The 72,089-nt window shown below is 42.5% G+C and overlaps 1 long non-coding RNA gene across 2 annotated transcripts; it reads right to left on the bottom strand.

Annotated features, from left to right (window-relative positions):
- Positions 1-18,446: 18,446 nt before the first annotated feature.
- On the bottom strand, positions 18,447-59,906 carry LOC145356458 (uncharacterized). 2 transcript variants are annotated; one of them, XR_013889138.1, is made up of 4 exons: positions 59,861-59,906; positions 42,712-42,830; positions 22,297-22,388; positions 18,447-20,633 (listed from the first exon to the last, which is right to left on the bottom strand). It is a non-coding gene; the product is annotated as an uncharacterized LOC145356458 (long non-coding RNA). The 2 variants fall into 2 exon arrangements; XR_013889137.1 differs by lacking the exons at positions 18,447-20,633; positions 22,297-22,388; positions 42,712-42,830 and adding exons at positions 31,270-35,258; positions 44,757-44,934.
- Positions 59,907-72,089: the final 12,183 nt, after the last annotated feature.

The following is a 72,089-nucleotide window of genomic DNA, read 5'->3' as shown; positions in this document are numbered from 1 at the left end:
TTCTGATTTCCTAAGCATTTCCCCATTTAGAAAATAGTCTATGCCTCCATTCCTCCTTCCAAAGTGCAAAACCTCACACTTTTCCACATTGTATTCCATCTGCCCACTTTCCTAACCGATCCAAGCCCTTCTACGCCCGCCCTGCTTCCTCAATACTACCTGTCCCTCAATGTAAGATGTAAATACATATGTAAAATAATTATGAATAATTCCTTCATTGGTGGCAAATGGGATGTGGGCATTGCTGGCTGGGCTAGCATTTATTGCTTATCCCTTTGCCCTTGGACTGAGCACATTTTAAGAATAAAGCACATTGCAGTCACACGTAGGCCAGACCAGATAAAGATGACAAGGGTTCCTTCCCTAAAGGGCGTTGGTGAAAGAAATGGGTTTGATGACAATCAGCAATGGTTTTATGGGCCATCATTTGGCTTTTAATTCCAGATTTTTAGAACTTAACTCAAAATTCATCTTCTGCCATGGTGGGATTCGAACCTGAGTTCCCCAAGGTGCTAGTCTATGAACAATAGTGCTCCCACCATCTCCCCATAACTTGATAACATTATCGTGTCCTGTATTTTTAATTCAACAGAGACATAACCAGTAATAGAACACTTCCAGCATGGTGGCTTAGTTGATAGCTCCTTTGTGTCTGAATTATAAACTTCTGGGTTCTAACAAATCAAGGCTGACTCGCCAGGAAAATGTTGATGGGTGTGTTGCCTTGCCAATGTGATGCTAAATCAAGGCCCCATTATCTGCTCAGAAGGATGTAAGAATTCCTGGTGTCCTGACCAATGTTTTCCCCTCAATGGGCATCACAAATGAACAGATTATCTGGTCATTAACACATCCCTGTTTTTGGGATTTTACAGTGTACAAATTTGTTAATTAATTTCCTACATTACAACAGTGACTGCACAAGTACATCACTGACTGTAAGTGCTTTTGAGGTATCCATTGGTCATGAAATATGCTTTTCCCAACACTGCAGAAAATCCAGTCTGCCATTTAATGGAAATGTAATTTTTCTTATAAATTAGTGGCCATGGGAGCACATTTTGGAAGTAAAGTTTCTCACATTTTCCATCACATTTGTCATGCTGGAATGGCAACAATAACATTTTCTTCAAAGGCAATAACATTCCAGTAAAATGTAAAATGGGCTACCGACTTGCTATCACCCATTTAATATGATCACATTAGGCCAAGATCAACCTCCAAGATGGCAACAGTTTTGGAAAGTCACAATATAAATGTTTACATAGACAGTTACATTAAATGTTAAGATAAAAGTATAATGAAAAAAATCATGATGACAGAGTTAATATAAGCTGAAAGAATAAGAACATGTAACATTTTTAGTAAGCATTAAAGTATTATACAATGTTGCATCAATTAATATTGTGACAATAAGGAGTAATTTCAAGGCCATAATCTGAATCTAGAATTCATGCAATATTGCTCAACATTGTGCTCTCATGATTAGAGACACTACCCAAATCCTAAAATTAATAACAATATTAGTGTCTAGTGTTCACTCCTGTGACTTCTAAGCATTCTTTACATATATTTACTCTAAAAATGTACATTTTCCTTTGTCTATGAGTGTCCGACATTCATAAGGATCCATCATCACAGTTAAGCTTCTGTCATTAAACTTCTCAGAAAATTCATGAAAATATCTTTCATTTATCTGATCACAGGCCAAAATCCTTGAATTCCCTCCCTAATGGAATTATGGGTCAATCCACAGTGCATGGACTGCAGCATTTCAAGAAGGCAGCTCACCACCACCTTCTCAAGGGCAACCAGGGATGGGCAATAAATGCTGGCCAGCCAGTGATATCCATACCCCATGATTGAATAAGTAAAAAGGTGCATGCTGCTCCACAGTGTATTAATATGCTATTGTCCTACACTGAGAACAAGTCACTACAGCAAAAGCACAGGGACTTCAAATATTTATTGGGGTTCTGGTAAGTGCTTAGAACTGATAAACGTGCCAGAACCGAACACTGATAACCTTCTTCAGTTTAGAATTCCTTCACTGTTAGGTCACTTGTCTTGCAACTCTAATCTGTAGATGAATGAATCCTTGCCCCTGAATGTTCAATCAGTAGCAGTGCAGTAATAGTGGTGCACTGCAACCTCATTGAACTCATTACCAAAAGAAATATAGAACTAAAGTGATATATTGGCTACTGAAGTCAATTTCCTGTTTGAAGTTTTTACTTTGATCTTTAGTTGTACAGCTGCCTTCTCAATAAATGTATCACAGTATAACAGGATAGAAATTTCAAGTTTTTTGATGTTAGCCATTTACTTTTCCATTTGTTCACATAGAGGCTTGTAAAAAGGGGATATTTTAGTGAGGCATATTACATGATCATCAGCTTGTGGAAACCACAGTTGGCAGAGGTGAAGCAAACCTAGAACCTAGAAGTCGAAGGCTTGTTGCATCTCTGCCAGCTCCAGTTTCCACAGGATGATGGTGGTGTAATATATCTCAAAAAACCATCCCGGTTTTACAGACTGCTGCTGAAAGAATGGAAAAATAAAGTACCAGTTTCAGCACGAATTCCAGCTGAGATGTTCTATTCTGTGTTTACTACATGTATAAATAATACCCCAGAAAAAAATTTACATGGAGTTTTCTGCATACATGCATACACGTACTACTGAACGTGACATCTTGCAACTAATATCATTCAATTAGGCAATTGAACTATCTATGAAAGCTCACGAACCTTAGTTTTGCTTCTAATACCTAACAATGATGTGCTGTCTTTCCTGTGAACATTAGGCTGCATGCAATACTTAAATCTATCATACTGAGCTGCATATTGTAGGATACTATTTTGCCTGGTCTATTTTTGTAAATATTGATACTATAGATAGCTGCAGTACAGTCACGCGCACTCCAAAGAAGTCTAAATTGACTGAGGCGTATTTTTTGCCTTATTCACTGGCCAGACATCAATATTTTTAAATATCCAAAATGTGATATTCACTTCTGCTATGTTCTGAAATGTGAGAATCCTTTTCCTGTGCAGCAGTTCGATATAGTCAGTTTTCTGTTTAAATATGGATCAGATTTCTGATGATCTTTAAGTCTGAATTGCCAAGTAAATCCAGGAAGTTATAAAATATAGAATGCGCATGACTGTGCCGTAGTGTTGATAGACAGCAGTCTGACACAGATCAGTGTAAATTCTATTCTTTGTAACAGTTCTTAATATTTTACATGAAGCTCGGCATAAATAATCAACTGTGAATTTTTATATGCATATGAAAGAACATGCATCTGTAGTTTTGTGATTTGTTTTATTGTGGGAACATGTTAATCTCCAAGTGCCAGGTTCTTGGTCTACTTGGCTCCAAGCCTCTGTTCTTTCCATTTGCTTGACAGCTGTTTGAGAAAGCTAAGCTGACTGTTAACACATGAATACTGCTCACTTCATATGTTGCTATATGATTTGATTAATAACAAATCTGTTTCACAGTATGGATTATTCTTCACACTTCCAGTGGAGTTTGTAATATATGAAGTCTGTTTCCTTTCAGACACAACTTCAGAATACATTTTAACAAAGGAATCTTATTTTAATGTAATTATACAACTCAACTGCACCTACCATAGTATTAGGAACTATTAGGTTTGTTCCTGTTTAAGATCATCTCCGGCGGAACATAGTGGTGTAGTTAACTTCACAGTTGGAATTTGTGCAAGCAAGCGAGTAGATGAATATCTTAATGTGACACCATATAATATTAATGCATTTGTATGTAACTTCTTCTCTTCCATTTTAAGGAGGTATCAACCATTTAAAATAAGCAGGTTAACGTCTCTTAAAATTATAATCTCCTTGGTATCATTGTGCTAAGACAGAATAGTTACAACATCTGCTGGGGTAAGGAATACGTTGACTTTAATGGAACATCTCTTAATGTGGCTTCATCTTTACATGAGGTCTACCAGTAAGGTTATGAGATATTGCATAACGTCCAGTAATGATGTATGGTGTCTCATTAGGATTAACTCTTATTCTACATCTCCCCTCAAATCTCTGATTCAAATTCATTTTTTATGAGGATAAGCATAGTGGTGGTTTCACAAGTCTACCTAGCAGTTTCCCTGCTCTTTTGGAGAAGATTGGGGATTACAGGGAAGACCACGTTTAATTATTTTAATTGGTTCAGTTTAGTTGTGTGCAATTATCAAGGAATCAAAGTGTGTTAATCAAGCAGCTCAGTATTAAAGCATGAGTATCATATCATGTGAGCCTTTTTCTTTAGGTGGGTGCTATACTGCCTTAGGCAAATAGGGTTACCCTACTGAGTTACCCTATAGGATTATGTTTTATGGTTTTATTATCAGACAAATGTGGAAAAAAACTCACTGTTAATTGTATGGCTTGATTAGATGGTCCATGTTATCTCTCTTGTAGTTTAATTGTGAAAGCAAATGCTGCAGAAATGGGGTTTGGATTTAGAGAAGCGGTTTGACACTTATGCTGTATCCCTCACAAAGGCCTACTGTGTGAAATAAAATAGTTTTGTATCTCAAACTACACTTCCAAGTCTTAAATTGTCTTAGCATTTGAACTTAAAGTGCCTTAAAGAGAAACAGTCATTTTCCTTTAACGCAGCAGATTTACACTACACTGTTCTTTCATTCTGCTCTGGTTGGCGTGGTGGCACAGTGGTTAGCACTGCTGCCTCACTGCACCAGAGACCCAGGTTCAACTCCCAGCTTGGGTCACTGTGTGGAATCTGCAAGTTCTTTCCATATCAGCATGGGTTTCCTCCTGGTACTATGGTTTTCTCCCACAGTATGAAAAACGTGCTGGTTAGGTATATTGGCCATGCTAAATTCTTCAGTGTACCTGAACAGGTGTTAGAGTGTGGCAATTAGAGGATTTTCACAGTAACTTCAGTGCAGTGTTAATGTAAGCCTATTTGTGACACTAATAAGACCATAAGGTATAGGAGCAGAATTAGTCCACTTGGCCCATCGAGTCATATAAATAAACTTTAACATTTTATTATCAGTTTCTGTAATCATTGTTGTAGTTGTGTAGCTTTTGTGATTTTAATTTCTTATGAATGTGTACAAATAGAAATGGTATTTTGTAATGTGTATCTTGCTACCTTAACTATAACAGGTTGATTATTTTTATGCGCTGATTTTAGAACATAGAACATTACAACGCAGTACAGGCCCTTCAGCCCTCGATGTTGCGCCGACCAGTGGAACCAATCTAGTGACCCTCAAACCTAAACTATTCCAATATTATCCATATGCCTATCCAATGGCCATCTGAATGCCCTTAAAGTTGGCGAGTCCACAACTGCTGCAGGCAGGGCATTCCATGCCCTTACTACCCTCTGAATAAAGAACCTACCTCTGACATCCATCCTATATTTATCACCCCTCAATTTAAAGCTATGTCCCCTTGTGTTAGCCATCACCATCCGAGGAAAAAGGCTCTCACTGTCCACCCTATCTAATCCTCTGATCACCTTGTATGCCTCAATTAAGTCACCTCTTACCTTCTTCTCTCTAATGAAAACAACCTCAAGTCCCTCAGCCTTTCCTCATAAGACCTTCCCACCAAACCAGGCATCATCCTGGTAAATCTCCTCTGCACCCTTTCCAATGCCTCCACATCTTTCTTATAATGCAGCAACCAGAACTGTACGCACTACTCCAAGTGCGGCCGCACCAGAGTTTTGTACAGCTGCAACACAATCTCATGGCTCCGAAACTCAATCCCTCTACCAATAAAAGCTGACACACCGTACGCCTTCTTAACAAAGCCTGGGTGCCAACTTTCAGGGATCTACGCACATGTACACTGAGATCTCTCTGCTCATCCACACGACCAAGAGTCTTTCCATTAGCCCATACTCTGTAATCCTGTTACTCCTTCCAAAGCGAATCACCTCACATTTTTCCACATTAAACTCCATTTGCCACCTCTCAGCCCAGCTCTGCAGCTTATCTATGTCACTCTGCATACTGTAACATCCATCCTCGCTGTCTACAACTCCTCTGACTTTAGTGTCATCTGCAAATTTACTAACCCATTCTTCTACACCCTCATCTAGGTCATTTATAAAAATGACAAACAGCAGTGGCCCCAAAACAGATCCCTGCGGTACACCACTAGTAACTGAACTCCAGGTTGAATATTTCCCATCAACCACCCCCTCTGTCTTCTATCAGCTAGCCAATTCCTGATCCAAACCGCTAAATCAACCTCAATCCCATGCATCTGTATTTTTTGCAGTAGTTTATCATGGGGAACCTTATCAAACGCTTTACTGAAATCCACATACACCACATCAACTGCTTTACCCTTATCCGCCTCTTTGGTCACCTTCTCAAAGAACTCAATAAGGTTTGTGAGGCACAGCCTATCCTTCACAAAACCGTGTTGACTATCCCTAATCAAATTAATTCTCTCTAGATGATTATAAATCCTATCTCATATAATGCTTTCCAAAACTTTGCCCACAACAGAAGTAAGGCTCACCAGTCTATAATTTCCAGGGTATCTCTACTCCCCTTCTTGAACAAGGGGACAACATTTGCTATCCTCCAGTCTTCCAGCACTATACTTGTAGCCAATGACATAAAGATCAAAGATAAAGGCTCTGCAATATCCTCCCTAGCCTCCCAGAGAATCCTAGGATAAATCCCATCTGGCCCAGGGGACTTATCTATTTTCATACTTTCAAGAATTGCTAACACCTCCTTCTTATGTACCTCAATCCCGTCTAGTCTAAAAGCCTGTATCTCAGTATTTTCCTCGACCACATTGACTTTTTCCTGCATGCATACTGATGAAAAATATTCACTTAGTGCCTCTCCTATCTCTTCAGACTCCACGCACAACTTCCCACTACTGTCCCTGACTGGCCCTAATCTTGCCCTAATCATTCTTTTATTCCTAACATACCTATAAAATGCTTTAGGGTTCTCCTTGATCCTACCTGCCAAAGTCTTCTTATGTCCTCTTCTGGCTCTTCTTAACTCTCTCTTTAGTTCCTTCCTGGTTAACTTGTAACACTCCAATGCCCTATCTGAGCCTCCACGTCTCATCTTTACATAAGTCTCCTTCTTCCTCTTCACAAGAGATTCAACTTCCTTAGTAAACCACGGTTCCCTTGCTCGACCACTTCCTCCCTGCCTGACAGGTATATATTTATCAAGGACTTGCAGTAGCTGCTCCTTGAACAAGCTCCACATTTCAATTGTTTCCATCCCCTGCAGTTTCCTTCTCCAACTTATGTATCCTATATCTCACCTAATCACCTCAAAATTTCCTTTCCCCTAGCTATAACTTCTGCCCTTCGGTATATGTCTATCCCTTTCCATCACTAAGGTAAACATAACCTAATTGTGGTCACTATCACCAAAGTGCTCACCTACCACCAAGTCTAACACCTGGTCTGGTTCATTACCCAGTACCAAATCCGATGTGGCCTCGCCTCTTGTTGGCCTATCTACATATTGTGTCAAGAAACCTTCCTGCACACATTGAACAAAAACTGACCCCTCTAACGTACTCAAGCTATAGCTTTTCCAGTTAATATTTGTAAAGTTAAAGTCCCCCATAACAACTATCCAGAATCATCTATTTTGTACATACTATAGTAATTTTGTGATTGTTGTATTAGTTTAAGATTGTGTATCTCTTGGACTTTCAATTTTCTTTTTAAGTAACATGCTTCAGACATTGGCAGTTACTAAGAAATTACATATAGGCTTTCCAGAACACCTAAGACATATCAGTTAGGTCTTCTGGGACAATGAGCTCAACAAACAGCAGTCAAAGGGAGGCAATGGCTGGTGGTGTTTTCACTAGACTATTAATCCTGAAAATTAACTAAATGTTCTTGGGACCCGGGTTTGAATCCCACCACAGCAGATGGTGGAATTTGAATTCAGTAAAAAAAATCTGGAATTGAAAATCTACTGATGACCCTGAAACCATTGCCAATTGTCAGAAAAACCCATTTGGTTCACTAATGTCCTTCAAAGAAGGAAATCTGCCATTTGTACCTGGTCTGGCCTACATGTGACTCCACAGCTACAGCAATATTGTTGATTCTCAACTGCCTTTGGGCAACTAGAATGCGCAGTAAATGCTGGCCAGCTAGTGACCCATGTCCCAAGAATGAATAAAATAAAAACAGGCACACAGCTTACCTTCTGGTGCATTGTTATCATAGTGAAAAATTATAAACTTTATAAAATAATAGAGAGCATCTATAGAGAGAATGATGTTCCACAAGTGACCAACATCTTGGGGAATCAATCAGGTGTTAATTGGAAGAGGCACTGGCAAAGTCCCAATCACCCTGAAGAGTGGAGAAGAAACCACTCTGGTGTAATCAGGCAAGCTGGCTCCATTTCTGGAGGTAGAGTGATGTGGTACACTGTCTTTAGCCTTACTCGTGCTGTAAACAGCTTTAGAAATTCAGCTCTGAGCTTTTAGGCTTATCTTCTCGACTTTCTGGTTCCTCTATTCTGTAAATTGGATGTAAGTCAATACAAGCTTCCCTGCCTAAGAATGACCAACTCTTGTTTAGAATATTAAGTTTATGATTTCTCTCTTCACATGTTTACATTCAGTTCTCCCATGACCTTGAGCTCTATATTTCCTGGCCTGTGCAGGTTTTTTTATGTAATGACTGAAGTATGGTTCAGCATCAGAAAGAACCAAAACTGTTGCACATGTGTCTCTTTTCCCTCTATGAGGAAGCTAGCCCTCCAGTAACATTTGTTTGGTTTCTGGATCTCTCCAAGGAAAAGCATTTCAATATCACGGATATCCTCTACTTCATGGATTCCCCTTGCCTGAGTCTTCGTTTTTCTGTGGAGGCTTATTGCTGTTACACACAATCTGAAAGTGGCCCTTCTTTCTGCAAAAATAGCATTCAGCCTTTTTGATGTAACAATTTTTTCCCACTATCTCAATTACAGTTAGCAGGAACAGTTGCTGAATGATTTTCCTGCCTTCCCTGCTTTTGTACAGCCTGCTGTGTGCTTTGACGTTTAACACATTCCAGTCCATCAGTCCTTGGCGCAATATGGTTCTTTCTGTCACCCCCAATCACCAAGCAAAATTGCTTCCTGACCTCAGCTGATCTGCTCAGTTGAATTGCCTTTCGTAAGATTAAATCATCCCTTGACTGCCAATGGTCAGACAATGCTTCACTCAAGATGCCAACAATAACTCATCCTGGATAAGTTCACCCTTTAAGTTGTCATGTTCAGAGTTCTCTGCAAGTCCTCACAAATCATTTAGAAATATATCAGCACTTTTCTCTTCTCTTTGAGCATACTTATTAAATTTAGACCTCTCAATAATTGTATTCTTTTGCAGATTGAAGTAGCCATTAATGGCCTTGATTACTGCATCATATGTAACTTTTTCTTGTTGATTCCTTACCTGATTAGGATATCATCCACATAGCCACACATTGTCTAAATAGAGCAATATCTAATAAATTTTCAGTGCCATTTCATCTAACCTTATGAGTGGTTAAGATTTGTAACCTACTCAAACCTTCCCAGTAATGGCAGAGACATTTCCAGTTTTGTTCTTCCACTTGTTGCCACATTCATATTATTGATTTGATTGTGCTAACACAGGGTAGTCACAGAGTCTGCTGTGCCAAGGAAAATGTTAACTTTAATGGAATATCTGTCACTGTGATTTCAGCCTGCCATGAGTTCTAAAGAAAGAGATTGACATTGCATCACATCCTGTGATGATGGATACTGTATCTCATTAGCATATCACCCCTTGTACTGGGTCTCCCCACAAGCCATTGATTCTCCCCATTATACTACGCAAATAGCGGGCAAAGAAATTTCATACAAATTTACAATAATTGTCCACAATATGGACATTTTTGATCTTCCCCACATGGGTGACAATCTAGCAAGAAAATTACCTTTTCATTTGCTTCAGTGGAATAAAAATCAGACATTTTTTCAGGCTAGTGGTCCAATTCACCAGATTACCAGCTTTGTAGTGAAGACTCAAATTTTCCCTTGGGTAATTTCAAGGTCTGCATTTTCCTATGTGAAGTCTTCTGTTAACGTGATGACAGTACAGGTCAATCAGAGAAGAATTGAGAAAAAAGTCATCTTAAATTCATTATCACCATTCCTTGCGCCCAATTGTAAGTCTTATATTATACACAACTATGAGCTTTTCAACTCTGATGTGAAGATATTGCAAGGGCAATGAGAAGAAATGATGACGAAAGGAATAAATAGGATAACTGAGGTGAAAAAAGCTGTGACATAATTGACAGTAGCACATAAGTATCAGATGGTATAACAGAATCATTGAAAGTGTGCATTTGAGTTCATGTTCCAGAAATCATGGGGATATTCTCCCAGCCCTTGGCATTGTTAACGCACACAGTTGGTGAAGGGGAGGGAAAGATTGGGACTGCTGGGGGGTGGGGGGATCAAAGCCGGCCTGAACGTGTCTGTGCAGCCAGCGATCAGGTGGTAGTGGTGGGTGGAGGTCACACAGCCTGTGATACAGGGTCACAGGGCTGGCTAGCGATCGGGAGGCCGGCAGTGTGGGGCTAATCCATGTGCACCAATCTCGGCGCTGACAGATCGGCGCACGCGCAGTGGCTCGCTCAGTGCTAAGCTGCCAGCCTCTCCAGTGGAAACATGTCCAGTGGGAACAATCCCAGCCCACTGATTTTTTTTTTAACAAGATTTACACAAGTGCATAGAGTGTGGGAAATTCATTTTGAAAAACACAGTGGGATTTACTCCAGTTTTTACGTGAATTCAACACTTGAAATTTTTTGGGAGAATCCCACCCCATGTATCCCCATGCCATGACTTAAATTAATACTGATGGATTTTAATCTTCCTGAGATTTAAATTTTATGTCAGATTTCCTTCTCAATCTTCATGTTTTGAGGTTCATTTGTTGCGTGGAAAAAAAGTATGAACAATTCTAATATTAGGGATAATATATTTACCAACTTCTGTCGTCATCAATCCAGTTGGACACCAAGACCACAATTTTGCCCACTCAGTTTTCAGTTCCAGGTTAGAAGACTACATGTCTGCTTGGCGGGTGCGAGGTTGATTTCACCAGCAGAATAGTGCTGGCAATATTGCAAGAGGTGAGAAATCAGGCACAAACCCAATTATTTGCCTCTTGCTCATGTTTCCCACCCCACTATGTTACTCAACTAGCACAGCGGGGCAGAAAAATCTCGCTCCGTATGTTTTCAGGAAGTAGACAGATGTAGCACTTGGGGCAAAGATGATCAAAGGATACAGCGGGGGCGGTAGGGGGTGGCTGCTGCAGGGGGCGGGGAGGCAGGATCAGACTATTGAGTTGGATGATCAGCCATGATTATAATGAATGTCAGACCAGGCCTGAAGAGCTCAGTGGCGTCCTCCTGCTCCTATTTTCAACATTTCTATGTGGGGCAAAAAAGGAGATATTGAAAACCAGTGAACATTGAAATAAATGTACATTGAAAATTGGCCTTAGAGGCAAAATTGGAGGACCGCTGTATAAAGGTGATTAAAAAGACTTAGGTAAGTTTGACATTCCAGAACACATTCCCTGAAGCTGCTTGATAAAAGGATCCCAAAAGAAAAAAATGCTGGAAAAATCTCAGCAGGTCTGGCAGCATCTGTAAGGAAAGAAAAGAGCTAACTTTTCGAGTCCCTTTGTCAAAGCTGATTAAAGAATGGTATACTTAAGGAAATTTGCAAAGTAAGGCCAGCCCAAAGCACCAAACGCAAGATTAAATGCGCAGAAAACAAAATGTGGCCTGTCAAATTTGTGGTTGGTGCATGTTAGGTCCTCACACGGCCCTATATAGCTTTTGATGATCTACTATTGAAAATGCAATCTCTAGCAGGGCAAAGATTTAGCATCAACTAACAATTGTAAACTTTGATACACTGACACAAACAAAAGATTCCACACACAACTTTATTGTAACAATCCAATAGTATAGTATGTCATCACTCATTGAAATACAGTTAAACTTCAGGATGGACAATAATCTTTTACTATGTATGTGTTCCTTCAGCTACATGTTAAAACTACTCTGATTGCATTATAAGGTAACGCGTAATACAAGGTAACATACCAAAGGTGAGTAGCTGACTTGCATACAGATTGTTGTTCCTTTTTGGAAAAGGGTATTCTGGGCATCCTTGGAAAGATTTGGGGAAAATGAAGATGCAGAGCTCACTAAAGTTCAGAGTGACTTACTATACTGCTGTTAAACCTTCTTATACATTACACCGACAATAAGAAAATGCTGGCCCCATTATGAGGCGTGTCTTCAAGCTACTATTCTAACATTTGTTTATTTTTTTGGCACTGTAGATCCACAAGTATTGAGAGACATCCAGAGCAGGACAACAGCATGCTGCTCTCCTCTCATCAACATTTGCAAACACCTGCTTAGCTACGTGTAACCAGGGTCAATGGTTGCATGTACTTTTGGAAAAGCAACAGTGTAGCCCCATTGGACAACTATGACATGCTTTTGTTGTAACTTGGTGGGGAAGGAGATGTAACTACTGACTAATTGTGCTGTATGGCTCTATACCGCCTGATGAACCAGTCAACTGTTAGAAAGTTAATGGGTGATGAACAGTAGCTGGACTAAGAGGAAACTGAAACATTGAGGAAAGTGCCATTTGTCGGTTGATTACACATGTTCATACAGCAGAAAGCACAGCTCTGCAAGCATCAAGGTAAGTGAAGCAGGGCCTGTAAATATGACTGGTGGAAATCTGGTTCTGTAGTTGACTAATTCTCCTGGAAAGCCCTTTGTCCCTTTCATTCCACTTCAACTGTGAAAAATTGAACCTGGGCCGTTTTAATGTCAATATTCGAACCAAAGAAAAATCTTAAAATTGATTGGGAGAAGAAGAAAACCATTGAGAAAAAAGATACAAAATAGGTAAAATGGAACACTAAGTAAGACTGAATATATATTGGCCAGGTAAAAAATTAAATCATTTCACAAAAGAACCTGCCCCTTTAAGTACCCCATTGCACTCGACATTTCTCTTTGTATTCACTCCAAGTGGGTGGGCAAAGCATAGAGCAAAAATTATCCTGAATAATTGTGACTCATTAGCACACATTTAAATGTATTGCTAGATTTAGATTGAGCTCCCACTATTTGGAAGGTAGATGCTGTGTGAAAAGAGGCAGGGATCTTGTAATCTGATTTGATAAACTGTGCTTACATATTCTGCTCTTGGGAACCTCAGATGAAAATATTCCTCGTAAAGCACTGCTTTGAGTGTGTTTAATGAATAATTCCGGTTGTTGCATCAGGTTCACACGGTTTAGTGGAAAATGTTTTATCTTAATCTCTTGATCCTCATTCTTTCCTTTTTACTTCTCTTTAAATAAAGGTAACATAATTCCCCCATGCACCCAATGGCAGGATCAATGATGGGCAGGGATGCGGGGGCTGTGGGTGGGAAGGGAGAAGGGTAAAATAATTCAGTGGTAGGCCCAAAATCTGTTTCCCATTGATGTGAAATTATAATAGGTGGAATCGAGAATCCTGCTTGGGGCCCACATGAAATCGATTTGCATCCTGCTAATGGGATGCAGATAAAGGCCCAGCCTGAAGCTTCTCCCCACGCCCAATTCTCCATGACGCCAGTGGGAAAGCACATCAGTCCAGCCCACAGCCTATAAAAAAAACCACATGCATAATTCTGTACTTGTTGTTTGTTACAAATGCCACACTTTCACTTAATATCTGGAAAATCTTTGTTCAGTGTTATGACTTGATTTATTATTGTCACATGTCTTAGCATACAGTGAAAAGTTTTGTTTCTTGCATGCTATACAGACAAAACATAGCGTTCACTGAGAAGGAAAGGAGGGGGTGCAGAATGCTGTTTTACAGTCAGAGCTAGGGTGTAGAAAAAGATTAATTTAATATAAGGTAGGTCCATTCAAACATCTGATGGCAGCAGGGAAGAAGCTGTTCTTGAGTCAGTTGCTACGTGACCACAGACATTTTTATTATTTTCTTGATGGAAGAAGGTGGAAGAGAGTATGTCCAGCTGCATGGGGTCTTTAATTATGCTGGCTGCTTTTGCGAGGCAGCAGGAAATGTAGACAGACTCAGTGGATGGAAGGTTGGTTTGTGTGATGGACTAGGCTTCGTTCACAACCCTTTGTAGTTTCTTGTGGCCTTGGCAGGGCAGGAACCATACCAAGCTGTGATACATCCAGAAATGATGCTTTATATGGTACATCTGTAAACATTGGTGAGAGATATGCCAAATTTCCTTAGCCTGTTGAGAAAGTAGGTCGGCTTTCTTAACTATAGTCTCAGTGTGGAGGGACCAGGACAGGTCGTTGGTGATCTGGACATCTAGAAACTTGACCATTTCCACTTCATCCCCATTGATGTAGACAGGGTCATGAGTCTCCAGCTGAGGTTTCCCAAATCTGTTAACTCAGGCAAGATCACACCATCCAGCTTGGATGGCCCTGGGTGAGGAGGGATGAATTGACTCTCTTTTGTCATCCACTCTGCTGTTCGCAACAAGATTAATCTGAAAAAAAATCCCTTTTCGCATATATCTTTTCTCAGTTCCAATATTTGTGTTTTAAAAAGAGCTAATTTAACCAGGTTTTCTTAAGTTAAAGAAAGTATATACATTCATGCAGATTAGATCTGAGAACTGAATCCAAAATGAAGAAGTTTAGAAAAAGGTATACAAAACAATAGTGAGAAAATGTAGGCAGGTCTTAACCATCTAAAATTTGGTAAAACAGAAATTATGCAGAATTGTATTGTTCTCTTGCTTGGTTGCTCTTATGAAAATCTGGTGCAAGAATGCAAGTATGATTGCCTAGATAAATCTAAGAACAGCAAACTGACTGGCACTGTGGATGCTTCCGTGATGCACTTCACAATTCTCAATGCATGAAATGTTCAGGGCCATGCAGACTAATAGCTACTGGCAATAGTTCACGTACTTTCTCTTACATTATATTCCTGAAGAATCACTACAATGCAGAAGGAGACCATTCAGCCCATCAAATCTGCACCAACCACAATCCCACCCAGACCCTATTCTGGTAACCTACATAATTACCCTGCTTATCCCCAATCACTAGGGTCAATTTAGCATGGCCAATCAACCTAACCCTCACATCTTTGGACTGTGGGATGAAACTGAAGCACCCAGAGGAAACCCACCAGACACGGGGAGAATGTGCAAACTCCAAACAGACAGTGACCTGAGGCCGGAATTGAACCCGGGTCCCTGGCAGCGCTACTGTGTCAACGTGCTGCCCGGGGTGGTACAGTAGAAATCTTTGGTCTTCATCTCCCTGCTTAACCTCAGGTTTGTTAGAAATGAGGTGATGTGCTGGATTTCTTATAAAATTTTGTAACAGAATTACAGAATCATAGAATCCCTACAGTGCAGAAAGAGGCCATTTGCCCGTCAAGTCTGCACCGACCGCAATCCCACCCAGGCCCTACACCCCTATATCTTTACCCACTAATCCCTCTAACCTACACCTCTCAGGACACTAAGGGGCAATTTTATCATGGCCATTCAACCTAACGCGCACATCTTTGGACTGTGGGAGGAAACTGGAGCATCCGAAGGAAATCCACGCAGACACGAGAAGAATGTGCAAACTCCACACACAAAGCCAGAAAGGTGCTGAAACCTTGATTCTGGAAGTCCTACCCTTGATCCCAGCGTCCCTCATTTTCACTGAGGAAAGAGGGCAGGTGTAAATTGCATGCTTGTGATTCACGGAGGCAGCTGCACATGTAAAAGTGCAGCTGGCTTCAAATAATTTATTTAGATTAGGTTACGAGGATGCCCCAAAACGAATGTAGGCTTTAAGCATTTAGCTCTAAAACTGCCAGAGTTATTTGGAAGACTATGGTACTCTTTTAGATTAGGTCAGGTATCCCTTTGGGTGAGGTCAAGTCCCCTTTGTGAGAAGTCAAGTGCCTTTTGAGATAGAAAGTCTTTCTGGCTTTCTGTAAATTCAGACCAGTGAATTAACTCTCATACATAAAAGCAGCAGAGGTAAAGCAGGGGGTGGGGGGGTGGTGGTGGTGGTGGTGGTGGTTTGTTACTGTTCATTGGAGGCTTAGCATCTCTACATTTTCAGATTTCCTAAGGGAACTCTTAGGAATTGTTAAGAACAGACATGATTAAGCTCTGTGGAACTGTCAAGCTGTCAATTAATTTAAATCCCCAGACCCGTTTAAATTTTTGGGTAAAAAAGCCAGCCTCCAGTTGAAAAATATGGGTGCTTGCGAGTTACTTGTTTGTTGTTGTATGCGTAAGGGCTATCATTATAGGATTAGAATTGCTTGACTAACTTCTTCAACCAATGAAAATCACAGTGGGGAGCCTCAAGTTCACAATTTGATTGACATGTCTAAATTATTATAAAGAAATTAGCTGTCTTTAATGTTGGACTATCAATGTAAATCTTTGTTTTCATAAGGGATCAAGTATTTGAAGGAAGTGTTTGTTTTTATAAAGTATTAAGTAATTGAAGATATTTAAAGAGTATCAGAAAGAGCATTTTTCATATAGTGAAGTCCGCAACAGACACTTCTAACCTATTTTATTTCATCTTACCATGGCTTATGGGGTCTGCCCAAGGTGCACACTAAGTGAGTTGTCATGGAGAGTGTAAGGGTAAAGACTGGTGTGTCCTGGATTGGCATGAGTGGGCACTAAGTTGACATATGGGCTATAAGGAGACACGTCAATGAGTGGGGCTTAGGTTAGAATGGTGGATGGCATTGACTGGAATGACGAGTGGCATAGGTTGGCATAGAAGCCTTTGAAATGGTAGGCCAGACCCAAGCTTGATGCCCACAACCATTTCCAGTGCATGATAAGTATGCAGGTAATGAACCCACACCATGCATTCCTGACGGGGCCAGGTAAATTACAGGGATAGACACGTTGTGCCTAGCTTCAGAAGTTCCATGAAATTGGGTTAGCTTCTTAACATGTGGTTCATAGCTCCTGAGAGGATTTGTGAACCATAGTCTAGACTTGGGAACCTTTTTGCATATCAGGTGATTGGGCCACAAGGATGCAAGGTGACCATGGAAGGGGCATGGAGAAGGCTTGTTGGCCTGCAGATGACATGGGGGCATAGAGGTAGCATTGGGTATGGGAGAGGCTTGAAGGGGTTTAAAGGGTAAAGGATAGATGGTCTATCATTCTTTATTCCATAATGCACTCGTCTGCTTCCATGGACACCTCTGGGCTTCCTCCAGATGTGGTAGGCCTGACTCAATCCTGCTACTGCCTCTTGGAGTTAGAATATGACAGACTGGGGCCCATTAAGACAGATGGCTCAGCCGAGTCAGGAACTCCCCTGACTCTAGTTTCCTCACCTTAATGTGAAAATCCGATCTTTCATAATCAAAATCATCTTACAGCATAAAACATATCATAAATATGTTTTCCTTCATCTTTCATTGTTATCTTCGTTGCTAAACTTTGAAATCTGTATAAAATCTGACAACCTTTTGCAAACATTCCTTTTATGGCAGGTGATCATGTGTTTGCAACCCAGGAAATCGAGTCTGGTTTTTATTGTGCCCTTTCAGAACATAGATTGTAGACCATTTAGCTCCTGAAGATTGCTCCACCATTCAAAGAGATCATGTATGACCTGCGAACCAACATCATATACCCCCTCTCTTTCAATAAAAAAAACAAACTTAGATTTAAAGATAACAAGTGATTTCACATCAATTGCTGTTTGCAGAAGAGAATTCAACATTTCCACTACCTTTTGTTTACCCTTAGAGGTGCTTACTAATTTCACTGCTGGACGTTCTGGCCCTTTTTAAATTAAACCCCTTGGTCCAAGATTCGCCAATCAATGGAAAGTTTATGGCTGGAATTTTATTGCCTTGCCCAGCCCAATTTTCCATTGGCCTCAGGCAGGAGTTTACGAGCCTCGCCCAAGCAAGGTCGTAAAATCCCAATCTATACCTATATTCCCTACCTATCTCCCTCATTTTCTCAACTCTTCCACACAACATCCAAGTTTGCCATTTGCTGCAAATCTTTGACTGCAAGTTGGTGTTTGCACCTTTGTGCAATGCACCCACTTTCCAAGCAGTTATATAGAAGGCAGTCAGTTCAGTGTGTGCTATTTGTGACATTTAAGTGGCTCAGCAGCACTGATCCAAATGTTTTATAATTCACACTTTGTTTTACATTCCCCTTATCATACCACAATGCAAATAAAGAGGTTAATATTATAACTTACTATGAGTACACATTCCAGAAAGGAAGAAAATTCAATGCACTCTGCAGTAAAACGAATTTCAGTCTGAATAAGTCAACCATTTCTACTTTTATTTGGGAGATAAAAGAGCATATTTAAAGAACATATTGGTGATGGCAAATTATATTTGTAGAAAATAACCCAAATTAATTCTGCTATGTTTATGAAACAATAGTATGGTACATCATGAGGTCCAAGTACATATCACGATAACACTAAGTCTGTGAATATCTTCATTGTTCAGCATATCAGCAAGTCCATATTCATTAGGACTAATTTCCTCTGTTAAAACAAAAATCCATGCTTGAGACTTGCCAAATAAACTTCTCCATATTTTGTCTCAATCAAATTTTCTAATACAAATTTGAAAGCGAGAATATAAAGAATTTGCCAACTAAGATTCACCAATAACAATGTTCATTTTTGAATTCTCAAGCAGATAATTGGCATTAATAACGAATATTGTGTTTATACAGCTGTGATTACACAATTCTAACTTATATTGGCTCAATAAAGAATTTGTGAAGCCAATTTTACTGGGAATTAGAGATTCTTAAAAATGGCTTAACGAAAATATGTGCGTCTAGACTCAACTCCCAGTGGCAGCCTTGACCCAACCTACCTCAAAATGACTTTTGAAACTCTGATCTAATAGGAAACAACTCTTTCTGGAACTTATGAATGTACTGTTGTCAATATGGAAAGGACCAATACTATCTGTGGAATCTTTCCCACCCCTCCCGCCACGGGAATCATAGTGGCCGGGGTGGGGAAGGCTGGACGATGCAAAGGTCTGTTGACCTTGGGTGGGATTTTCTGGCTTTGTGGCAAGTGTGGCTGGAAAATCCCATCTTAATATCACATTAAGTTGGGGCTGGAGTAGTCATATCAGATGAAAATCATTAATAAGATTATTTGTCTTTCTCACCTCAATGATTTGCAAAAGTGATGCAATAACATCTTTCAATATAACTATCAGTTTATTTGTCTAATAGAATCATAGAAACCTTACCATACAAAAGGAGGCCATTCGGTCGATCAAATCTGCACTGACCACAATCCCACCCAGACCCTATTCCTGTCATCCCACATATTCACCCTGCTAATCCCCTGACACTAGGGTCAATTGAACATGACAAATCAACATATACCGCACATCTTTGGACTGTGGAAGGAAACCGGAGCACCTGGAGGAAACCTCCGCAGACACGGGGAGAACATGTAAACTCCACAGACAGTCACCCCAGGCAGGAATTGAACCTGGGTCCCTATGCTGAGGCAGCAATGCTAACCACTGTGCCACCATGCCACCCACACTAACAATGAAAAGTTGGCCAATGACTTTTTCTACAATTCAATACCCCCCCTTAAGTTCCTGGGGCTTGTCTTGGTAAACTGATACCAAGACTAGGAAAAAAAAGGTTCATAGCCATAGGTTTATTAGTAAACCAGTATTGTTTGGCCTGTGGGAGGTTTTTCCTAAACCACTTCCACATTCTTAAAGCATATATTTCAGCAGGTGTGAGAAACATCGCAGCTCTGAGAGTTGGAATATGCTTTTGTGAGAAGGGTTGCGCTTGTTCTGTGTAATGTGTTACAGGGAGACCTGTCAAACAAATTAAAATGTTGCAATATGATCTTTTTGCCTGCAGAGAGAGCTCTGCTATATACACATCTCACTGAGGGCCTGTAATGACTAAAAAAAATTAATATTTCAGTATTGCTGCATTTGTAAAGCAGAGGACTAAAACATATAGGCGTGGTAGGCATGGTTGACTTGTAAATGATTTTCCAGCTCTATTTTGAATACACTAGGATGGGTCTATAACAGAGAGAATGAATGGAGAAAAAGCGATGTTGGGTAATGCTGGTCTTGGCTCATAAATAAAAAATAAAGTGTTTATTTTGATCTTATCATGGCTGGAACTCTCCCATCCCACCTGCCACTGTTTGCAACCCACCCACCAAAATTCCAATGTGAGACCCCATTGATAGTGGGGTGGGAATTTCTGGCTTTTAGACTAGCATGGCCAGAGAATTCTGCCCCATGTCCCTTAGAAACATATCGCATGCTATGTATTTTTCAAGTGCAATGACTGTTGTTACGTAAATCTAAATAACAACCATTCTGCATACAAGAAAATGATACAAAGAGCCAAGATTTGAATGACCATGAATCCACTCCCTGTGGGGGTCTGCTTGATTGAAGACATAAAGAGAACTCCCTGATCTTCTGAATAGCACCACAAGAACAGGTTTTAAATCCACCTTCATAAGTAAGCAGAGGCTCGGTTTAATAATTTAAACAAAACTTAACATATTACATTTACAAAGGGTCATCAGGACTTGAAACATCAGCTCTTTTCTCTCCTTACAGAGGGATCATAGAATCCTACAGTGCAGGAAGAGGCCCTTCGGCCCACTGAGTCTGCACCAAACACAGTCCCAGCCAGGCCCTATCCCCATCCCTACATATTATAGCCACTAATCCCTCTAACTTACACGTCCCTGGACACTAAGAGGCAATTTCTTTGCATGGCCAATCAACCAAACCCACACATCTTTGGACTGTGGGAGGAAACCGGAGCACCTGGAGGAAACCCACACAGACACAAGGAGAACATGCAAACTCCACACAGACAGTGACCCAAGCCAGGAATAGAACCCAGGACCCTGGAGCTGTGAAGCAGCAGTGCTAACCACTGTGCTACCGTGCCGCCCAGATACTGCCAGATCTGCTGGGATTTTCTTCTTTGGTTTCTCTTTGGGTTTCAACATATTATGTGGTGCATCAAACCATCAACATAAATTACGTGCTCACCTGCTGGGAGCTTTTTAACTTTTAGATTTAAAAGCAAGAATGATAACAGGGAGCAGGGGTATGCTATTCAGTCCATCAAGCCTTCTTCACCATTTGATTAGATAATAGCTGATCATCTCTCTCAACTTCCCTGCACTATCCTCATATCATCTGATGTCATTAGTATCCAGACATTTATTGATTTCTGCTTTGAACATGCTCAGTGATTGAGCTTCCACAGATGGTTGGGGCAGCGAATTCCAAAGGTTTACCACCTTCTGAGTCAAAAAGTTCCTCTTCATCTTAGTCTTAAATGGCCCACACCTTATTCTGTGACTCTGTCCCTTGCTTCTAGACCTACCAACCAGGGGAAACATCCCCTTCACATCTACCCTGTCACACCCTGTATGAACTTTATAAGTTTCCATGAGATTACTTCTCATGGAACTTCAGGAAAACAGGCCTAGTTGTTCCTCAAACACCCATCATAAGGCAATCCCTCCATCCCAGAGATTAGTCTGGTGAATCTCTACTGCATTCTTTTGATGGCCAGTATATCCTTCCTTAGATAAAGAGACCAGAATAATGCACAATAATCCAGGTGCGGTCTCACCAAGGCTCTATATAATTGCAACAAGTATATCTGTGCTCCTTCTGATGAAGGACAGCTTACATTTGTCCTTCTAATTGCTTGTTGCCCCTGCCTGCTAGATTTTAGTGACTAATATGAACAAAACACTGAAGTCCCTTTTGACATCAGTACTTCCCAACCTCTAACCATTCAAGAAATACTTTACCTTTCTGTTTTTTCTATCAAAGTGACTAATGTCACCCTTATTGACATTATATTCCATGTTCTTCCCCACTCACTTAGGCCGTACACACTTCCTGAAGCACCCTTGCATCCTCCTCACATCTTGCATTCACACTTAGTCTTGTATCATCAGAAAATTTGAAAAAATTATATTTGGTCCTCACATCATTAATACAGATTATGAAGAAGTATGGCACCAGAACTGATCCTTGAGTACCCATTGTTCCTCACTCTCTGTTTTCTGTCCATTAATTAATGCCCGATCCAAACCAGTATATTACCCCCCAATACCATGTAAAATTGTTTTGTATACTAACCTGCAGGGTGCACTCAGGATGGATGGCAGGTGGGATATTTAGCCTCCACAACCATCTGGGGAAGAGTATTCCAAACATTCGCCACCCTCTGACTGAAGAAATTGATTTGATTTATTATTGTCATGTATTAGCATACAGTAAAAAGTATTGTTTCTTACATGCTAGAAAGACCAAGCATATTGTACATAAAGAAGGAAAGAAGAGTGCAGAATGTAGTGTTATAATCATAGCTGGAGTGTAGAGAAAGATCAATTTAATACGAGGTAGGTCCATTCAAAAGTCTGATGGCAGCAGCGAAGAAGCTGTACTTGAGTCGGTGATACTTGACCTCAGACTTTTGTACCTTTTTCCTGATGGACCAAGGTGCAAGAGAGAATATCTGGGATGCATGGGGTCTTTGATTATGCTGGCTGTCTTTCCAAGGCAGTGGGAAGTGTAGGCAGAGTCAATGGATGGAAAGCTGGTTTGTGTGATGGATTGGGCTACATCCATGACCTTTTGTAGTTTCTTGGGCACAGCAGGAGCCATACCAAGCCATGATACAACCAGAAAGAACGCTTTCTATGGTGCATCTGTAAATGTTGGTGAGAGTCATAGTGGACATATGATTCTTCACTCAATTAAATTTATTCACTCAACATATTTATTCTTCGCTCAAAGGGTGGTGGAGTCTCTGGAATTCTCTGCTCGTTGAAGTGGTGGAGGCTACCTCACTGAATTGCTTGTTGCCCCTGCCTGCTAGATTTTAGTGACTATTATGAACAAAACACTGAAGTCCTTTTGACATCAGTACTTCCCAACCTCTAACCATTCAAGAAATACTCTACCTTTCTGTTTTTTCTATCAAAGTGAAAAATGTCACCCTTATTCACATTATATTCCATGTTCTTCCCCACTCACTTAGTCATGGGTGGATAGATTTCTGATAGACAAGGAAATTAAGGGTTTTGGGGAGAAAGTGGGAAAGTGGAACTGATCCACTTCAGATCAGCCATGATCTTGTTGAATGGCAGGGCAGGCTCGAAGGGCTAGATGGCCTACTCCTGGTCCTATCTCTTATGTTCTTACAGACTTGCCAAACTTCCTTAGCCTCCGGAGAAAAGTAGATGCATTGGTGGGTTTTCTTTACTATAGTGTCCACATGGAGGGACAAGACAGATTGTTGCTGATTTGGACACCTAGAAACATGAAGCTCTCAGTCATGTCCACATTGTAGACAAGGGCATGTCTTCACTTCCTGAAGTCGATGACTAACTCCATCATTTTGTTGACACTGAAGGAGAAGTTATAGTCGTTGCACCAGTTCACCCGATTCTCTAGCTCATTTCTGTACTCTGTCTCATCATTGTTTAAGATCTGTCCCACCATGGTGGTGTCATCAGCAAATTTGAAAATCAAATTGGAGGGGAATTTGGCCACACAGTCATAGGTGTATAAGGAGTATAGTAGGGAGCTGAGAACACAGCCTCGTGGGGCACCGGTGTTGAGGATGATCGTGGAGCACGTTTCATTGCCTATCCTTACTAATTGTGGTCAGTAGGTTAGGAAGTCTAGGATCCAAAATTCCTCTGCACCTCAGTCTTAAATTGCACACCTCTTATTCTGAGACTGTACCCCCCTTTTTCTAGACATGCCAACCAGAGGAAACATTGGCTGCGATTCTCCCTAAAGTGCTGAATTGGTGGGAGAACTGCTCTAAATCCCAACTGTTCTGTCAGCTCAACTTTTCACCTGAATCTCTGCAATCTGTATGCTGCAGAGATCCCATCAGGAATCTCATTAAAAACCCTGGACGGTGGGGCCTACCCATGCCAAAGTCTGACAGTTCTGGAGTTTTGTGCAAGTGCAGTGGCCCCAAACTATCAACCTCCCATCCGCTGGCCAGCTCATTTGCTGGTCAGCCTGGAATCCCCACAGTGCTGCCCCTCCAGCACCTACCCCACTACAGCCCGATTGTGGCACCACAACAATTTCCTGGGCAGTCCGAACACCCCGACTCCCAGCCCGCCCTATTGCTGCCCTCCCTCCATCCGACTGATCTTGTCCGCAGAGTGGCAGCAAGCCCCCAATTAACTCTAAGCCCTGTCCACAAAAGGCTCCATCCCTTTGGCAATGTCCGATGGGCAGTGCCAAGGTGCCCCCGGGTATGGGCACTTTGCTGCTTGGGCAGTGCCGGGGCACAGGCTGGCACTGCCAAGGTGCCCATGCCCAGTGGACACCAACCCCCCCCCCCAACCACCCAACCCCGTGGGGGGCCCTGATTGCCTCCCCTTCATTCTGGCGGGGTCTCCTGCTAGTTCCCCAAATGTGGAGAACTAGTCTGAACCCGCCAGAATGAAGTACTCTTGGTCAGGTGGAAGATTCACGGTCCCCGATAATTAAGTAATATACATACGTAAAACAGATTTAAATGACTTACCAGCTGTCCATCTGGTTTCTAGCATAGTCTGACTGGTGACTGTCCGTCAGCTCTGGGAGATGCATATGCATTCCCAGTGTATGTGCAAATCCCTTTTGAAGGCCGAAGATGCGTATCTCCCACTGCGACACAACTGAAAAGTTGAGGATCGCAATGGGTGAATCGTGGCCTTCATTTCTGCATCCACCCTATTGAACCCTGTCCTGATCATGCACACTTCAATGAGACCACGTCTCATTCTTCTAAACTCTAGTGAATACAGGCCCAGTTCCCTCAATCTCGCTTCAAAAAACATTCCCTCCATCCCAGCGGTTAGTCTGATGAACCTTCATTGCACTCCTTCCATGGCCAGTATATCCTTCCTTATGTAAGAAAACCAAGATCGGAATTTTCTGGCCCTTCCTGCTGGTACAATCTTCAGATCCTACCAAATGCCCCCACAGGCCCATCCCTCCCACAGCAGATTCCCCAGTGATTAGGCAGATAAGCCATACAAAAGGCCATAGACCTGGCAGGACTGGAAGATCCCACTGGCAGCCAATGCCGAGCCACCTTTGCTGCCAGAAAACATGGATGGGTGAGGTCAGTTCCCACACAAAAGTGCACACAATGCTCCAGTGCAATCTCACCAAGACTTCTGTACTCAAATCCTTTTGCAGTAAAGGTTAATATACCATTTACCTTCCTAATTGCTTGTTGCAGCTATGTATTAACTTTTATTTACATATAAACAAGAATTACGTTACTTTGGGACATCAAAACTTCTCAGTCTCTCCCTATGTAAGAAATACTCTCCATTTCAGTTTTTCCTATCAAAATAAATAACTTCATGTTTTTCCACATTATGATTTATCTACCATGTTCTTGTCCACTCACTTAGCTTGTCCAAATCTCTTTGAAGCCACTTTGCATCCACCTTTCAACTCATATTTCCACCAAGTTTTCTGTCATCAACAAATTTGGAAATATTTCATTTGATCCCCACATCCATTCATTGATATAAACTGTAAGTAGCTAAAGCCCGAGCACTGATCCTTTCAGGATTCTAGTAGTCACAGTCTTTCAACCTGAGAATGATCTGTTTGTCTGTTTTCTGTCTGCAAACCAATTCTCAAGCCATATATGTCCCTCAATTTTGTTTAATAATCTCTTTGTTAAGGGGACCTTATCAAAAGCTCACTGAAAATTCAAATACACCACATCCACTGGTTCTGCCTCATCTATTCTGCTCGTAGCATTAAAAAAAAACTCCAATTGGTTTGTCAAAAATTATTTCCTTTGCATAAATCCTTGTTGAATCTGTCCAATCTCGTCATTTTTTCTAAGTGCCCTGTTGCCATATTCTTTATAACAGATTTTAGCATTTTCCCTGCCACTGATCTCAGACTAACACATCAGTAGTTCTTTATTTTCTCTCTCCTTTCTTAAGTGGGATTACATTTTCTATCTCCATTCTGCAAGCATTATTCTTGAGTCTCTGGAGTTTGAAAGATTATCACCAATGTCAATAATCTCCACAGCCATCTCTTTCAACACTCTGTGATGTAGATTAGCATCTTTCAGTCCATTAATTTCTCCAGCATGGCTTTCTTCATAATACAAATTTCTTTTAGATCTTCAATTTCAGAAGTCCCTTGGCTCAGGATTTCATTAAGGATTTTTGTATCTTCCTCTGTGAAGGGGCATAGTCTCAGAGTTAGTGCTAATCATTTGATTTGATTTGATTTTGATTACAGTTACATGGACTCAGATGCATGAAAAGTATTGTTTTTTGCACACTGTAGAGACAAAACATACTGTTCATACAGAACATGGGGAGAAGGAAAGGATAGGGTGCAGAATGTAATGTTGCAGTTACAGATAGGATGAAGAGAAACATCAGATTAATATACAATAGGATCATTCAAAATTTTGATGGCAGCAGGGAAAAAGCTGTTCTTGAGTTTGTTGGTACATGTTTTCAGACCCTTGAATCTTTTTCCCAATGGGAGAAAGTAGAAAAGAATATATCTGAGAGCGTGGGGTCCTTGATTGTACTGACTGCTTTTCCAAGACAGTGGGAAGTGTAAACAAAATCACCGGATGGGACACTGGTTTGTGTGATGGACAGGGCTATGTTCACAATCCTTTGTAGATTATTGGGGTCTTGGTCAAAGCAGGAGCCATAACAAGCTGTGACAGTCATAATAGAGGCATTGGTGAGTTTTCTTAACTATCGCATTGGTGTGGAGGAACCAGGACAGGTTGTTGGTGATCTGAACACTTAGAACCTTGATGTTATCAACCATTTCCACTTCATCCCTGTTGATGAGCCTGTCCTCCACTACGTTTCCTCCAGTTGATGACTATTTTGTTTTACTGACATTGAAGGAGAGATAATTGGTGAGGAAAGTTTTCTTTACTCACAGGTGGTTGTGAATCTTTTGAATTCTCAATCTCAGAGAGTCGTGGATGAGTACATTTAAGGCTGAGGCAGATGCATATTTTGCTCCCAGGCCAGCAAGAGATACGGAAGCAACTGGGAAAGTGGAATCGAGGCAGAAAATTAGCCATGTTTGTGCTAAGTAACGGGATGGATTGATGGGCCATGAGGTCTATCTGCTTCTGTTTCTTTTGTTTTAGTTCCTTATCATAGAAGCATAGAATCCCTATAGTGCAGAAGAGGGCCATTCAGCCCATCAAGTCTGCATTGACCACAATCCCACCCGAGTCCTATTCCTGTAACCCTACTTATCAATCCATCTACCATCATTAGATATAGGAGCAGAATTAGGCCACTCAGCCCATCAAGTCTGCTCTGCCATTCAATAATGGCTGATATTTTTCTCATCCCCGTAACCCCTGATCCCCTTATTAATCAAGAACCTATCTATCTCTGTCTTAAAGGCACTCAATGCCTTGGCCTCCACAGCCTTCTGCAGCAAAGAGTTCCACAGATTCACCATTCTCTGGCTGAAGAGATTCCTCCTCATCTCTGTTTTAAAGGATCGTTCCTTTAGCCTGAGGTTGTGCCATCTGGTTAGAGTTTTTCCTACTAGTGGAAACATCCTCTCCATGTCCACACTATCCAGGCCTTGCAGTATCCTGTAAGTTTCAGTAAGATCCCCTCGCATCCTTCTAAACTCCAACAAGTACAGACCCAGAGTCCTCAGCTGTTCCTCATGCGACAAGCTCTTCATTCCAGGGATCGTTCTTGTGAACCTCTTCTGGACCCTTTCCAAGGCCAGCACATTATTCCCTAGATATGGGGCCCAAAACTGCTCACAATACTCCAAATGGGGTCTGGCCAGAGCCTTATACAGCCTCAGAAGTACATCTCTGCTGTTGTATTCAAGCCCATTCAGCATGAACGCTAACAATGCATTTGCCTTCCTAACTGCCGACTGAACCTGCACATGTTATCCTTAAGAAATTCTTGAACAAGGACTCCCAAGTCCATTTGTTTTTCTGATTTCCTAAGCATTTTCCAATTTAGAAAGCAGTCTATACCTCAATTCCTCCTTCCAAAGTACATAACCTCACACTTTTCCACATTGTATTCCATCTGCCATTTCTTTGCCCACTCTCCGAATCTATCAAAGTCCTACTGCAGGCCCCCTGCTTCCTCAATACTACCTGTCCCTCTACATATCTTTGTATCATCTGCAAACTTAGCACCAATGCCTTCAGTTCCTCCTTCCAAATCGTTAATGTATACTGTGAAAAGTTGTGGTCCCAGCACTGACCCCTGAGGCACACTAGTCACCAGTTGCCATCCTGAAAAAGACTCCTTTATCCCCACTCTTTGCCTTCTGCTAGTCAGCCAATCCTCTATTCATGCCAGGATCTTACCCCTAACACCACAGGCACTTATTTCACAGTCTACTATACGCACCTTGTCAAAGGCCTTCTGGAAATCTAAATAAATCACATTCACTTATTCTCCTTTTATCTAATTTCCTTGTTACTGCCTCAAAGAATTCTAACAGATTTGTCAGACATGACCTCCCCTTGACTGACCCAGTCCTACTTTTTCATGCACTTCCAAGTACTCTGCGATCTCATCTTTAATAATGGACCCTGACATCTTGCCAATGACTGAAGTCAGGCTAACCGGCCTAAAATTTCCCGTCTGCTGCCTTGCTCCCTTCTTAAACAACAATGTTACATTCCAGTCCTCTGGGACCCTCCAGTGCCTCCAGTGATTCCTGAAAGATCACTACCAATGCCTCCACAATTTCCTCAGCTATGTTTTTTAGAAACCTGGCGTGTAGTCCATCCGGTCCAGGTTATTAATCCACCTTCAGACATTTCAGGTTCCCCAGAATCTTCTCCTTAGTGATGGCCACTACACTCACCTGTGTCTCCTGACTCACCTAGATCTCTGGCATCCCACTGGTGTCTTCCACCGTGAAAACTGATGCAAAGTAGCTATTCAGTTCCTCTGCCATTGCTTTATTTCCTATTATTAACACTGCAGCTTCATTTTCTGGTGGTCCAATGGCTATTTTTGCCTCTTACCTTTTTATATATTGAAAAAAAAACTCTTCCTATCTTCTATTTCATTTACTTTCCCCCCTTACCGCCTTTACCACTTCCTCCCCTGCCAGAATCTTACTAAAAATGGCAAAGTGATAAGGTCTGATTGAAAACTGACATGGTTTTCCCTACAGATTGTGTGGCACTTCGTAAAAAGGGGAGTGGGGTTTGGGGTGTGTGTTTCATGCTGTTATGTTGAGGGGCAGGGTCCAAACATGCCAGCAAAGTCAACTACACTCAGATCGCCCCGTCAGAGCAAAAACTAACCTCCCACCACCGCCCCCGCCCCCCCGCCCCCCTCCTCCCAACCACAGCACAGAGGTATCAGAGATCACCTCCCCACTTTGTGATCAGGCCCAGCATCCTCCCTCCCCCCACAATCACAGCTGGTATCTTTTCCCTGTGTTCCCCCTCCATGATCAAAGCCGGCATCCCACAATCACCTCTCTACTCCCATGATTAGAGTGGGCATCTCTCCTGTCATTTCCCGCTTCCTCTTCACAAATGGAGCCAGCATCTTGCCGTTCCCAACCCCGTCAAAGCAATCAATGCTGACAATCCCCCTCCCCGCAAACATCTCTGGTATTGGACTTTTCTCCCCCTATCCAAACAGTCAATGCAGAAGCCCCTCCTTCCCTCAAATATCCCTAGCATCCCAGCCCCCACATCAACTACCCACCCCATCCCCATGAAGCTTCCAATAGGGTCCACCCAAGGCACTGCCAGGTTGACATCGCCTGCCAATGTCCCTCTACCCCAAGGAATATACTTACCTTTACATCCCGGGGGGAGAATCCTACCACAGGTTCACATCTGGGTGAACCTGTTGTAAACCTTACTGATGTGATGTCACAGTTGAAAATACACTGGGGGTGGGGGAGTTGGGGAATATCTGAGAAGGGGGGCTTTAATTACATTTAAATTTATTAACATGTATTAAAATCAGATTCATGCTCAGGTTCATCGTAAACCTGATTACATTGCCGCGAAGGGTAACATAAATAGGTTTTGCTGGACCTTAAGCCCTTGCTGTCATTCCTGTGGACAGAGAGCATAGGTTCAAGATCACATCTCCAAATCTCTTCTCTCCATCCCTGACTGGCCCCTGTCTCAATCAAACTGGCCTGCAGGCAGGCAATGATCGGTAATGTCACTGACACCCTGTGCAATTAAAACTCCACTGTGTGTGGGGAAATCCAGAATTTAGTTCCCCACAACTTTCTGATCAATGTGGGCCTGTTCCGTAAAAATTTCCCCTGACTACCCCAATTATTCTCGAATAGGTTTTCAAATGAGATCATACTGAATAAGATCATTTGCACAGAGCCTCACCTAATTTTTAAATGTTCTTGCAAGTCTGTACAAGGCATATTTCCCTTTAGTCACGTCTGCAAATCACTGACATCCAAGAATGGTGCAATTTGCATTGATTTATTATCATAATAGCTGCTTGGTAATAAACCTTGCTAAATACATTGGCAAGTTTCCAAATTTGAACCTCTTCTCAATGTGAGGTTATGTAATACATAGAGTGCTAATTATAATTTAAAGTAGTTTTATTGATGGTTCAAAAAAGATTTTCTTTCAATTTCTCTTCTGGGAATAATTAAAGTTTTGCAATGCGGGAATATTTAAGGGCTGTTCTAATCAGTGTCTAATATACCCTTAAGTTTTAGATGGTTTAACAACTTAAATTTTAAAATAAGTATATAGGTTAATTTCATATGCTAAATATGTTTTTTGCTATTTTTCATTCAATGCAATTTACTTCCTTCCCTCGCTCCACATTTAATCATTTTTCCATTTTCATAGCATAATTATTGAATGGACATTTTGAAAGTTCAAATCAGATTTCAATCATCAATCACCCTGCTGACTTATACAGTGGATCCAGATGAATTTGAATAATTACTTCTCATAAGCAAGAATTGGGAAAATTAGAGAAAGTGGAATTAGGAATCTGTAACCAAAACAGAAAATGCTGGAAAATCTTAGCAGGTCTGGCAGCATCTGTAGGAAAAGAACTGACATTTCAAGTCCAGATAACCCTTTGTCAAAGCTGTAGGAATCTGTATTCAACATAAGAAAAATAAATCCTTCTTCACTGTTCTAGTTTTATTAAATGCTAAGAATAAGCAGGTGGAAATATTAGGGAAACAAGGGCAATGATTGTAAGATGTGATGCTGTAAGGATATTCAGAAAATATGTTTTACGATTATATCATAATAGTGACAGAGAAATTTCTTTCCAACTCCTCATTTATATTTCCAAAACAAACAATGCAAAATAACCATTCCCTCCCCCCCATACTAATCTTTTATTCTTTAAATCTCCACAAAGTATTTTCTCGTCATGAAGACAAATTGCTTTGCAATGTATGGAAAGGAGCAATTTGGAGATATGATTTTCTATGAAAATAGGAGTCTACAAAGTTCTCTTACTGTTAAAAGCATTTCACTGGTGGTAATCACCCAATTGCAACCAGAGATTCTGGGGATACAATACAATATTTCTTACTGTTCATTTGCCGAGTGGTGACTCTGGTGACTAACTCAATTTGTGAGATTGGGCTATCAATTGCAGAAAGACCATATCTAAGAGAAAACTGCAGCATCAGTAACCAAAGAACACACAACTGGCTGTAGTAAGAAAATTCCTTGAGCGTGAGTTGGAAATTGGTGCAAATTGAGTTAACCGGCCTTTGATCTTCATTGAATTAGTCTAATTTTTTTTCGTATTTGTCAACTATTGCATGTCATGCAGCACCCCATTAGAATTAGACTGGCAGACGATGGCCAGCAGCAATGGAAACATGACATTCTGTCAAACTCTGCCACCCTGCTACACAATGCGTCTCTTTTATCAGGCTCAGTTATCTTTCAATGGCAGTGAAGATCTACTTAAAGAGATGGATATTAGGTGGGAGGCACTGACAGAGTTGTGCCAACTTGTACAGAAAACTCTCTGTGCAGCACATTCTCCGTAAAGTGCTGCCAGTAGATGAAAAAGTATTCACAATTTATATAAGTACAAGCTTTTGCTAGACAACCAGGGACTTCAGCAGTGTTAGTTGGTTTGTTGGTCTCATTACATAAAGCAGAAGGGCCAATCATTTTTAGTGTTGTCACTGACCAATAGGGACTATCTGACACCTGAAAAAAGTTCTCCCATGCTTTTCAACTATGACATTTTCAGAAATACATGCCATATAATTGTGTTGTTCTCAGAAGTGTATGGGTTTGTGCTGATATTTAAAATGGAAGGAATTCTCTTTGAGCATGTTGCTGTTTTCAGCTGATTGCAGGCTTGTACCTCAAGTGAAGTGGATAAGAGGATATTTCATGTTGTGAATTTGTAAAGGAAAAGGCAGCCCTACACTTGGCTTGCCTAATCTTCCAGAATTAATGAAAGATTTTCATTTTTGGACGATATCTGCAGCAAGACTTACATTAAACCAAGGTTGTGAACCAACGATAAAATTGAACAACCCGTCAGAAGGTAGTACTCTGCAGTGTTGAACATTGTCTGTTCAGCTTAGAAAAGGTGTGGAGCTGGAAGAGCTTCCCCCACACAACTTGAATCCAGCTGGATTTCTGGGTTCAGGTTATTTGCATAAATCAGGCATGTGTTTGAATGGGCCTGCCAAGAATCAGAAGCAGAAATTCAAATCCTGCTCCAGCTCAGAGAAGCCTGCAGAAGCCTTAATGACCAGATGCTGTCTGGTTTTCTGGCTGCTGTCATGAAGCAGATGTTGTAAAAGCCTCTGCTCTGAGGATCTTTGAAGACCTATGGGGAAAGAAAAAAAGCAGTTTGACCTATTGTTTGATGCCTGTGCTGCTGTTTTTATTTTCCAGCCCTTGAGACAAAATGGTAAAAAAGGGAGGTGCAGATAGGTGTCTTTATAGCCCATTCAAATGAGGTGAGCTCCTATTGACTCTTGCAACCTTCAGCAGGATTAATGCTGGAAATCACCAATGCCAAGGACCTGGCATAATCACCAGGATAGCTGGCCAGTACACATTCGGGGCCAGCAAGTTTTGCAATCTGTTTAAAAAATGGGCACCGCAATTGTAACAGGAAAACCATAAAGCACAGTTTTTACTCTCATATTCATATGCACAATGTCCATTCCCACCTTATTATTATACATGTGTAGGGCACAAATTTACGATATATGAAGGCAAGCAGTTTACTGATGTGATTTGTATTACAAAACCCACTCCACAGTCAAAACGTTTACAATACACTGCATTGTGTTAATTCTGAAACTGTATTGCAAAAATAAAACCTGATTTTGGGCAAATGAAAGGACTGGCAAAAAACTGCAAACAGAAGAAATATGAAGGCAGAAAATAGACCTGATTGTAAATGGCAATGTGATGCAGCAAGCAGATGGTGGCTGGTAAAATGAAGGCCTTTATCCGCAGGGGATTGGAATACTATAGAAGGAAAAATAAATCTTGCTACAATTGTATCAGGTTTAAGAGACCTGCCATCTGACTACTATGTGTAGTTTTGATCTCCATATTTAAGGAAAGGTGTATTTGCTTTGGACGCTGTACACTGGAGGTTCAATGGATTGGTACCCGAACTGACATTCGGTACATATATTCTTTGATGTTTAGAAGAATGAAAAGTAACCTTGTTGAAACATACAAGATTCTGAAGGGGTAGACACTGAAAGATTGTTTCCTCTGACCAAGGAACCTAAAACACAAGGGCACAGTCGCAGAATGAGGGATGATCATTTACAGCTGAGATAAGGAGAAATTCCTTCATTTAAAGATTCTTGCCTGAAAAAGAAAACAATCTCAGGTAGTAAAGAGGGCTCCAAGATTGGCTTGGCCACAATTTCAATTGAATGGTCAGAAAACTTGAGACCCCTTTTGTCTGCAAGGAACCTCAACATTTTCAATTGCCATCTTTAGGACTGTGGAGACATTACCTGTTTTTGCTTTATTTTTTAGTTATCTAAGTGTAGTTACATCTCTAGAAATGATATTTTATAGCATGTGTGTTTGTATCCCTATGCATTTGTGTAGTGTTTGTTGCATTTATATTTCAAGTGCTGTGGAAATAAATATGTCTTTTCTTATTCGAATTATCAAGAAAGCATGTTTGTGTCTGTTCTTTAATGTCACACTGCTCAAAAGAGGACACTCCTTCAAAAATATATACTGTTGTGCTTAGCCGAGCATTGAGAAAAGAGGGAAACTTATTGCACATCTCTCTCCTGCCATAGCACTGCACATGCTTTTCAGACCAAACCTTCTGCTTGGAACCAATTTTAAGAATTTTATTCAAATATCAGACCAATAGTCTGTACAGGAAAAAGGCAAAGTACTGCAGATGCTGTAATCTGAAACAGAAACAGAAAGTGCTGGAGAATCTCAGCAGGTCTGACAGCATCTGTGTGGAGAGAATAGAACTCAAGTTTCAAATCTAGATAACCCTTCATCAGCGCAGCTCTGACAAAGGATCATCCAGATTGGAAATGTTGGCTCTATTCTCTCCCTACAGATGCTGTCAGACCTGCTGAGATTTTCTAGCATTTTCTATGTCAGTACAGGAAAACCTTGTTTTAAGTTGACCAGCTTTAAGTTATTTTGTTGACATTTGCTTTAGGTATGTTTTCCCCAATTTAGTTATCTATTTCTGTTTTTGTGTTGTTCCTTGCATTATCGCATCTTCATTGCTGCCTGTCTTTGTTGCAGTGTGTGTGTCACTGTCTCCCGTTGTCATTGTGCAGTATGCAGCATCGTGCATTGGCCCACTTCATGTGATATCAGGTCCTGTTCCTTGATCAACAACGTTGGTCAGGAGAATCTTTGTTCTCTAATCAAGGCAACATTATTCTTTTATTAAAGGCATCCAAAGCCACTTGCTTTCTTTTCAATCAAAAAGTTAGACTTCAATTTGATTTAAATTTTGGAGTTTCAGGAGTGTCTGGTATGGATGAATCTTTAAAATTACTTATAAATGTGAGCTAGAAACATCCAGTAAGTATTGGTATCGTGCCTGCTGCTGCAAAGAAAGCAAGAAAAACCATCAGCCGAGCAATGAAATTGGATGTTTTAAAATGGCTTGAGGCTGGTGAGAGTTATTTCAACTTACACAGCCTTTCCTTTATACTTTGTGATTTATTGTATTTTGCAAGATATTTCACCTAGCAATGCATAGTGCTGATACATTTGGTTCAGTATTGCAGCTTGCACATTGCTTTTTGTTTCTGACAATTTCTGATGGAACCTAACTCCAGCTTTAACACTGATTCTTATGGGATTAGAATCATTTCACTTAAAGTGTGATGTCCAGGAACGCAACCACAACTTAAAATGAGGATCTATTTATATGACGTAAAAATCATTCTTTCTCCACACCCTCAATGTATAATATAATAAAAATGCTATTCGTTTTTTTTCTAATCATAAATTCCGTACAGTGCAGAAGGAGGCCACGCAGCCCGTTAAGTCTGCACTGATAGCAATCCCACCATGGCATTATCCCTATTACCCCACACATTGTCCCAGGATGCATAGGTTAGAGGGATTAGCGGGGTAAAAAGGATATTTTGTCATCGTCATCAACCTAACCCACACTATGGGTTTGGACTATGGGAAGAAACTGGAGCACCCAGAGGAAACCCATGAAGATACAGGGAGAGTTTGCAAATGCCATATAGACAGTGACCAAAGCCAGGAATCAAACCCAGGTCCTGGAGCTGTGAGGCAGCAGTGCCAACCGCTGTGTCATCATGCCACCCATAAAGGCTGATTTCAGCTGATGGGGGAGAACTCAGTTCTCCACCAGCTTCTCCAGCTCAGTGAGTTCCACCAGCTTTCTGTCTGAAGTGACAGGACTCAAACCTGGAACCTTCTGATACCACCACTGGAAGGAACAAAATCAGACACCTTATCCATTAGGCCATGCGGTCAACTTATGTAAAGAGAAATTTGCTGCTGTATCTTTACTCTGGCTTGTGATTCCAGTCCCACAATATGTGGCCCCTCTGAACTGGCCTCACAAGCCACCTAGTTTTAGGATAGACAATAGATATAGCTTTGCAACAGTTAACCACATCTGAAGGATAAAATAAAATTTTAACTGATTTTCGGGCTGGTGATTCCCAAAGCCTGACGTTGACTGTAGTCTCAACAGCTCAAAACCAAGATAAGCTCATGATTGGAGACCCTTTGTCACTGAGTCATTGGGACAGTAGCAGATCAATAAGTTTATCCCATTCTCAAAGTTCTCAATAATCCAGAGATAAAACAAATTCAAGATAACAGGGAAAAGAAATTCAAATACAATTAGTACAGATTTAAGAAAATTGGCAAAGGAAGCATTTGACAACATGAGGAACTTTTTCCTCACGTAGTGGGTGGCTAGGATTTAGAAAGCATTGCCTGAAAGTGTAGTGGAGGCAGGTTCAACTGAGGTTTTCAGAAGTGAATTGGGTCATTTTTGGAAAAGGAACTATTTCTAGGGCTACAGGGGAGTATGGCAATGACACAATGTGAATTGTTCCTTCAGAGGACCAGTACAGACGCAAAGGGCCGAATGGCCTTTTACTGTTCTGTTTCGATTCTACAATTCCAATTGTTCTATTTTGCGAGTTGGTTAGATTCTGCCATACATTTGATTGTTTCATTGGTAGAGTACACACAGTAGGTGCCTCTTCTGCCTGCTGAAAAGCACAGGCTAAAATTTAACATTGCTAGAAGAAACTCCAATTTGGCAGGTATATCTCTCAAGAGTGAATTGTCCTGAATTGTTCCATGACTTTAAGCTCTTAACCGTGAAATGAAAAGCTTCCGTAAGGCATCGAAAGTAACAAGATAGGCCTTGGGACACTGTCTGTGGGAAGTCTGCACGTTCCCCCGCGTTTGCATGGGTTTCCTCCAGGTGCTCTGGTTTCCTCCCACAGTTCAAAGATGTGCGGGTTAGGTACAGTGACCCTGCTAAATTGACACCAGTGTCAGGAGGATTAGCAGAACAGATGTGTGGGGTTATTGGAATAGGGTCTGGGGGGAGTGTGGTAGGTACAGACTCGATGGGCTAAAGGGCCTTCTTCTGTGCTGGAGGGATTTTATGGATTCTATAAACATAGAACATTACGGTGCAGTACAGGCCCTTCGGCCCTCGATGTTGTGCCGACCAGTGGAACCAATCTAATGACCCTCTAACCTAAGCTATTCCAATGTTATCCATATGCCTATCCACTGACCATTTGAACGCCCTTAAAGTTGGCGAGTCCACAACTGCTGCAGGCAGGGCATTCCAAGACCTTCCTACCCTCTGAGTAAAGAACCTACCTCTGACATCCATCCTATAATTACCACCCCTTAATTTAAAGCTATGTCCCCTTGTGTTAGCCATCACCATCCAAGATAAAAGGCTCTCAGTGTCCATCCTATCCAATCCTTTGATCATCTTGTGTGCCTTGCTTAGATATGTTGATCTGCATAAAGTGGGGATTATGTAAAGAATTGGGATTCAGAATCAAATTAAATCTTATATCTTATTACATGTAATGTAGCAGGGTGGTGAAAAATCAAATTGTATGTTAAACTACTTGACAGATGATTTAGTTCAAAGGGAATACAATGTCCCAGAAATTAGTTCTAATCATCGGGTGAAAACTGGGCAGATGGAAGTTAAAATACGGGCAGCAACTGAACCCTTGTAATCCTGTTTTGGATCTGACAAAGGTCAACTCAAATGAAAATGATGCCTTCCTCTCTTGCAAATGTGGTCTGAGCTCTTCCAGCAATTACACTTCTGATTTCAGGTCTCCTGCAACTGCAGTATTTTGTACAAAACGTTATCGAACCAAGAGTTGAATTAGTTAGAAAGCGGAAGTCGTCACTAAGACGCTTACCGGTAGTTGTAGTTTTTTTTTCGGGTTTAAAAGCACCTACCTCCGTGTCTCGGCCTCATTGTTCCTGTGGAGCAGAGTCGAGAGGCAGCGATTTTTGGGCGTGTGAGGAGGCAAAAACAAGGTACATTTTTCTGTTTATACCGTTTAACTTTTTATTTCTAGTACTAAGTCGCGAGTTTCGGCGGTTTTTTTTAAATTAGTTAGAAAGCGGAAGTCGTCACTAAGACGCTTACCGGTAGTTGTAGTTTTTTTTTCTCGTGCCCCTAACCCTATAAATTAGTGCAGAGAGGATACCCGATTCTCTACACTGGTAGAGAATCCCACCCTTCCACCTCCTCTAACCTAAATTACAAGTGTGTGGGAAGTTTTTTTTTTATATTTTTATTTTTCTGCTGGTAATTGATTCAGGGATGGCAGTTCAGGCTGTAAGCTGCATCTCCTGTGGGATGTATGTAGTGAGGCACTCCAGCAGTGTTTCAGGTGATTTTACTTGTAGGAAGTGTGATAGATTGCAGTTTCTGGAGGAGCGTGTAAAGGAGCTGGAGGTGGAATTAGAGGAGCTCCGCATAATTCGGGAAGTGGAGGAGGACATAGATAGGAGTTATAAGGAGATAGTCACTCCTAGAAATAAGTCTTGGGTCACTGCCAGGAAGAGGGGAAAGAAGCAGTTGGGGGGACAATCCCCTGGGGCTGTTCCCCTCCAAAATAGGTTTTCGGTCCTGGAGGCTACAGTTGAGGAGGAATCAACTGGGGATAGCCAAAGGGAGCAGGTCTCTGGGGCTGAGCCTATTGGGAAACCTCAGGTGGTTAGGGGTAAGAGATTGGGCCTCGTAATTGGGGACTCCACAGTTATGGGGACGGATAGGAGAGTCGGAGGTAAGGGTAGGGACTCAGGGCTGGTGTGTTGCCTACCAAGGGCTGGGGTCCGGGATGTATCGGACAGGGTATTCAGGACTCTTAGGGGAGAGGGAGATCAACCCCAAGTTATAGTTCATGTGGGGACACATGACATAGGGAGATTAAGGGAAGGGGATATTAAGCAAAGATTTATGGAGTTGGGGTGGAAACTAAAGGCCAAGTCTGGAAGAGTAATTATATCCGGACTCTTGCCTGTGCCACGGGATAGTTTAGAGAGGAATAGAGAGAGGGAAAGTTTGAACTCGTGGCTGAGGGGATGGTGCAGGAGGGAGGGGTTCAGGTACTTGAGCAATTGGGGCTCATTCTGGGGAAGGTGGGACCTCTATAAGAGTGATGGTCTACACCTGAACCAGAGGGGAATCAATATCCTGGGGGGTAAATTTGCAAAGGCTATGCAGGGAGGTTTTAACTGATTCGGAGGGGGGGTGGGATCGTGAGTAGAGGGGGTGAAAGTGAGGGGGGCATAGTTGGGGAATGCAAGGCACGGCATAGTGGGGGTGGGGCGGAGCAGGGTTTGAAATGCGTGTACTTTAATGCGAGGAGTATTCGCAATAAAGTGGATGAACTTGCAGCGTGGATCAGTACCTGGGACTTTGATGTTGTGGCCATTTCAGAGACATGGATAGAGCAGGGTCAGGAATGGTTGTTGCAGGTTCCGGGGTACAAATGCTTTAGTCGGAGTAGAGAAGAAGGTAGAAGGGGGGGTGGGGTAGCATTGCTAGTCAAGGACTGTATCACAGTGTCAGAGAGGAAGTTTGATGAGGACTTGTCAGTTGAGGTAGTATGGGCGGAGATTAGAAATAGGAGAGGAGAGGTCACCCTGTTGGGAGTCTTTTATAGACCTCCTAAAAGTTCTAGAGAGGTTGAGGAAAGGATTGCGGAGTCAATCCTGGTTAGGAGTGAAAGTAATAGGGTAATTGTTATGGGGGACTTTAACTTTACGAATGTTGATTGGAATTGCTATAGTTCTAGCTCGTTAGAGGGGTCAGTGTTTGCACAAAGCGTGCAGGAAGGTTTTTTGACTCAGTATGTAGATAGGCCAACTAGAGGTGAGGCTATATTGGATTTGGTGCTGGGAAATGAGCCAGACCAGGTGCTAGACTTGGAAGTTGGTGTGCATTTTGGTGATAGTGACCACAATTCGGTTACGTTCACCTTAGTGATGGGAAGGGATAGGCATGAACCTCGGGTCAGTAGTTTTAGCTGGGGGAAGGGTAATTATGAGGCTATTAGGAGTGAATTAGGAAGCATAGATTGGACTAGGAGATTACAGGGACTGGGAACGTCCGAAATGTGGAGTTTTTTCAAGGAGCAGCTACTGCGAGTCCTTGATAGGTATGTCCCTGTCAGGCATGGAGGAATTGGTAGATCTAGGGAACCGTGGTGCACTAAAAGAGTTGAGTCGATGGTTAAAAAGAAAAAGGAGGCTTATGTTCAGATGAGATTTGAGGGCTCAGGTAGTGCACTAGAAAGCTTTAGATTGGCTAGGAGGGAGTTGAAGAGGGAGTTAAGAAGGGCTAAAAGAGGACATGAGAAGACTTTGGCTGATAGGATTAAGGAGAATCCTAAGGCGTTCTATAGGTATGTCAGGAACAGAAGGTTGGTCAGGGCAAGATTAGGGCCAGTTACAGACAGCAGAGGGAAGTTGTGTGTGGAACCGGAGGAGATTGGAGAAGCATTGAACCAATATTTCTCTTCGGTGTTCACGCAGGGGGACATGAATATAGCTGAGGAGGACACTGGGTTGCAGGGGTGTAAAATAGACAGTATTACGGTTGATAAGGGGGATGTGCTGGATATTCTGGAGGGTCTGAAAATAAATAAGTCCCCTGGTCCGGATGGGATTTACCCCAGGATTCTCTGGGAGGCTAGAGAGGTGATTGCAGAGCCTCTGGCTCTGATCTTCAGGTCGTCATTGGTCTCTGGTGTAGTCCCGGAGGATTGGAGGATAGCGAATGTTGTCCCATTGTTTAAGAAGGGGAACAGAGACTTTGCCGGGAATTATAGACCGGTGAGTCTTATTTCTGTTGTGGGCAAGGTTTTAGAAAAAATTATTAGGGATAGGATTTATAGTTATTTGGAGTGTAATGAATTGATTAGAAATAGTCAGCATGGTTTTGTAGTGGGTAGGTCATGCCTTACTAACCTTATTGAGTTTTTTGAGAAGGTGACCAAAGAGGTGGATGGGGGCAAGGCAGTTGACGTGGTATATATGGATTTTAGTAAGGCGTTCGATAAGGTTCACCATGGTAGGCTTCTGCAGAAAATGCAGATGTATGGGATTGTGGGTAATCTAGGAAGTTGGATCAGGAATTGGCTATCAGATAGGAGACAGAGGGTGGTGGTTGATGGTAAATATTCATCATGGAGTTCGGTTACGAGTGGTGTGCCTCAGGGATCTGTTTTGGGGCCACTGCTGTTTGTAATTTTTATTAATGATCTGGATGAGGGTATAGTTGGGTGGATTAGTAAATTTGCTGATGACACCAAAGTCGGAGGTGTGGTAGATTGTGAGGAAGGGTGTCATAGTCTGCAGGGAGACTTAGATAGGTTGCAGAGCTGGGCCGAGAGGTGGCGGATGGAATTTAATGCGGAGAAGTGTGAGGTAATTCACTTTGGTAGGAGCAACAGATGTGTCGAGTATAGGGCTAACGGGAGGACTTTGAATAGTGTGGATGAACAGAGGGATCTAGGTGTATGTGTACATAGATCCCTGAAAGTTGGGAATCAAGTAGATAAGGTTGTTAAGAAGGCGTACGGTGTCTTGGCGTTTATTGGTAGGGGGATTGAATTTAGGAGTCGCAGCGTAATGTTGCAACTGTACACTACTCTGGTGCGGCCGCACTTGGAGTACTGTGTGCAGTTCTGGTCCCCACATTACAAGAAGGATGTGGAGGCTTTGGAGAGGGTGCAGAGGAGGTTTACTAGGATGTTGCCTGGTATGGTGGGGAGGTCCTATGAGGAGAGACTGAGGGATTTAGGGTTGTTTTCGTTGGAAAGAAGGCGGCTAAGAGGGGATCTTATTGAAACATATAAGATGATTAGAGGTTTAGATAGGGTGGATAGTGATAGCCTTTTTCCTCGGATGGAGAAAGCTAGCACGAGGGGGCATGGCTTTAAATTAAGGGGGGGTAGCTACAGGACGGATGTCAGAGGTAAGTTCTTTACTTAGCGGGTGGTGAGGGATTGGAATGCCCTGCCTGCTGCAGTTGTAAATGCGCCTAGTTTGGGGGCGTTTAAGAGATCTATGGATAGGTTTATGGACGAAAAGGGATTGGTATAGGCTAGTGGGTCATTGTTTTTGTAACTGGTCGGCGCAACATCGTGGGCCGAAGGGCCTGTTCTGCGCTGTAATGTTCTATGTTCTATGTTCTATGAAAGCAGCCAGCTTACAAAGTACAAAATGAGCTGAAAAAAATAAGTAAACGGACAGAACAATGGCAGATTAAAGTTGTAACTGGCTGGTGTAGAGTAAAATCATAGAATAGAATTCCTACAGTGCAGAAGGAGGCCATCCAGCCCATCGTGCCTGCACCAATAACAATCTCACCAAGGCCCCATCCCTGTAACTCCATGTATTTACCTGCTAATACCCCTGAAACTAAGGGTAAATTTAACATAGCCAATCAACTTAACTCACACATCTTTAGACATGTGGGAAGAAAGCAGAACACTTACAGACCCGGGAAGGATGTGCAAACTTCACACACACGGGCACCCAAGGCCGGAATTGAACGTGGGGTCCTGGCGCTGTGAGGCAGCAGCGCCAACCGCTGTGTCACTATGCTGCCCTAGTACTGCAAAAAGAATAGAAAAATACCACATCAGTGGTATTAAGTTAGCTAAAATTGAGGTTGAATTGGGAGTCTCAATTGATTTAATGCTGAACACAACCAAACAAGGCACAGTGGCAAACAACAGAGACAATGCAAAATGACGTACATAACTAAAAAATGTGAGATTTAAATCAGACAAAGTTGTGATCAAATGTTGTTGTCAGATCTCTCCAGGAATGATATATATGCTCAGTTCTGGTTGCCAAGATACAACAGACATTCAAATGCTGGAGGCAGTTCAAAGACGAACCATGAATCTGATCCCTTATGATCAAGTCAAAGCTTTGAGAAAAGTCTCGAAAAACTTGGAAAGGATGAAGGATTGGATAAAGTAAGTGTGGAATATTGCTTTACATTCAAAAGTAAAACAAAGCGATGCAAGTTTAAAATATTGAAATATAAACTTAAAACTGACATTAGGAAATTCTTTATCACGTAACCCATCAATTCCCAGTTAAAGTAATGGAAATAAATGTCTTGGAATATTATAAGAAATATTTAGATGTTAAATTGAGGGGCTTTAGGATGCTGAAAGGTGATGAAGGCACATAAATACAAGAGCATTGAAACTCTGGGTGGAGTTTTCCAGCCACGCTTGCCCCAAGACCGAAAAATCCCACCCAACGACAACGGACCTTTGCATGGTCCTATCCTGTCTGCTATGACTCCCATAGCAGGAAAATCCCACCCTTTATCTCTATTTCTCTCTTCATAGGTGCTGCCAAATCTGCTGAATATTTCCAGCATTTTCTCTTTTAATTTCAGACTTCTAGCACCGGCAGTACTTTGGCTTTAGGATCCTTTCGGGTGGATGAACTAAGCTGGGTGAATGGCTTTCCTCCTCCATAATGAACTTCTGATCCCATGCCAACTGTTAACAAATCCAACGTTGTCAGAAACATATGAGGAGTCTAGACATTTCTGATTTCCAAATTTCTGAAACTGAACCGATGGGCTTTGAGATGATATTAGTCAAAATTGTTTGTTTTTACAGTCGAAAAATATGTTTCAAAATTACCACCATAACAAGGAAGGTTTAAAAAATGGCTTTAAGTATCAAATGTTGCACCATTTCATTTTTGAATCCGATGTTCCCTGTCAGTCAGCAAAATCTGATTGACCATAGACATTAATAGACCTGGCAATCGCACTGTCCCCACTACTTGCTCTCACAGTTGACTGCCGTTTTGACTTTCACAAATTTTCGCCTGAGCTTTGGTCTTCCAGATGGTTGTTTTCCAGCTGGCATCTATTCTATCACCTTCCAAGCATACTGGTCTTTATCCACATGTCACACATGCTCTGCTCATCTCAACCCCATGTGCTCTGTTACTGCAGACAGAACACTCCTTATTACTTCACTGGCGGTCACGTTGCCCCTCCAGCTGATACCCAATACCCTTTCTAAACAGCATGTTCTGGAAACAGTCTCTCGTTTTCTGCCTTCACCCTTTCAGTGCCACACTGAGCTGTTGACTGCAAACTAACCTGATATATTCTTCTCTGATGTGTGTTGCCTTCTCCAGACTGATTTGCCTAATCCAATTTTCAGTATTTCCAACTTTCCTGCGCTCCTTTGGACCAGGTATGTACATTATAGAATTTATTACATTTCATTTATGCAACTGTGTTTGATTAATTTAATGACTTATATACTTTGGAAAACATACTGTAATCAAAGCCCAATATGCTAGAAATTAATATACAGTTTATTTGCTTTGAAGAAGTGTTGTGTATCAATTGCACAATCCTTCCGCCCTATAGGGCAAAAGCTGTCAAGTGTTCAGTTGCACCAGATCCAGTGATACTTTGTTTCTGCGGCAGCCTGATGTGAAGTATTGCTGAAAGGCAGGGAAGAAACACAAAGGTAAGTTTCTAAGGACTCACCTGAATGCAAAGCCAGAATTGCATCTTCTGGTTCCACATTCTAACTATAGGCTCTGCTAGTCTGCACTCGGTGTTCTCCCAATCACCTTTCTCTCTCTCTTGGATTTACTGAAGGCCCTTGGCTGCTGACCCAGTTGATTGCTTTTGCTTCCCTTTGTGGACGGTGATCCACAATTTCCTGATGTTAAACATGGGGCAAAAGGAAAACGATCATTTTTGGCCCCATGATGGACCATTGCCATCGATTTCATCCTCCACCATGGCTGCTCTCTCAGGTAGGATCAAACTATTTGTAATCTCAACAAGTTTTCTAACATTGAGCTGAGCTTCCAGCCTGACCTCTTACTCCATAATTTCACCTGTCTCCACATATACGTTTGCCCATTTGCTGCCAAAATTCACACTCATACCTTTGTTACTGGACTCAGTAACACCATTCATAATCTAGGTGTAATAAGTGCGGAGGTAGAAGCCCCTTTACTTACAACTCTAACAACAATATACTGAGCACTATCAGTTAACAGTCCATCTCTGGGGGTGTCAGAGGAACTGACCCTCTTGATTAAGTACAAGGCAAAGACTCCCTGATTGGCCCATCCATTGGATCCAATCTTTTTAGCCAACCAAATAAACTAAATCAAATTAACAAGGGGACAAATTAAAATGGGCAGCTCCCAAAAGGAGGGGAACCACCTGAGACCAAAAAGAAAGTGAAAAGGAAACTTAAAACATCAAACCAAAATGAGATTAAAGGGGGTCATCAACTGGATCCTTAATCAGGGACATCTTTTAGCGTTCAACCAAATAAAAAAAAACAAGTTAACTTAGGGACAATTCAAAAGAGGCAGCCTCGTAAAAGGAGGGGAACCGCCCGAAACAAAAGACAAAGGGGAAAGGAAACTTAAAACATCAAATTAAGATTCTTAATCAGGGAGTTCATACTCCAATAGGCCAACCTCAATAGCCCAATTTAAGTTATTATACCGGGTTAATTCGTAACTCTGCTGTTGATAAGGATTCTGAATGGTTATTTGCTCTGCCCTTGCTGCCAGTGAGAATGGAGAATTTGGCACTCAGCCAAAATATCATTCACTGCAGCAGCATCGGAGAATCCCAGCCAGGGGCAAGGCTCGGGGTTTCCAGCACATAACTTGGACCAAGTTGCATTCACTCATCACTCTTATATTCACTGACCTACCCTGGCTATCTGATCCTCAATTTATTAGACTTAAAATTCTCATCCTTGGTTTAAATTCCTTCATCTTCTTTCCTTTCATTGTAACCTCCTTGCAGCCCTCTAATGCTTCTACTTTCCTTTAACTTTGGCTTCCTTTGCTTCCCCCAACCTTGTCCATTCCCTTGACTCCACAATTACCAGCCATGCCTTCAGCCATTCAAGCTCTAAGCTCCAGAATTCCTTCTTAAGCTTCACTGGCTTGCTCCATCACTGTTCTCCGTTAAACTCACTTCCTTGGCCGAGATTTCAGTCATCCACCTAATATTTCCTTCCTTGGAACATAGCTGAATATTTCTCTGCTTGTGCTTCTGTGAAACGCCTTGGGATGCTTTTTTTCAAGTTGTTTTTGCTATGGAATGGCTTGGCCTCTTCTTTAGACATCTGGCCAGACACAACAAAATCATCGAATGGTAATAGTCCAGTATGAGACCATTCAGGCCACTGAGTCTGCACTGGCACTCTGCAACAGTAACTCAACTAACCCCACTTCTCTGTCCTTTCAGATACTATCCAATTCCCTTTTGAAAGCCACAATTGAATCCGCTGGCACCACCCTTTCAAGCAATGCATTCCACATCCTTACCACTTGCTATTTAAAAAAACACTTTCTCATGTCACCTTTGGTTCTTTTGCCAGTCACTGCAAGTCTGTGTCGATTGGTTCTCAACCCTTTTGCAAAAGGGAACAATTTCTCTCTATCTTTTCAAGTAAACCCCTCATAATTTTAATATCTCTACCAAATCTGCTCTTAATCGGCCCCAAAGAGAAAAGCCCCTGCTTTGGCAATCTACTCTGGTAACTGAAGTCTCTCATACCTGCATCTTATAAATCTTTCCTGCATCCTCCTCAAAGGTTTCAATGTCCAGAATGGGAAACAGTGAGTGTAATCTGACCTGTTGTTCATGCCACACTCCTGCTGCATTCAAGTTGAAGAATTTGGCGGCCAGTCAAATCTCCATTCACTGTGGCATGATGGGATAATCCCATCAATGTGAACAGTGGTAGGATTCTGGCCAATATTCCAGTTGGACCCGAAACAGTGTTTTATAGAAGTCCACCATAACTTCCTTCCTTTTGCACACGATGGGCGAAATCCTGGAGTGATGTTGAATGTGCTGAGGAAGGATCTGGAAGATCACAAGACTTTGGCTTGGAGACGGAAAGACTTGCTGCACACAATCATACAATGGCCAGCCAATTAGATATTCAGGCTCAAGGGGCTTGGCAAATTGTGCAGTATGGGTGGGCAGAAGGTTGAAAACCTGTTTTCTCATGGGTATTGGTAGTCTGGGCGCCATGTTTAAAAGGCATTCAAACAGGCCCCCTGCATCAATTTGACTCTGTTTTTGAGAGATTCACTGCTGCTGCATCCTGCAGATCTGACTCCCCGTGTATCTGTGCAGAGAACAAGTGACCCCGTGGTTTACCAATGACACATTCTCCTTCAGACTGGGAATGGTGGACATCCCGTTTCTCCATGATGGCAGCAGGGGATCTTTCTCTCTGAACAATGCAGCCGAGGTGGAGATTGCAGCAGGGGTGAGAAACCAAGAGATCCACAAATAAACGGGGTCTAGTGCTGCAAAGGGACCAGTGACTTACTGAGCTCAGAGAGGCTAAGTGGTCTGGTGTGTCACTATAAAGTATACTCTGATGGCATTAAACAAGGTAAATGTACGAGTGGAGAGGTACACCAATTGAGAATTTGAGTTCTAAGGCTCAGCACCAGATATGGAATGAACGTTTTGGAACTAGTTTACATGGTGAAAGTTGTACCATTTGCAGGAGGGTATATGTGTGGAACACTTAGTAGGGAGGTGATATCAGCTGTCAGAGGTTTGCATGCTCTTAAAGGAGTTTGTTGTCCATTTGAGGTCACACTCAAACCTTCTGTCAGCCTACAGGATAAATGAATGCATAACATCAGGGAGTGCTTGAAGACTGGTGGTAGTCTCCCTGACATCTGCATAGTGACTCCTGCAGAGGGGGAGGCTATCGACCTGGCAAGGAGCATGGAAAATGTTCAGTCGCAGACAGCAAGACTGAAGTTCAAGAGTGAAGAATGTCTCCAACCTGGTGTCGGGAAAAGGGCTTAGAAGACACATATAATACTGTTCTGAGAAATTGGATTGTGCATTATCTCAAGCTAATTCTTAGTGTTCTCCACTCTCGGTGCTTATAGTCAGGAGACGCATCACCTACAGCCTGTAACAGGCCAGAACTCCACCTCTGAGAATGATGATGGAGAACACTCGGATCACATCAACCTCCCACTTCTACCACTGGCACAGAGACAGTCGCCACAGCGGGAATGCATTTACAAACAGGCTCAATCAATCTGCTGAACACATCACAAGCCCATCGCAGCAGCTAAGGGAATATGTGACAGCCAAGGCCCCTGATAGTTAGAGGAGTTCTGGCGACCAAGTCCATGCTGAGTCCAATGGTGATGATGTGCCTCAAGGAATGACCGCAAGAAACCTGTTGAAAATGCAGAGACAGACAGCAGAACATCTGGCGGAGATGCCAGAGGCTATGCATAACCTTGACTGAACAATGGAGGAATCCATCCAAGCCATGAGTCTGTCATTGCTCCAGCATCTGAATACATGGCTTCCTCCATGGAGAAGTTGGCTGGGCCTGGCTTTCCATGACGCCTTGGAAAGCCAGGTCCAGCAAAACACAGTGTGTCTGCCAGTTATGCACTCAGACGGTATTCCATCACTCTGGCCACAGAGGCTCTATCGTTGGCTAGGTGAGAGTCACCTTGTCTTCCATCCAAGTGCTCTTTCTCTTTCTGCAGTCAGGGAGGTGCCATTGCGCACTGACAAGGAGAAAGGCCACCAAAAATCTGTCCTAGGGTCATCATCTCAGGGCATGCCAAGAGTGAGATTCAGCTCCTTTCCCCCGACACTGTGTGGGAGGCCTTTAGCAGGCTTGAGAGTTCAAGGCCTTGGGCCACCAAGATGGCTGCCAAGGCCATCTCAGACAGCAGGGTATTGCATCTCAACTGTGATTGTTGGGATAGCATCAAATCGTAGTGGAGAAAATGTTAAGTGCAAAACCTACTAATTGCACAATGGTGGCACAGATGTATCATCATTCTGACATTGTAAGTTTAAGAATTTCGAGCACTATTCATGAGTGTTGAATGATCATGTTGTTAGAGCTTTTGAAATCATATGGGGGCTTTAAAGGGCTTGGTGCTTCATTAAGACTCAACAGTGGTGTCTAGGGGGTTATAAATGCACCATTTATTGTTACACCTCAGAGGTAATGGCAAATTTGAGCTTCTTGATATATGGGTTGGAATTCTTCTGTCTCGCATTCCCGCTACCATTGCCAGTGACAACAGAGAATTTGGCACTCAGCCAAATCACCATTCACAGCAGCGGAACCAGATAATCCCAGCTGCAGGTGAGGTCAGAGAATTCTGACCATGGTATGTTTCTATGTTTGGCAACCTTTTTGTTAGTTTAGGAGAATGGAACATCGCTAGCAAGCCTGCATATGTTGCTCACCCCCTTATCACCACTTAGAATCTGTTTTCTCTGCAGTGCCCATAGCTGAGGTATTACATATTTTGCAGGTGAATTGATAGATTTCTTATTTAGGCCTTACCAGGATTGAAATCTGTGTGACTGAGTCATTTGCAACCTCTTCCCAACTCCAAGACTTTGACAGGTTGCTGCATAGGGGCTTCCTCAATCCAAGAGCTTGAAGCCTTTTTCTAGATGCCAGGGTTCACAGGCCCATAACTTTCTCTAGAGGGAGTGTGCTGGATATGGTGGCACTTGTACAATAACAGTTCTTGGGGTGTAATTCAAGAAATCCTGCAAGGGCCTCGGTCTGGCTAAAATAGGGATACAATGGGGATCTCATGGGCCTATCTGCACATCACTCCATCACTGACATGTGAAATTGGACTAGCATTATGCATCATCTCGTTGTCCTCTGATTCTAAGATGGTGCCGGAGAGAGGAGACCTCTTGCCAGCTGTCCACAGCATTTCCTCCAATTCCATCTTCTCCCATTCTACACTCTTAAAATTGAACTCCAGTTCTTCAAAACATTCTAATAATGCTCTTTTTAAGTCTCTTCTGTAATTGCAATATTATATTCCGCACCCTATTCTTTTCTTTCCCCCATGTACTCTATGAACGGTATCTTTTGTCTGTGTAGTGCGCAAGAAACAATACTTTTCACTGTATCCCAAAGCATGTGACAATAATAAATCAAATTTTCCCCTTCCTCCTTGTGTGAGAATCAATCCAGCTCCTCCATCTCCATAGCAACCAATTTCTCACCTCTTTGTTGTGTGAGGTTGTGTAAGGTGCAGCAGGTCACAATGATCTGTGAGAGTTTCTGTGTGGCATTCTGTTTTCTCTGGAACAGAGAAGACTGAGGGGGCGACCTGATTGAGGTATCCAACATTCTGAGGGGCATCGACAGGGTGGATAGGGATCAGCTGTTCCCCTAAGTTGAAGGGTCAGTTACGAGAGGACAGAAGTTCAAAGTGAGGGGTGAGAGGTTTGGGAGGGTTTGAGAAAAAAACTTTTTTACCCAGAGGGTGGTGACAGTCTGGAATGCACTGCTGGGGAGGGTGGTGGAGGCAGGATACCTCACATCTTTTAAAAAGTACCTGAAAATGTACTTGGCAGGTCATAACATTCAAGGCTATGGACCAAGTGCGTGCAAGAGAGGTTAGGTGGACAGGTCAGGGCTTTACATGCATCGGTGCAGACTTGATCGGCCGAAGAGCGTCTTCTGCACTGTAACATTCTGTGACTCTGATATATTCTGTACACTCCACCCGAGTGTTTCAAGCAGGCAAACCTCAACTTTGATACTCCAGTGGTCTGTTCTATTGTTTTCCTTGTTGAGGTCCAAGAGACATTGACCTCTGCTAGGCTTTGTGAAGTGTCATGAGCCAGGTCTTCAGAGGAGATCCCCTGTCCAAAAGGACCCTCGCCTGTAGTTGCAGTGGGGGATCAAACAGTTATGGTACCTGTGAGTGAGAATGTGTGAATTATGAGAGCTTGCTGGTGAGCATATACCAGCAAGATTTGTTGGCTTTGGTCACAGACCAGCTGCACATCGAGAGAGTGAAACCCTTTTCGGTTTATGAAGTCTGCTGAGTTCTCAGGAAGATCTCAGTGCTTCTTGTTTGCAATCAATTGCCCCTTGCACTTGTGGAATTCCAGCTGGGAAAAGAGGCTAACAGTTCTGGCTTTCAGAGTGTGCGCTGATTTGCACATTTGAACATGGCATCAGTGAACTCTCTTAAGTGCCTATGTGTGGATGACTGGGAGTTGCCACACATGTCCCCGTGGAGCCCTAGAATGAGTCTGTAGGAATTCAAGGCAGTGGTAACTTTTAAGGGATAGGATCATCCCCCATCCTCTGGGACCATATATCTTCCTGCAGGATCTGATATTGCTCAGTGACTTACTGCCAAACCATCCTCAGCTAGCTTTCACATTGACCCGATGTGTGATACATTTAGCTGTGCATCATTGCTTGGTGTTGCACTGTTGTCCTGTCAATCACCATTAATCTGCCTTCTATCAATCTTGAGCTGTCTTCTGTAGTGATTAACTTTGCCCCGTGTTATCCAGCTCCTTCACTTTGTCCCCCAAGACCCTTCTTAGGGCTGACATGTCCTAACCTCCCTTCCTTGGACAGCCATGGCTTGACCTAGCTAAGTAGCTGACACCTTTCCCTTTCACAGACAGCCACCACTTGAGCTCCATCATTCAATAAAATCATGACTGATCTGGTTGTGCCTCAACTCCACTTTGTCATCTGCCTCTATAAGTCTTGATTCCCCTGTTTAGGCAATGGATCAGCCTCCTCTCCCCTCATCCAACCAATTCCCCACACTTGAAAATACAGCTCCTTCTCACTCCAAATCCAACAGGAAAACAACCTTGCCTGCTGCACATCACCTTTAACCAATCGTGAATCTGAAGGCATATGTTTTCTGTTTGCTGCTGACTAATCAAAGGTACAATTTAATCTGCTGACTATATGTTTTGCTGCATTTGCATGATATTAAAAATGGTTTCCTGTTGCTTGTTATTGGGGACCATGATCCACCTTTGATCCACTGCCAACTTAATTCCCAACTTTCACCAGATTGTTTGAAGGTAATATTTTGCCTCCTGCACAATTAATTGCCACTGCCCACCTTCTTTCCTGCCCCTAAGAGCTTCACTAGATTTCTAAACATCACTTCCCAGCCTTTTGGCTAAGGTGAAGTATAGCTTTGGCATCCTGCACCAGGCTGAAGTCATGAGGTTACACTGAGGCTTCATTTGAAGCAATTTTTTAAAGTGGCCTCTAGGCCTTTTGGCAAAGATGCAAATGAGATCAAGCGTTGGAAGGGGCACAATGCCTGCTCCAATCAGCTTGGATCATGTAGATCAAGCGCAAGACAGGAAGTGGTGAGCCTGTCTTGTCAGCTTGGATTGGGAATGTCTCACTTGTTGAAACTTTGATTGGATTGAATTGGGTATAAACAAAAAAAAACTGAAGCCCTGAAACCTTTTTAACCACTTTTCAACCTGCCCTGCTGCATTCACTGATCTGTGTTCAGATACCCCCGTGTTTCGCTGTTCCTGAACCTCCCATAGATTTATACCTTTGAGTTCATATTATTTCTTTTTATTCTTCCAATCTTTGCTGCATTAAATTTCATTTGCCACCGGTCCATCCATTCCATATCTATCATTATTCCCCTCACAATTCACCACATTTCCAAGTTTTGTGTCATCTGCACATTTTGAATTTGTGCCCTGTACACCAAATCTAATTCATTAATATAAGTCACGAAAAGCCATTGCCCTCTCCTGGGGTACACCATTGTGTCCCTTCCTTCAGTCCAAAATCAAACTTGTATCACTCCTCTGTTGCCTGGAACTCTTGCCACTGTCCCTTGCCTCTCATAGGCCTCAACTTTACTGGCAAGCCTATTACGGGATAAATCATCCAACATATTTTGGAAGTCCGTATACATCACATCAACTGCACCCTTTCTGCTTCCTTGTCAAAAAAATCCATCAAGTTTGTTAAAGAAAAATAATATTCTGTAATTCTGAAAAAATAGGGTTGTTGTTGTAGTGGGAGATTTTAATCTTCCTGGAGTGGATTGAAAGATGCCTAGAGCTGGGGGTTCGGATGGGGAGGAATTTGTAAAATGTGTGCTGGAAGGGTCCTTGGAGCAGTACATAACTAGCCCAACTAGGGAGGGGGCTATACTGGATTTAGTTTTGGGTAATGAGCCAGTCAGGTGGTTGAGGTTGCAGTGGGTGAACATGTGGCTAATAGTGACCACAACTCTGTCTACTTTAGGATAATAATGGAAAAAGATGAGTGTTGTCCTCATCTTTGAGCTGCCCTCAAAGAACAACAGCTGTGTTGTTCTTTGTTCTTTGTACTGTATCGAAACTAGCTGGGCCATCTTCTGTGGATGGCTTTTTACCCATTCATATGGTGATAGAAACAAGCAAGCCAATGGCACATAGGCAAAAAACGCACCATTTTTGTCACACTATATTTGTTCATGGATGTGGCCATCACTAGCTAGGCCAGCATTTCTTGCCCATCTCTTGAGAAGGTGTTGGAGCACTGCTCTCTTGAACATGTGCAGTCCGTGTGGTGTGGGTACACCCACAGTGCTGCTAGGGAGGGAATTCCAGGACTTTGATCTGGAGAGAGTGAAGGAATGTTGAAATATTTTCAAATCTGGATAGTGACAGGTTTGGAGGGAAACCTCCAGGTCATGGTGTTGCTGTTTGCTGTCCTTGTCCTTCTAGATAATAGTGGTCATGGGTTTAGAAAGTGCTGTCTAAGGAGCATTGGTAAGTTCTGCAGGGATCCTATCAATGGTACTCACCGCTGCCACTCAGTGTCAATGGTGGAAGGAATGAACGTTTGTAGATGGAGTGACAATCATGTGGACTGCTTTGTCCTGGATGGTGTCAAACTCTTTGATTGTTGTCTGAGCTACACTCATCCAGGCAACTGGAGAGTATTTCATCACATTGCTGTCTTGCGCTTTGTCGGCGGTGGACAAGCTTTGGGAAATCAGGAGGTGAATTAAGCTCCACAATAGCAGCAATACTGAGGATCCAAAAATGACTTGTTTTACACGCAAGCATAAAAGCTATAAAATTGAGATGTGAGTTAGACGTAAGTGCTGCACCAAATGGAAAATAATATTTGCACAGACAGCTCAAATTGAACAATTTTTACCAGCACAGACGAGATGGGTCAAATGTTCCCCTTCTTCAGTGCATATATCTGTGATTCCAAAATCCAACCATTCATCAATGGGGACTATCTCATGTAGTAACTCCCAGCAGGAGCCAATTTTGTGAAAAAAAATAATTTGGAATGTTTTTTCTGTTCCTTCTGGCAGTTTTGCAGTATTACAGTATTACAGATGGGATTGTTTTTCATAGCTTTATCCTTCTTTACTAGGTGGTTTATTACATTTTCCAACTTCTTCACACGCGACTTCTTGACTGTTTTCCAGATTCCACTATTAAGAAATTTCTCAATGCTCCCCATTGTGTTAATAATCATAACTTCAAGATTCAAATATCAGAAATTTGATCAAATTTACCTGAAGATGCTTTATGTTATTTGCCGAGAATTTTTTTAGAAATTATTTTTACTAACCTCCCCCATATCAAAATTCCCGTCTTGAGAAAGTAAGTTCACACTTAATGATTGATTTTCCAGCATTCTTTTTGCTTGGTTCTCAAACTCAAAATAGGTGAGTCAAAAAAAATTTGTAGACCAATCATCATCTGAATTCTCATTTGTTTTCAATGTTAGTTTACTGGTGAGAAACAAAGTGTGGAGCTTCAGAGAGGCTTCAGGAGTAATCTCATTGAGCATTGCGACTATGAATACTGTATAATATTGTTTAAGTGGTAAGACTGCAAATTTGTCCCATTTTCTTTATGGTGCTGTGCACGCCATTTTGCAAAATTGTATCGCAGATTTGTGATGCAGACTGTGCTGGCATCATTTTGTTCAGGATGTTTGCACTGGCATTAAGAGTGTACACCAGATCATGACATCAGTCAACCTGTAACATTGATTTGGCCTTTAACTGTGCCATTTCTCACCTCAGCATTCCACCTAACAACCTCTCTTAACCTCACGTAACTGAACATGTATTCAGCAGTAGAGAGGAACACCAGCAACATTACTTTAAAGGAATCATCAATTATTTCCAGGTTGTGTTTTGATTAGTTTCTACAGTTCGTTGCTGAGATATCATAAGTGTTTGTTAGTTTGTACTGGTCCTTAAAGTTGAAGAAGTCAACACAGGTTGGTGGTGCATGTGGAGAAAGCTTTAGTTCTCACTTCAAGGGAGCTGCTCAGACCACATGTACCCGATCATGACTGCTACCAGGATATTGGCCTTTCACCTGCACGTGGTATGTGGCATTGCTGTTCATCAACTGCACATTCAACAAGATGAATCATTTGCAGTTGCGATACATATCTCTAGTTCCCACAAAACAATGTGTGCGCATTGAGTGGCAACATATATAAACGGCAAAGCTAAGCGTATTTCTCCCAGAGCTTCTGAAATGTATTTCCCTCTCCTGGCACACAGAGGGCCCAATTTTACTAAAAATTGGGCATGAAATCACGGTAAATTTGGGAGTTGGGCCTATAACGTGATCTGCACCCGAAACTGAGCAGATCGCGCCTTTACCGACACCCGATTTGGGCGTGGATCCAGTCTGCGCCCCAATTGGGTGGCCCGACGATTTAAATGCATTAGCATGCATTTAAATCAACTTAATGAACTGCGCGCCCAACTCTACCGCCAAACCCCACTTTACCATCTTCAGATCCGTTTCGGATCCGCGCTGTTATCAACCTGCAGAATAATAATCTGAAGCGGATTCCTATTCTGCAGGGGAACCTCGGAAGCCCATCCTCCTCGAAGACCCTTCGCAGACACCTGCTAACCACTCCGGCAGACACCCGCCACCCCCCTGGACTGGACCCCCCTGAGAGGCAGACCCCCCCCTTAGCAGAGCATACCCCCTTCCCCCTTGAGAGGCAGTTCCCCACCGCCCCCCCACGATCAAACACCCCCAGGTGGCAGCCCCCTGGCAGACCCTCCTCCCACAATCAGACCCCCTCAGGAGGCAGCCCCCCTCCCCCACAGTCAGACCCCTCCCCCCCAAACGATCAGACAGCCCCCCATTCCCACCCCCCCCACTCCCCCACCTCCCCCCCCAACCTCCCTGGATTGCTGCTGTCCCTCCACCATCCTTCCGACCTGCACTCGTTGATGTGGAGATGCTGGCGTTGGACTGAAGTAAACACAGTAAGAAGTCTCACAATACCAGGTTAAAGTCCTGTTGAAGTGGTGTTGTGAGACTTCTTACTGCACTCGTTCGACAGCCTGCAGCACCTTCCTGGCCTTCCACTGGCATCTGCCGAAGTGGGGGGGGGGGTGAGCTCAGATGGATCTCTGGTTTGGGGCGGGGGGGAGGCGCGGAGGTGGTGGAGCTGGTGGAAGATGAGGGGGAGGATGGACTTGGGAGAATCCCCTCCAGCACCCGCCCCCCCCTCAACCAGAGATCCATCTGAGCACATCTCCCCTCCTCCGGCTGACACCAGCAGAAGGCCAGGAAGGTGCTGCAGGCTGTGTAACAAGTGCAGTAAGAAGTCTCACCACACCACTCCAACAGGACTTTAACCTGGTGTTGTGAGACTTCTTCCTGTGTTCACCCCAGTCCAACGCCGGCATCTCCACATCAACGAGTGCAGGTCAGAAGGATGATGGAGGGACAGCAGCAATCCAGGTAGGTTGGGGGTGTGCTCTGCCGAGGAGGGGCATGCCTCCCGGTGGGGGGGGGGGGGGGGGGGTTGGTGTCTGATCGTGGCAGGGGCTGAGGGATGCTGCCTCCCGGGGGGGGGGACTGATCAGAGGGGCATCTGCTGGTTTTGGTGGGGGAGGGGGGCGGGGGGGGGGTGGCCTGCCTCCCTCCCAGGGGGGTCTGATCACAGCTCATCACCGCCCCCCTCCCCGGCTCTCTCTGTTTTTGTCTTTCACGCCTGGGCACGCTGTTTCAGTTTTTTTTTCAAACTGCGCATGGCAGTTCAGAGCTCCGATCGTTCCAGCAGTACTAAGCCCCGCCCATAGCGTGGATCAGACCAGAGCCGGCAAAAAGTGTATGGGCGCGCTGGAACGGGGATTCCAGGCTCGGATCCGTTTTACGTCCGGATCCGGCACTTAGCCTCCGACTGATAAAATCTGGCTCAGAGTGTCAGTGACTTTCCTTGTGCAGCAGTAAATGGTGAACTGTGAGACGTTAGTGTTGTTACCTGGTCCAAACTGAAAGGATTGTGACATGAAGAAGGTCACGGTTACGGTCCCCTTTACATAGGCTCCTTCTGCACTGTAGGGATTCTATCAGCCCATAGAGTCTGCACAGACAGAAATCCCACCCAGGCCCTATCCGCGTAACTCTTCGTATATACCCTGCTAATCCCCTTGACACTAAAGATCAATTTAGCATGGCCAATCAACCTAACCTGCACATCCTTGGACTGTGGGAGGGAACTGGAACACCCAGAGGAAACCCACGCAGACACAGGGAGAATGTGCAAACTCCACACAGACAGTGACCCAAGGCCAGAATTGAACCCCGTTCCCTGGCACTGTGAGGCAGCAGTGCTAACCATAGCCACCATGCCATAGTCACAGCCTACCAGAGGATCAACCCTGGTTCAATGAAGAGTGCAGGAGCGGATGCAAGGAGCAGCACCTGGCATAACCAGCTATACGACAGCTACAGTACAGGACAATTTGTGCACTAAACATCATAAACAGCAAGTAATACACAGAGCTAAACAATTCCACAACCAACAGATCAGGTCTAAGCTCTGCTGTCTTGTCACATCCAGCTGCTAATGGTGGTGGACAATTAAATAATTCGCTGGAGGATCCCAGATATCCCCATTCACATGATGGAAGAGCATCACTGCAAAAGACAAGGCTGAAGATAAATCCAACCTGACCAACTTCCGGTCCATGGCTGGACAGTTTGCTGTGGACAACAGTCTGTTTGAAGTTGTCTGAAGGCAAGAAGTGAGGGTGTGGGGCTGGCCTTGGTGAGATGTTCATCTTCATCAATAACATGTTGAAGATTCTGGAGAAGATGTCATAGCTTCGATGCGCCAGGGAAGTACTGGACGACGAAGGGTACTCTGGCCACCTTGCCCCGTTTCGTCTTCTGAGGACGTCAGTGTGGTTTCTCGCTGTGGCATGTTAGAACTGTTGATCGATGAGTCGAGCACCATACCCTGTTATCATGAGGGTGTCTTTCAGCATCTGTAGGTGTCTGTTGCAATCCTCCTCATCTGAGCAGAACCTGTGTATACAGACTGTTTGTCCATAGGGAATGGCTTCTTTAACGTGTTTAGGATGGAAGCTGGAGAAGTGGAGCATCATGAAGTTATCCATGGGCTTGCAGTATAGTGTAGTGCTGTGGTGACTGTCCTTGATAGAGGTGCATGTGTCCAAGAATGCAGCCAATTCTGGAGATTGGTCCATGGTGAGTCTGATGGTGGGATGGAACTTTATCATCATATAGTTGTTTCAGTGAACCGGAACAGCCAATTGAGAGACCTGCTTTGCAGCAACTGAAGAGAAAAGAGTCGAATTAGACTCCTCTGGAAGGCTGCTGCCCTCGACTCAACACGTACGCTTAAGCAGTCAGGAGGTGTGTCAATGCCAGATTCATCAGTCGCACTCACATGACAGCTCCGAATGTCGCCCAAGCACAACGCAACATCATCCATGCTCAAGACCAACCGCGAGGTTGTCATCAAACCAGCAAAGGCGGGGCCACTGTCATACTGAACAGAACGGATTACTGCAAAGAAGTATACCGACAACTGAACAATGAGGAACACTACAGACAGTTACCCGCAGATCCGACCAAAGAACACACCTGTCAACTCAACAGACTGATCAAGGCATTCCATCCAGAACTTCAGAGCACCCTCCGTGCTCTCATCCCACATAGTCCCTGCGTTGGAGATCTCTACTGCCTCCCAAAGATACACAAGGCAAACACACCCAGCCATCCCATCATTTTAGGTAATGGGACCCTGTGCAAGAACCTCTCCGGCTATGTCGAGGGCATCCTAAAACCCATTGTACAAAGAACCCCCAGCTTCTGTCGTGGCACTACAGACTTCCTACCCTCCCCACCCCCATCCCCCAGCCCAATCATGGTACCCACATTGGTATTCCTGGGCTAACCCCGACATCCTTCCATGCTCCTGTCCAGGAGTGCCCCAATCTCCAGCCCCGCTCCCCAGCAGGGATGATCCCACCTGCCCCACCCCACTCAGAACACCCTAGCAGATCCCCCCCCCCTCCCCCCGGGACAGGAGGAAAACCACCCCTCTTCCCCCTGCAGCCTGCCCCAATCGCTGGCCTCTCTCCAGCCCTGATCGATCTCAATGCAGAGTGGCAGTGGGACCTGTCACCCCCTGGGATCGCCCCCCTGGGTCCCAGCCCCTTGACACTGCCCCATTCATGGTGAGCAGTGCCAGGTGTCCCCTGGCCTAGGCACTTTGCCTCTTGGGCAGTGCCAGGGGCACAGGATTGCACTGCCAGGGTGCCCAAACCCAGGGGGCACCACCCCTGCCACCCGACCCCCGGGGGTGGGGGGGGAGCTGTGGTGGTGTCCTGCTCGTTCCCCAAAAGCGGACAGCTAGTCTGAACCCCGCCGGAGTGAAACTGTACTGGCGAAGTGCGAGATGCTAGCCGCTAATCACGTTAAAATAAGATAATAAGATTTAAATCACTTACCTGCTGTTCCCGCCCACTTCCGGTATCGTCCCGACTCTGCAGCAAGATGCGCGAGTGTCGGGAACGCATGCGCGAATCCTGCGAATGGGCCGACACGTGATTGTCCCGCCTCGTCGCGCTGAAAGATGAGCTTGGGAGAATCACCCTTATTAACTCTCCTCCAGAACTGCTGTCAGATCTGCTGATCATATCCAATATTTTTGATCTTTATTTCAGAATTGCAACAGTATTTTGCTTAAGTGTTTGGGTCAAAATGTGATTTGTTAAGGAATCTGCTGATGGCAGTAGTTTGAAATAATTCTTCTGATTGGGACTCGAATTGATTACTGGAAAACATTATATGACTTTAGAACAAAATTTCACTATAATTTCCCTTTACTCCAAATCTAGGACTACTCAAACGAAGAATTCATAGGCTTGTTACCTTTAGTTTGCCTCTCTTTACAAAATGTTCACGAGGTGTTGGTCGGAAGTTGAGGAATAAATATGATGGAAGGAACTTCACACACTGGCAACTTCAAAATATTACTAGCAGCAGACTTTGTGATTTTCTGGTACATTTCTCCAATGTAATCCCATTAGAAATCTAACAAGTTTAAGCTAAGGACTGTTGCACCACAAGGACATGGGAGCTGAACCATTCACCATAAGCTATTTCAAATATTTATCCAGTATTCTCATATTTATAATCCAGATTTGAGCAAATATTGGAATTAAAGGTCATATTTCTAAAAGTATGACTTTGCAAAGTTGCCACAACTTAGTTTGTTGTTTTATCGAGCTACCAGAAATACTTATGGTAATATTCTTTAGTTCTTCTCAGCTAAAAGCATTTGAGCAAGTATTAGAAATAATTTTTCAAGTGAATTGGAAAAGTGCTCAGTCTATCTCAGTTTACCCTGGAAGGATAAGGCTTCTCAAAAAAATCAAGCGAAAGATGACAATTCAATAGCAAAAGTTACTATTCAATAGCAACACAGTTGCATTCTCCACTGAATGATGCTGCTGTCAAGCCCAAAAGTCATTCTGCCTATCAAACAACTGAGTAATGTATTATATGAATGTCAGTGCCAGTGTGATGGTAAGTAGGTAGGCCATACATCCCAATATTTGAGGGATTTTATCAAACACATCCTGTTATCTATTCACAACAGGCAAAATATTTATTGTACCCAAGAAGCTGGTGCTTGCAAAACTCAAATTTAGTGTCCAATATTACTTGTGCTTCCATGATTGTTTCGCGAGTGTTGTTCAATCTTGTTAAGAATTGCACTGAAAACCAGTTTGTGATTATCAGTCGGATTCATGATGTGAATTCCTCACACATGCTAGAAGCCATGTATATTTGCACACATGGCCTATTCTTTGAAAACAGGAGAATATCCATGCATTACACCCTTTCTGACTAAAAAAAGCTTGGAGGACTGCCATTCCCTGGTTCATTTCTCATAGCAATGTCTTGGACACCTGCCTGATTAGACTTTGAAACAAAACTTAACTGTTAACTTTTCTCTGCTGCATTCATCATGGCAATGTCTCTACCAATCAGAATCAAATCACATAGTCTCCTCATGCAACATAGATTATTGTTTCCCTTTACTGCTGGTTTGTCTTGCGTGGCTGAATGGTGAGTGCAAGATGAAAAGTTTTGATATTTTGTCTCTTTCTCCAGTAATACTCAAGTTCTGTATACTAAACAACTAAGTGCATCACTTAGTAAAGGAATGAGATATTAATAAGGCGATCAAAAGTTTTGTCAAAGCAACGAGTTTTAAAGGGAGTTCTTAAAGGAGAGGGAAATAGAAAAGTAAAAAGAGTTTCAGGAATTTCAGATAGAACATAGGCTATTGAATTTGCAATGCTGGACTAAGTGAGTGGAGGTGGGGGGGAGCGGTGGTGGTGCAGCAGATGCACAGGCAGTTAGAATTTGCAAAGAGAAGAATTATCAGACTGTTTTAGGGTTGAAGAAGGTTACAGAGATTCGTAATGCCAAAACCATGAAGCTATTTAAACATGAGGATAATTCTAAATATATGCCATTGAGGGGTTGGAACCACATGGATTAAAAATAAAAAACCTGTTTTTTTAAATATGTTTCTCAGGTTCTAATCATAATCATGCGTTAAGAATGTTTTACCCACAATTGGGAACTTTGTGGTCAGAAAATACACGTGCCGTGGTTAAATGAATTGTAAGGTATTTTAATTTTCAATCTGAAACATTCTGTGTTGTGAAAGATGTCGCTCTTCTGACGTCAAATAATGTTTTTTCTGAACCTCATGAATACATTTTTTCATCTTAAACACTAAAATTTGAGCTAAGCCATTAAAAACAAAAATCGGGAAACATTCTTCTCCTCAAAGGATAGCGGAAATATGGACTGCCTCCCTCAAAAGGATGTTCAACTGAAAAATTCAAGGTCGTGATTTTTGTTGGGTAAGAATGCCAAGGAAAATTGAGTACATTGGTGGGAGGAGACAAGAGGTGAATGGAATTGAAGTACTGATCAGTCATAATTTTATTAAAGAGCCAAACAGGTTCAAGGAGATGAATGGACGACTACCATTCCTATGCTTCTATTAGGGATGGCATGATCGTTACATTACCTATTGTAACATGCTGAACTTGAGATCAAACACCATCACAACAGTTTGTAAATTTGAATCCAGTTAATTAAATGCTTATCCTGAAACTACTGGAATTTTGTTTAAAAAATAATGTTCTTGAGGGAATAGAAATCTACTGTCCTTATCCTGTCTGTCCTATATGTCACTTCAGATCTACAGCAGTGTAATTGACTCTGAAAATTGTCCTCTGAACTAGTCTTTCTGGCAAGTTAGGTGTAGCAAACTGCTACAAAAATAAATAATAAAAATAAAATAGAATAGACGGCTCAGCATCAATTTGGATGTCACAAAGGCACATTCAGCTCATATCAACCCTGCAAAGTCCTGCTTTCTACTATCTCAGGCAAAACTGAGAAAGTTGTCACACAGACTAGTTAGCAAAGCCTGACATAGTCATTATCAAGGAATCATGTCAACCTCCCAGAATTCTCCTTCACCATTCCTGGGTATGTCCCACTTGCAGCAAGACAGACCAAAAGTGGCAGCACAGTAGTATACAATTGGGAGGGTGATGTAGTGGGAATCCTAAAAATTTCCTCTTGACTCCATGAAGTATTATAATGTTAGGCCAAAATGGGTCGTGGTGAGACCAAACATGAGTAATTACTGATTTTTAACAGAGGCATGATAAATTTGACAACACATTGCTCTATTTTGAAGAAGCATATGGGCATTGAACATACCCTGAGATAGGGGACTTCAATAACTGCCATCAAGAATGGCTCATTGAACTGCTAATAACCTAGCTGGCCAAGTTTTGAAGGACACAGCTTCAAGACTGGGCCCACTCTATGTGGTGACAGAAGCAGTTCAAGGGAAAAATCAATTGAAAATCATCCTTATCAAGCTACATGTCTAGACAGGAGTGACCACCTCACAAACCTTGTGAATACAAATATGATCTCCCAAATTCCATTGTGTTGTGTGGCACTACCAGTGTGCTAAATGATTTGGAATATCTCAAAACTGGGCATCCATAAGGCACAGTTGGCCACAAGAATTATATTCCACCACAATCTGCAAACTCATCTCTGACACACCTCACATTCTGGCATAGCTATCTATCTAGGTAATCAAACCCTCGCTCAATGAGTGTGGAAGAACACACAGCATACTTCAGTAAGGGAAGCTAAACTGGTGAAACCACAGTACACTCTAAACAATGAAAGCAGCATGCTATAGGCAGAGCTAAGCGATCACAAAGCCAAAACAGATCAGATTAAAGCATTCCATAATCCTGCTATCTCCAGTAATCAATGATGGTGGACAAGCAAACACCTTTTAGGAGGAGGCCCTATAAATATCTTAATCCTCAACATAAAAGACCAAGCATGTGATTTTAAAAGATAAGGCTGAAATGTTTACAACCACTTTCAGTGAAGTATGCTGTATGGATGATTCATCTCAGCCACCTCCTTGAGGTCCCGATCTTCACAGTTCCAGGCTTCAGCCAATTTGTTTAATTCCTCATTATACAAAGGAACTGTCCATTGGATATAGCAAAGATGATGGGTCTGGGCAACATTTCTGCTGTATTGCTTGACTTGTGATCCCGAGCTAACTTTGCCTCTAGCCAAGCTGCTCCAGTATAATTACAACACTGTAAAATTACCCAGGTATGTCCAGTCCACAGAAAAAGCAGTATGTGCCCAATCCAGTCAATGACTGCTCCAAGGGTCAACTCTCAATCATCAAAAAAAATGATGGTACGCGCATCAATGCTATCAAACAGTGCAGTCAAAAAAGCCTTGGCAAATTGCTGCAGTGCATCAATAACCTGCAGACTGATACTCAATTTGTGTTCAGCTAGGACCATTTCATTCCAGTCTCATCATTGAATCATAGGATCCCTATAGTGCAGAAGGAGGCTATTTGGTCCATTGAGCCTGCACTGACAATAATCACAGCCAGTCCCTTTCCCCATGACCCCACATATTTACCCTGCTAATCCCCTGACATTAAGGGTCAATTTAGCATGGCCAGTCCACCTAACCCTCACATTTTAGGGACTGTGGGAGGAAATTGGAGCACCTGGAAGAAAACTACGCAGAGGATGGGTATTCCGCAATGAGTGACTCTGTATCCCTCAAGCTCAGCTCAGCTCAGCTACAAGGTATAGATCAAAAGTGTGATGGAATACCATTCTTCTTGGCTAAATGCAGCTCTCCTCCTGGATATGTGCCACTCTGACATATAAAACATTAAGGGAAGGTAGTAGCGTAATGATATTATTATTGGATTAGTAACCCAGAGATTAAGGATAATTCTCTGGGGACCCAGGTTCAAATCCCGCGATGGCAGATGGTGAAATTAAAATTCAACGATAATCTGAAATTAAAACCAATGATGACCATGAAACTATCATCAGTTGTCGTGAAAAGCCATCTGGTTGTCTTTTAGGGAAGGAAATCTGCTATTCTTATCTGGTCTCCAGACCCACAACAATGTGGTTGATTCTTAAATGCCTTCAGGGACGGGTAATAAATGCAATTGGCTTGATTGAACACTATCCACCACCTTAGACATACGGTCTTCCAATGCTCACCCAATGTGGCTGCAGTGTGTACCAACTACAAAATGCACTTGCAGAAACTTATCATGGCTTCTTTGACCGCACAATTCAAACCTGAAAACTCTACGATCTAGAATGCCAAGGGCAATAGGCATGGTGGAGTGCCGTAACCTCCAAGTTCCCTTCCAAGTCACACACTATCCTGTTTCTTGATCATTGCTGAGCCAGCATCACCGTGCGGATAACTTCACATCCCCACTGCCCCCAGTCACATACTCTAGCAGTTCCACGAGGTTACTTACTACCATTTTCTCAAGGAGAAAATAGGAATGGACCTGGTCCTGTCCGTAATATCTACATCCCAGGACTGAATAAGTAACAAATATTTGTAGATGAAAAAGATGATCTGCACAATATTCAGGTTAATAACACAGAAATAACAAGTCCTTAGTAAATAAATGACAATTTGCAATGGTGCTCAAAGTCAAATCAAATTAATAACTTCATTTTTGTCCAAAACAAAAGATGGTATGTGAACCACTGTCAAACACTTGAAATTAAAAGTGCCAAAATTATAAAATATAGAGGTGATTTGCAGCCCACATTAGCTGTTAGCAAGAACAGCAGAGTCGGGAAACATGATTGTTGCCGACGAGATGGCGTTTCCTGATTTTCACGTCCCTTGCCGGTGATGTCAATAGGTTTACACCTACAAAGGGCAAGCCCATCATTTTAAGGCCTTTACGTCCATTTCTGTGCCATGACTGAGTCCCTCACCACATGAATCCCCCCTCACTGAATATAGGCCTTGAACAGCTATTTAAAGACATGAATCAGTCAGGAGGATCCCTCCGGGGATGAAATGGCAATTATAGTCCCTAGGAGGAGAGGGTCATGACCAGACAGTGCCCTGGCTCTCAGGCACTGCCCCTTGGCACAGATTGGCACTTCTGGGTTGGAACCAACCGACAGTGCCAGCCTGTGCCAGGGCAATGGCAGGAGGCAGTGCCAATGGCAGGTTCTCTAGAGTGCCCCATTGATGGGAAAAGTTACAGTTATGTCTGATGGGGGTAGGGGGAAGAGCGGCAAGACCAAAAAGGGGGAACTTGAAGGCACATGGGGTGAGAAGGCAGTGAGGAGGGAGGGAGCATTGGTGATACTGCCATGACAGTTGTTGGACATGGGGTGGGGTGGAAGGAAGAGAGAGAGCCCCCAATAATTGTGCCCAGGGAGGTGAAGTGGGGGGGGGGGTGCAATCCCTCAAAATCTCCGTCTTGGCCGGGGTGCGGAGGATAGTTTAACTTTGGTGCTTATCTGGGTGCCCTTTAAAGATGGCATAAACCACGCCTCCGATTTTTTTTGTCAGAGTGGCTCAAGTCTGAAAACTTAGTAGTATATCTGGAGAGGTACACATCAGTTTTCACTAAGATCCTTACACTCTGATCAATCATGGGAAAATTCCACCCGCATCTCTATTAAATTCTCAATGTTCGTCAGATTAATGATTAGTGTCACATCCAAATGATTTAATTTGTCCAATAGCAAGTTCAGAAAGGTACTCAAGAAGGCGCCTGCCAAACTCATTATTTAGGTTTTCAAAAATATATTATTTTAAGCATTATATAAAATATAACTGAGCACAGAGCCTCTTCCAATTCAATATGAGTGCCAAGGGACGTAAGTTATCTCAGTAGTTTGATACTAGAAAAAGAAAATAGATTATCTCAAGTTTGACTCAAACCAGCTTTGAGTCAAACCTGATTAAGGCCAGTTCACATTCTATGTGAAATTGGCCTTAGTTCAAAAAAAAAATGAATGTGCCGGGCTGTCCGTCTGAAACCCATCACAGGAAACCTTCGACCATGACACTCAGCGACTGCAGTGTCTGAAATATTCAGAACTACAGGCTCAATACTAAATGTCAACATCAACACAGATGATTCATCTGTTGGTTACCAACGTTAAATAAATGAAACATGATTTTGCAGAAAGTGAGACTTTTAAAAAAAAGTGGATCACTTTCAATAGTAAAAAGATTTATTTGAAGATTCTAATCCCACACATGCATATCATTTTAAATGAGAGAATATCATTTTAGCTATGACTTATGTTATGGAAAACCCTTGTTAAAACTATGATAGAAGTTAACATTGTCCTGCAAAAGCTGCACCATTCTAGTTTTCAATGCCTGTAGATTTTGCACCAACTCCTACCAAGTAATGCCACATCATTAAAACAGAGTTCTTATGGCAAGCTTGATTGTGTTGAGAATTGCCTTTGCCTGTAAACTGCTTAAAAAGCTGCCAGTGAACATTCAAGTCTTTCTTAGTATTTATGAGAGCCTTGTTGAGTTTTAATTGGATCAATTAATTTATAATGAATATCTACATTGTTGTCAGTTTTGGAAAGGGTAGGATTTGACTAGTATTCTGGACTAATGTTCCAGAGTGGTGAAGTGAGATCCCACCATAGCATTTGGGGAATTTAACTTCAATTAATTAAATAAATCTGGAATAAAACAGTAGTAGCAACAATGGTGAACATAAGACATAGGAGCAGAATTAGGTCACTCGGCCCATCGAGTCTGCTTCGCCATTCAATCATGGCTGATATTTTTCTCATCCCCATTCTCCTGCCTTTTCCCCATAACTCCTGACCTCATTGTTAATTAAGAACCTATTTATCACTGATTCACCACACTCTGGCTGAAAAAATTCCTCCTCATCTCTGTTTTAAAGGATCGTCCCTTTAGCTGATGTTTTGCCCTCTGGTTCACATCTTTCCTATTAGTGGAAACATCCTCTCCTTGTCCACTCTATCCAGGCCTCGCAATATCCTGTAAGTTTCAATAAGATTCCCCCTCATTCTTCTAAATTCCAATGAGTACAGACACAGAAATACAGACTGTTTCTCATATGACAAGCTCTTCATTTCAGGGATCATTCTTGTAAACCTCCTCTGGACCCTTTCTAAGGCCAGCACATCCTTCCTTAGAAATGGGGCCCAGAACTGCTCCCAATATTCCAAATGGGGTCTGACCAGAGCTTTTGCAGCCTCAGAAGTATATCCCTTCTCTTGTATTCTAGCCTCCTTGACATGACTGCTAACATTGCATTTGCCTTACTAACTGCCAACTGAAATGCATGTTAATCTTAAGAGAATCTTGAACAATGACTCCCAATTCCCTTTGTATTTCTGATTTCCTAAGCATTTTCCCATTTAGAAAATAGTCTATGCCCCCATTCCTCCTTCCAGAGTGCATAACCTCACACTTTTCCACATTGTAGTCCATCTACCACTTCTTTGCCCACTCTCCTAACTTGTCCGACTCCCTCTGCAGCCCCCCTGCTTCCTCAATACTACCTGTCTCTCTACATATCTTTGTATCAGCTGCAAACTTAGCAACAGTGCCTTCAGGTCCTTCTTCCAAATCGTTAATATATATTGTGAAAAGCTGGGGTCCCAGCACTGACCCCTGAGGCACACCACTAGTCACTGGCTACCATCCTGAAAAAGATCCATTTATCCCCACTCTTTGCCTTCTGCCAGTCAGCCAATCCTCTATCAATACCAGGATCTTACCCTTAACACCATGGGCACTTAACTTATTTCACAGTTTCCTATGCGGCACCTTGTCAAAGGCCTTCTGGAAATCTAAATAAATCACGTCCACTGGTTATCCTTTATCTAGCTTCCTGTGTCTATGTAACTACTGATTGTTATGAAAACCCTTTGTTTCACTAATGTCCATTAGAGAAGGAAATCTTCTGTCCTCATTCAGTTGGGCTAAATGAGACTCCAGAATGTGGTTAACTCTTAATTGCCCTATGCATTATCCTAGCAAGCCACGCAGTTGTATTAAACTACCATAAATTTTTAATAATAAGTGGATGGATCACCCATCATTGACCTAGGCACCAGACAGGACAATGGCAAATTCACTTCAGTTGACCTTAGAAAGCCCTCCTCAGTAACATCTGGGGTTATGTGCCAAGGCTAAGAGAGCTGTTTTACTGACTAGTCAGGCAACAGCCTGATCGAAATACGGTTACATAATCATACCTTACAGCCAGAATCCCAGAATCATCCATCACCATCACTAGTTATGTCCTATTTCCCAAGTAGGCCAGACCTACCAGATGTAACAGCGGCCCTGGGAGTTCTCAAACGTGACTCCAGACTCCATGGAGAATCATATCATCCTGCTAATTGCTATCTACCACACTCCTTAATCTGATGACTCATTGCTTCACCATGTTGAACTTGGAAGAAGCACTGAGAGTAGCAAAGGTGCAGAATGTACTCTGACTAGGGTATTTCAATGTCCATCACCAAGGGTGATTCTGTAGCGACACTGCTGCCCAAACTGGCCAAGTCCTGAAGGACATAACTGCCAGACCAGGACTACTTGACATTGCTTTTATCAATCGACCTACGAAATGCAGCTGTGTTTGTTCATGAAATCATAGCTAGGAGTGAGGACCAGCAATTCCTAAGGAAATTAAGTCATATTTTCACATGGAAGGAATGTTCCACCCATGCTAAATTGAATCAATTGAGAACTGATCTACCAGCTCAAAACCAGACACCCATAAGGTGAGATGGTACTTGAGCAACAGCAGAATTGCACTCAGCCAAAATTGTTAACCTCACGGGCTGTAATAACCCTAACTTTGTCATTACCATCAATCCATGAAACCATACCACAAACAATTGGAGGCATACCTTCCAATTAGGTGCCAAACTGGTAACGCTATAACACAGGACTACATACATGCTAAACGAGATAAACAGCGTGGAATAGACAGAACTGAGAAATCCCAAATTGATTGGATCATCAAAATTCTACAGTCCTATCACAACCAGTAATGGATAGTGGTGGAAAATTAAACAACTAACGGAAGGAGAAGTCTCCACGAATATTCCCAATCTTAATGATGGTGGAACCCAGCAGGTCAGTATAAATGACAAGGCTGACTGCTCACATCCATCTTCATCTGGAAGGGTTGAGTGGCTGATCCACCTTGGCCTGTTCCTGATGTACCCACCATCACAGAAGCTAGCATTCGGCCAATTTAATTCTCTCCAGCTGATATCAACAGAAGTCTGAGCACAATGCATAGAACAAGGTGTTACAAAAACAACCTGGTTGAAGATTTGTTTCCAGAACTAGGTCAATCGGAAGATCAAAAAAGTGGGGATGTTTGCTGATGGTTTCCTTGCGTTCAGTTACATTCACAATTCCTCAAGTAATGAAGCAATTCATGCTGGCGTGCAATAAGACAATATTCAGACTTGGCAAGTGTCAGGAGATTCATGAGTTTCTGACAAAAAGTGACTGAAGTGTGGGATTTTATGGCCTCATTTGTCCTGGAACTGTAAATCCTTCCCGGGGTCAACGGGGCTTTCCATGGTTCAAAACACCACGCTTGCCCGCTCTGATTCCCATGGCAGGTGGGACAGTAAAATTTCGACCATAATGTTAGCTCTTCTCTTCCCTCCTCAGATGTTGTCATACCCATCGAATGCTTTTAGGATTCCTATAGACACAATATTTTGGTTTTGAAATCTTCCTTTCAAAGAAATGTGATCTTGTGACCAGTCATTTACAGACTGGAACCTTGCTTGAAATAAGTAATTAGGACCAACCCAGGAATATCTGTTGCATTGACAAGTGTCATCTAGCCAGGGATAAAACTCACACTACAATGTGCCTCTACCATTGTGGAACATTACTTTATAGACTGATTTGTTGCCTCCAATATTCCATTTGGATTAGTTTGCTATCTACATCATTTTGTGAAAATGTTACCCATTGAATTCCATGGCATAGTTAATTACCTGCAGAAATACTTACCCTTAAAACCTCCTATGCAGCCAAAAACTGTTCTGTTTCTTTTCATTGCTATTGACAACCTGTCAACTTCCCTTTTACTCCTTGTACCATTCACTGTCACAAAGTATAGTTTTTGAGCAAAGTACTTTGAGAGTTTGCATCTATGTCTGGATCGATACATATTTGAAATTTGTACAGACTATTTTTAGAACTTCATTTGGAACAGATGAGAGAAAGCTATACTGTATGGAAAGGATCTAATTTTGTGAATGGTATTTCTTTTGACTTTGCAGATTTCAATCCCCATAACCCATTTTAAAATATTTTTATATTTTTAACATTCTTGTGCCTCCTTTTTTACAAACATATTTCACAAGTGTATTTATCATGCAATCACAATTAGTGAGTCAGTTTCTGAATCTTTTTCCATTCTATCCCTGAGTCAGGTAAATTGACAACTGAACATCAGCCTAAAATAATTATGTATATATGTTTGGTAGGGTAGGCACATTATTAGCAACTCGTTAATTCCCAATTTGGATTTAAATTCAAAGTTTTTCTTTTTTATTCATTTATGGAATATGGGTGTTGCTGGCTGGATCAGCATTTATTGCCCATCCCTAGTTGTTGTTCCAAGGTAGTGATGATCTGCCTTCTTGAACTGATACAATTGAAGACATGGGTACACCCACGGTGCTGTTAGATAGGGAGTTCCAGGATTTTGACCTAACAGCAGTGAAGGATTGATGATATGTTTCCAAGTCAGGATGGTGAGTGACTTGAAGAGGAACCTCCAGGTGGTGGTGTTCCAAGGTCTTGACCTTCTAGATAGTAGTGGTTGTGGATTTGGATGGTGCTGCCTAAGGAACCTTGGCGAGTTCCTGCAATGCATCTTGTAGGTGGTACACATGGCTGCCACTGTTTGTTGGTGTGGAGATTGAATGTTTGTAGAAGGGTTGGCAATCAACCAATCTACTTTGTCCTGATTGGTATTGAGATTCTTCAGTGTTGTTGGAGCTGCATTCATCCAGGCAAGTGGAGGGTATCCCATTACACTCCCGACTTGTGCCTTGAGATGGTGGTCAGGCTTTGAGCAGGGGTGGGGTCAGGAGCTGAATTACTCATTGTAAGATTCCTAGCCATTGATCTGCTTGGGTAGCCACAGTATTTATATAGATAGTCAGTTCAGTTTCTGGTCAACATTAACCTCAAGGCTGTTGATAGTGGGGGATTCAGCGATGCTAATTCCATTGA

The sequence above is a fragment of the Carcharhinus amblyrhynchos genome, chromosome 2 (assembly GCF_965287045.1).
Source record: "Carcharhinus amblyrhynchos chromosome 2, sCarAmb.v2.hapA, whole genome shotgun sequence".
Taxonomy (NCBI): domain Eukaryota; kingdom Metazoa; phylum Chordata; class Chondrichthyes; order Carcharhiniformes; family Carcharhinidae; genus Carcharhinus; species Carcharhinus amblyrhynchos.
The sequence above is the reverse complement of the archived record's forward strand: the minus strand, read 5'-3'. Positions and strand labels throughout refer to the sequence as shown.